At 34.9% G+C, this 72,089-nt stretch overlaps 1 long non-coding RNA gene across 2 annotated transcripts; it reads left to right on the top strand.

Annotated features, from left to right (window-relative positions):
- The first annotated feature begins 13,812 nt into the window (after positions 1-13,812).
- Positions 13,813-50,035, top strand: LOC121069488. 2 transcript variants are annotated; one of them, XR_005819455.1, is made up of 4 exons: positions 13,813-13,958; positions 21,911-22,132; positions 26,697-26,793; positions 49,215-50,035. It is a non-coding gene; the product is annotated as an uncharacterized LOC121069488 (long non-coding RNA). The 2 variants fall into 2 exon arrangements; XR_005819456.1 differs by lacking the exon at positions 21,911-22,132.
- Positions 50,036-72,089: the final 22,054 nt, after the last annotated feature.

Here is a 72,089-nt window from a genome sequence, read left to right as displayed (position 1 = left end):
TCTGTTTTTGTTTGTTTATTTGTTTGTTTTTTGGTTTGGTTTGGCTTTTTTGTGTGCCTTTTCACCATGGGAGCTTGTGAAGTCCACGTTCACGGGTATGCTGAGGTCTGCTTACCAGCGTATTATGAAGACATCTCTTAGAATAACTCTGAAAGAGTAGCCAAAACTGGGCACATAACCCTTCAGTATTCCTCATCCCATCAGTGGTGCTGTCACAAGCTTATCTACCAAATCCTTGAGCTGCTTGAATGCAGTAGTGAGAGACTCAAAAAATGAGAAGAACATTCACTGGGGGGGGGATGGAGACGTCCCCTTTTCACTCCTTTCCCCCACCATGATAAGAAAAGGAATTGCACTGATTAGAGGCATGGCAGTCCCCAGGGGTCAGGCTACAAGGGTAAGGTGATTAGTAATAATAATATATTGTTTACATTTTATGTAGAAGTGATTAACCTCGGCTCCAAGTGGCTACCAGTAAAATGTCTATTCTGGGGTGAAGTATCTCACAGTGCTTCTTTGAGACATATCTTGTGCTGCACAAATAGTAGCAGCCAAATGCAATGGGAAAGTCAGACATTTCATATGAGGTAGGGAAGCAGCAGAACTGCAAATCCTCTGCTAAAGGGACTTGGTAGAGAGTGTTACAAGGAAATGAGAGGGAGGATGAGCAGAAACAGCAGCTGCCTACATGGAGGCACAAATCACTCACAGAAAATAAAACTGAGCCAGTGTGGCCACACATATGTCTGGAGAGATATTTACAGTTGCAGCCCAAACACTGAGGTTGGGGAAGCTGTGGAGGTCTCTTAATTGCTCTGAAAGATACTGCAGAATATCAGCTTTTCAAGGACCACTAGGCTTCAGGAGCCATTCTTGGCAATGATCCTGGGCACCTTATAATTCACAAGAACAGATAAACTTAGATGACCAGGTGACACCCTCGGAGACCAGTTTTAAAACCAGTTAATGCTAAGTTATGCTTTTGTTTGTTTGTTTGTTTATCAAAGACCCACTGAGTTACCAACTCAGGCCTCCAGCTGATATTCAGATGTTAATCCAGCTCAGGATGAGACGTGCTGGGGGGTATTGTAATGTGCATAGCTGCCTGCAGTGCAATGCATGGCACAAGATGTATGTGCCCCAGGACATTGATCTAATTTTGTACAAAATCCACACGCACACATAAAAGGTGAGAGAAGTCAGTTATTTGTAACAGTAAAATAAATCTTTCAGTTTGAAGTTCCACCTTTTAATTTTTATCGGTCTTGTACGTCATGTGGCAGGCAGACACAATGAACTGTAAAAACTAAACTAAAAATGCCTGCTAGATTCTGCCAGCTAACATCTCAAAAGAATGACACCTATACAGTGAGGAAGCTAATGGTATATATATTTGCCCAGTGCAATGTAAAAACACTGAAGTAATTTTTGCATGTCTATTTTTGCTGTTTCCCATGGACAAACTTTTTGACATATTAGAAATAGAAAAATTTAATTAAAATTGATAATACTGAGCCAGCTGATGCCACTGGCCTTCTTACTAAAAGACAACACAGTTTTCAGGAGCAGTGCTACGGAAATCCAAGCTAGGAGACTGTAAACTGGTAGTAAATTAGAATGGCAAATACTGTGATGGCAAATTCAGAATGCCAATATTAATTAGGAAAATTTATTTAAAATGTTTTCCTATCAGTCAATTCCTTGCTATTAATTTGCATTTTCAGATTTATCTACTTAGAAAAAATGCTGAGCAGGTTATTTAAAAGTTGAGTTACAAAGAAATACATATGTTGAGAATAGGTATAATCAAGCATACCAAAAATTATACTAAGCTATTTTATGCCAGTAATACAAATTAAGCTAGGCTTATGCCAGGTTAATGCATATTAATCTGAATCTAGTCATATAGATACCTGAGATGGAGTATGTCTAGTTCTGACTTTTTGTCTGACTTTTTCTTTGTCAAACTAGTCAGTTTTGAGACTTTTTGTCTCAAACGTATTTGGAGAGTTAGGCAGTCTGATTTTAATCCAAATATTAGATGATACATTGATTTTTTTTCTACCAAATGCATCAAAATTTCATGACATACTGAATTAACACATTGTCAGTTACAGAAACGTAACTATGTTTATTAAATATCTTCTTTTCATAAGTAGAAAACAGTGATTCGATGATACTCATTTAAATTTGTTCACATATGAATCCATTATATTGCCACCTTTAATTCTTCAATTTTTCTTGCCTTTTTTAAATTTTGAGACTAATAAGACTGTAATTACATGCTTATCTTTTTGTATGTGCATTTGTTTTTCTATCAGTTGCCTCATTCTCACTCAGCATTACAAGTCTTAATGGAAAAGAACATTAGTGGCTGAAAGTGGTTCTTGGAAAACTCTCACATGCAAGTTCTCTAGACTTACTGAATGTTTAACTGATCTTTTCTGTAGAATGAAAAGTACTTCATTATTACTTAAAACTCATTTCTTCCTGCAAATACAGAACAAATGTTATCTATAATGACTGGTTACCTGTTAGTTGCAAGTCATCTGCATGTATCTGCTTGTTTGTTAACACTTTCTAATTTTCAGTAGTGTTTGCTGCTGCCCCATTAAATGACAAATATTTTTTGACTCATTGGAACTATCATTTGCAATTCAGATGAAAAAGAGTGTTTCCAATTTCAGACAGGAAAATTTGGATCAACTGTTATCAGGGCTGTTCTTCCATCAATACCATCTCAGAATGAAGTGCCCAAGTTCCTCTAGAAGAAAATAAAAACAAACCACAAAGTTTTCCATTTCCCTGGCTCCTTTATCTACAGGGAAAACCATCTAGCAACTAATTTATATTATAGGATTTGATTGCTAAAAAGGAGCAATTAAATACTCTAAGTCTTGAAATCTCAGGAATGATTAGAAACCTGTGAGACATTTTCTCATTTCAATGCATATTTTCACAGTAGAGGTGACTGCCTTTCATTCTGTCCAGCAAATTCAAAGCAAAGTATTCTGCCAATGCAACTGTCATGCATTGACTTTCAGTCATTGAGTAGGCACAGTTACCAAGTGTTTTTTTTATGGCATATCATATCTTATGTTCATAATGTCATTCAGGAACCACAAAGTTTGCTGTTTGTGGTGAGAAGCATGATCTGTAAGCCAAAAGACTGTTTTCACCTGGTAACAAAAAGGGCCAAAGCAGATGTCAGGCATTGGAAGTAGCAGTGGTATACAGAGACCTGGCTTGACACAATGGCAAGGAGACATCAGTGAACATCATGTACTGTTTGCAGAACTTAAATAAATTACCGGTATGTGGTGAATACAAAAGAATGAGATAAAATCTCCGAACATTTTAAAGTTTGAGAAATCAGTATCTGAAGGTTTTTTGGAACTTCATGATTTTGTCACCTTCTGTGGTGAATTAAGTCTGTACCCTGGTTCAAGAGACATTTGGATTGGAGACGGAGCTAATTTTTTATCTTTTGTTTTATTAAGGTAATTTACATATATATATATGTGTGTATATATATATATAGTTTGATTTGTAGTTATCAAGAGAGAAAGAAAAAGATTTCTGCATTTATAAAAATATTCTTTGTGTGCTAACAAGTGTGAACATAGCAGCTGCAGTTCAATGGAAACCACCAAAACTTCTGATTAAGTTTAGCATCAGGCTTGTTTTGTTAAGTACAAAGTTTGTAACAGGTTTTGAAATCTGTTTTCTCCTTGTAGATAATCATGTAGGTCATTTCCAATAAGAAGTTAGATCAGTTTCAGTCATTGTGGTGTATCAGTAGGATTATTATATTTATTTATTTTTTTTTTTTTGTGATTTATACTTCTGTCTTCAAGCAATGGAACAAAATGATTGGCTTAATTTAATTTAAATGAAATTTCCATTCCTTTGGGTGAGATTTCTAAATTTATTTAAGCATTTTAAAATGCCTAATGTCATTCCTACCTTTAGGCTCTGCAGATACCTGTAGAATGCTGTTCTAAAAGCCTAAGTCATTTCAGAAAATAATACTTCCATTCTAAAAAGACTTAAATGTTTGAAAAATTGTTATTGCTTACTGACAACCATGTCTGCTAGCAATTAACAGTGAGATCTTGTGGACTTGTGGTAACCTAAACACAGGCAAGAATATGGGATTTCTTTTAACACTTTCTCAGCCATACAGCCCCCATTGAAATATCAGTAAACCTTCCAAATGTAGTCAAAGCAAGAAAAGTTCTGGATGACAAAACAGAATGGAAGATATATAATCTTGTGCAAATAAGGCACCATTTTGTTATAGTAACCAAAATTAGCTCCTCAGTAATCAGCCTCCAGGTGACCAACAACTTGAGTGACAAGAGCAAGAACATTATCTTCCACAACTTGCACTATCAATTAACTGTCAGTACTGCACGGATCCTAAATAATCACTAAATAAGACTACTAGTTTGCAAAGATTGCCACTGAATACAATATAATGTCAGTTAGTTACAATAAAAAAACAACTAGCTTTTTGCAACATTAATCTTGCCCAGTGGTAGCATTTTGTTTTTTTTTTGTTTGTTTGTTTGTTTGTTTTTAAGGGAAGTAAGTATAAATACTTGTTCCTGATGAATAGAGATGTTCACCACAATAATTTGTTAAGAATTTGTTTTAGGGAGAGTGAGTTTGCCTACCAGCTACTCTGTAATAGTGATTTTACAGAAAAACTCCTTAAGTTATTAAGTAAGTTTCCCACTTATTTCAAATAGCTTCCTTCAGTAAAATAAGGAATAATTCATGACAGTGAGAACAAACCATGTGTATTGTACATGAAATTCATGTACTATTTAATTCAATCAATAAAGTAATTCATAACTGAATAGCATCCTGTTTGTTGTGGGCACTGCAGAAAAGAATATAGCCAAAGCACCAAATAACATCAGCTTAACTACTCCCTGTCATATTACTTTAATGAAGAATAATGTTAAACAGGTTTTTAGTACTGAGTTCTGGAAGTGTAAATCATAGAATGATGACAAAAGCTTGCACGTTGCTACAGGACAAAAGCATCACATTTATATTATTTCAAGGAAAAAAAATAAATACAGTTCTTCCTTTTTTTTTTTTGTTTGTTTCTTCTTCATTCGTTTTGACTTTTGGACAATGTTCTCCAGTACTGTGCTGATTTCTGAGTAAAAAAATTGCCACTTACATACTGTGCCAGAACCCTTTCTGATGAGAGAATGTATAAAAATGTGAGTCAGGTTTCCTTAGTGGATGAAATCAATTTTGCTACTTTTTTATTCTTTTAGTCTAGGGAATCTACAACAATTTTACTAAGTCCTATTCTTTCTCATATGCTTGTACTGGGGTCGGAAGACAAGGGTGGGCAGGTGGAAAATTTTATGCCGCTTTCAGGATAAACCACAGTTACTCAAGGCCAAGACAAGTTAACTGCCTGGAACTTGTAACAGCAAATTTGAAACAGAATATTTAAGTAAATTCCAACTTCATGAAGAAACTCTGATAACCAGTAATACTTTTAAAGACTATCAAAGATAGTGATGTAGGTGAACTTCAAAAATAGCACAGATTGCACAGGTATTTCTAAGAGGATAATTTGACCATATAATCTGCTGGATGTTTTTCCTCTGGCAAGAGGAGATGAATAGTACATTAGATTACTTATATGTGTGGTAACTCAGAAAAACTCATACTCTGTGAATATTGAAATTCTACTTTGTTGTATTTCAAAGCATTTGCCTAATTGTTTATAAAAGCTAGCATTCACTTTTTCTTTTTTTTTCTCCCCTGTTCCTTGTGTAAATAGTTAACAGACTAGAAAGAATTTTTGATACTATCTATGAAAAAGCTCTGTTTGCTACCATTCATAAAATGCTACAGTGCTTTCCATGCACACGTATTTTGGTTCACATAAACCAATTTGGCACTTTGCTAGCTTGAACATTCAGTTTTGCTGCACAGAACCTCAGGTTTTGTCTAGCATGAGTACTGCTTTAGAGAATGCATTTGGAAATAAATCTCTCTTTCTCTAAGAAGCAAGAGACTGTGGTAGAGATCCATTCTTTCTCTCCATCTCTCTCTCTCTCTCACATAATATATGTATGCATATCCAAATGGAAGTGTATACATATTTATGTATGTCCTTGTCTGCAAAAACCACAACTGCCAATGTTTTTTTTTTGTTTTGTTTTTTGTTTGTTTGCTTTTTTTGGTATATTTCTAGTTTCCCCTTTCTAAAACTAGATCTGTTTTGTTTCCTTAAATAGCCTCATAAACGGTCTGTGGCAATTTGTCTTCCACCTGATACAGGCACAATGCAAGCTTCCCCTTAATTTACTTGACCTGCAGCTAAACCTTCCCCGATCTGAGATAGCTAATCATTTCTTATTTCGCCTTGTACATAGTGGTTTCATTTCCTTGTATCCTAATCCTTTCCTCAATTCCTATGAATATTTATTCAATATTTCATTATCTTGTATATAATCAAAGTGACAGTACATTTGAATACTGAATACTGAGGCACGTAAAGCTGCAGTACCTTGGTAAAATAGTGGATACCCTAATTTTATCTGAAATGTTTATTCCAAATGTTTTTTGAAACAGGAGAACAGGATAAAAGAATTAAATTCCATAATGATGCAACACCTAACTGAGACTGGTTACAAGAGGTCTAAATGTCAGAAGCTGCTACTTTTCTGCAGTCTCACAGATGAGGTTTCAAGTCCATCAGGGCTGTCTGTTTCTGTTACTATGCAAAGAAACCCTGCTACTGTTTTAACAGGGAGACTTTTGGGTTTGTCTTTTCCTTTCCAAAGATCCATTTGCAGTGGACTTATCCCCAGTAAGAATATAAATTGACACCATATATTTAGAGGAAAATGGTCATTGTTATGGATTGTTTAATATAATTGCTAAGTAGGAAAAATAATAGTAACAGAGAATCTGATCTGTGTCTCACGTGACATAGAAGCATTAGTCAAAGTAATTGTATGAATTCATTACAAAATGTGTTAATCGTCCCTCGCTATTACACATTAGCGAGATGCCTACACATGGATAAAAAGGCAACATTTGCTTGTGGTGTTCCAAACTGCAAGATGTTAATAATTTATCTTTCTTTATGAGGAAAAAATGGAATAATTGAATAGCCAAGTGGACTTGCGTAAATTCTGACTGAAGAGAAATATATGAGCTTCAAATTAGGTCCCAAGGTACATAGCTATCCAAACCATAAAATATGAAAATCATTTTTTTGATCAAAAACAAGCCTTCTTTTCCCCCTCTCCCCTCCATAAAATATGACATTGCACCATATAATTGCACAGGAAATTAAAACTCTTTTCACAGGTTTAATAATAGATGAGATATAGACTTTGAAATAATTGTTTTTATTGAGCTCTGCCATTTTCTAGCACAGCATGCAAGCTGTGGCTCACGACTTGCACCTCTGTCACCTCAGAGATGGATTAGCAAAATAAATACGGGGTTCCATTTGGAGACCACAGGAAACAAACAGGTGCCAAAAGCGCAAAGCAGACTCCTCACTTTTTTTTCTTTTTTCTTTTTATTTTTTTTTTCATTCAAAACGCTTGTTTTCAATCACCTACATTCATCTGGAAAAACTTCTTTGTAGAGTTGTGCTTCACAGGCAGCAAGCTCCTTAGCTAGCTTCCTCTTCAATTCAGCGTCTTCTGGAAGCTCCTTCCTGTTTCTGTACCTGCAGATCTGTTCTTCTCTTCCTGTAAAAGACACCATTTCTATGTTCCAACTGTTCTGGTAAGTGGCCTCAGGGAAGTACAGGCCCAAAATGTAACTTCAAACAGAAGAACTTGTCACACTGAACCTGTACAGTCTGAATACTAACTTCATATCATCTGACATATGTTGCATAATTGAACACAGATATTCCGGAAATACAAAACTATGACTGAACCTAGGGCTTTTCTCATCTCTACAGTAATGAAAGGTTTTATTAACACAACGATGTGGTCAGTTTCAGTCTTAGTTTCAGCTTGTCAGGCACTATGGTGTACAAGTTTCTTTTTCTGTTGACTGAGCCTTAGATATTACTGATGATTTACTTAGACCACACTCTGGAGGTTCTCTGAGAGAAGGTAGATTTTGTTGGGTGATTGTTGGGTAGGAGCAACAAGGCCTGGCTCTACATTCAAAGGTAATTGTGAGTATTCATTCCTAAAGTTGTATAGAAAGGGAATAGACTGTGACTTTTAGGATGAAGTTAACATCCTTTTTGGAAAGAATTCCCCAAACTCCTGATTTTTTATTTATTTATTTATTTTTTTTTTTTTGTGTGTGTGTGTTTTTATAACTGGTGTCTTTGTTTTGCTATGGTTTTATTCTCTGGTTTACAAGTAGAAGCTGCTGGAAAGAGGGTGTTACTTCAGAAGGAGACCAAAGAAAACTGGGAACACCTTGGGAACAAGAAGCAGAGGTTGGGCTGGCAGAGATTGATGTTGTTTAGTAACCTTCAACAGGGAAGCATTTAAACAGAGTTTGCGTACTTTAGGGCAAAGGAATGGGTTTGATTCTGCATTGTTTTTTCATTGATGTTAATATTCTTGACTTAACGTTTTTGCTTGGTGCTCACATGAGGTTTTGGTCAGCAGAAGTCTGTTTATTTAGCCATTTTAGTAAGGGTGCAAGATAGAAAAAAAAAACAAAACTGTTTTCTCTAAAAGTCATTAAAATTGTTTGTTGTATGGTATCACTGTGAATCCGTACAATTTTCTGTGCCCATCTCTCTCTCTTTTCTTTTTTCTTTTTTTTGGAATCCACTGTTGTCATGCATAATGCAAGGAACATGTTTACATTTTCTTGCACTGTAAAATGCCTGACCACCTTAGATCTTCTCTCATATGACAAGATTTGAGGTTGGCCCGTTCCAGAGAGAGCTCAGCATCCAGGTCCAAGATTATTGCAATGGCCAATAGCACGTGCTAAAATTGACCAGACAAACAGCATACAGGAACATATTGCACACAGTCACATTTCAATTATACTTTATATTAAGAATACATGATTACAAATGTTAATCAATACTTGATAAATATTATAGTAATTTTTGTAGCACCCAAAAGGCCTTATCAGGAGCTCACATCTTTCATATACATGTAACATTCTTTTAACCTTTCTTATACATGCATCAAAACTTTAAAAAACAAAACAAACAAACAAAAAAACACACTTCTATACATACTTGATATTTGTTTAACATCAGTAAATATGTCAGAATGAAAATAGAACTCATACTTTCTGTGAATAGTATGAGAGGTTATAACACAGTAAAATAGTTATCCGTGATAATTTTATGAGAACTGCATAATTTCTCAACAAAGAGAATGTACTGAGATATAAGATTGTCATACATCTCTGTTAATTAAAGTGTTCAAGGAGAATGAATACAGAATTACTTTCAGATAAGCAATATATGAGCAAACAGTTAGGGGACTAATTCCCAAACTTTGGATCACTACTCTTCTAGGAGCTACAAGTCCAGAATTATGATTGCGAGTCCAAAAGTAGAAACAATTGGAGACTGACAATTTAGAATGTGCTTATGGTGCAGTGACACCAATTACACATTACACTTCATCATAGGCATGCATCAAGCAGGAAAGAACTCAGTAGTTTACCCTCTTCCTGGGGTCAGTCTTACTGTCCGTGCTGAACTTCACTGCCACAATTGTCTTTGTGTCGGTACTGTTAGGCTGGTAATCACAAGACAGTAGCATATGTTCAGGCTCAGTCTGAAGTGATCCAACTGTTTTCTGCCTGAGAACCAGAGATCAGGAGGACATTTTGCATATAGGAAAAAAGAACTCTGAACTTAACTTATGCTTAATGTTAGTACTGTAGTCCTGCAATTCAGAGCTATATGGGTGAAAGGGAATTGTGCATATCTGTTCTAAGCTTATCAATGCATAAGTATCTGGAAAAATATGTGAAGATCTACAGGGATCCATACATATTACCAAATTTGGAGTGAAGGTGGCAGACCCTGATTTAAATAATCTAAATTGATGCAGAATACTGATTTGTAGTGCTTGATACTGCCATGTTTTAGCCAGCCAACAGTTATTTCCCATCCAAATATAACATGTCTCAATATATATATATGTATTTTTTAATCTAACTAAAGTGGGACATGGTATAATTTTATTTCAGTACGGTCTTATCTACATTCAGACAGCTCTGAGAATTTCTTCATGCTGCATTAGTATGTTTCAGTACATTTTAACAACATCTTAATAAATGTACACCCCACAATGACTTTTCAAGAACCATAACATTAATAATTCGTAAGCTTAAATCATAAAAAAAAAATAGTCAAGTAGGATGTGTTTGATTTCACAATACACAATCTGAAAGTGTATACTATATATGTATGTATGTATGGTGTCTTATGTCACTAGGACATTAAGGCAGAAAAGCATGGGGATTTCCTTCCGCAGAAAAGTCACAAAGCAAGTGATAAGGTTTTCTAAGCTGTGCGCTCTGAGAATTTTGAAGGTATGTATATTCAGTAAGGTTTGACAAAGCTGAATGAGTATGTTGCATCAGTTCAGTGGTGTGTTGATTCTCAGTAGGTGCAAATATCAACATAGCAAAGTATTTTATGAGGAGGTTGAGGTCAACTGAGGTCAATTACCTACACTCAGGACAGATGATGCTAGGGATAGTTGCTTCCTAGTCAGATTTCTGCTGTGAGAATTTGAGGCCAAATCAAATTCTTTTACACTTCTGACTGGGCATCTTTTGCAGAGTATTTTATATTCCAGGCTGTGTGGACAATCCATGACTTAAAGAAGTAAGATTGAGACTTAGTACATGAGTGAATTGTCTTGTGTCTATGATCTTCTTTTCTATTCTGAAATCAGTTCAGGGATCACAATGTTAAATCAGTGCAATTTGTTGTTGTTGTTCAAATAGTGCAACAGTAAACACAGATTTTTAATTCCTATTTGATTTAAATAATGAACATGCAAATGGATGAAAATGTACTTTCACCCATTTAAGAAACTATAAAGAGATGATGAATGGTGAAAAGATCAATCTTTTTGTGTCCCAGGTAATGCAGACATACATCTTGAGTTAGCTGAATATAGCTGAATCTGAGATGCTGTTGCACTAGTGTACAGGGCAAGTAACAGCACAGGCTCAATCCACCAAACTCTCATAACATATCCAGGCTCAGGTGACAAATATGATGGGCCATGTAAGAAGAAGGAGTTACTCAGTAGTTTGCTACTCAGAAATTGTACTGAGGCTTTTCCTTACCTTTGTGATTCTACAGCCAGGTGCCGACCAAAGTATGAGGAGCAACCACAGTTTAACACTATCGATGCCATGAACACATCAGGTTGGAGACTGGGAGACAGGGCATAAACTGCACACTGATGGAAGACAGCCATAAACATAATATATAAGAAGCCCCATGATTTCATATAAATTATGTTTATAGCTGCTTTCTTTATTATCATCTGCTTTTTGAAGAAGCTCAGCCTCAGACTGGATCAGTGCCCTGTTGCTTGCCACTAGGAGATGGCTCTGCAGCTAAGGAATGGGAATTTGTCTTATGGTAACGAATCACAGAGATTGTCACCTAAATGACATCAAGACCTATAAATGACATCATTCATTTTTCTAGACAGTTCTGTAACATCCATCTTCCCTTGAGTGTTTATGTGGTTTCTCTCTTTTTTTCTATTCTACAACTTTTGGTAATTATATTTGCTCTTCAGTTCATAGATAATAAGTAGATTATTTTAAAAAGTAGGAAAAGATAAGAGGTGAACTATTAAAAGCAGGTTCTTTGAAAACTCCAGCCATGAAAGTCCCTTCACAGTATACACTGTACTGATACAGAACTAAAGGAAGTCCCTAAGGGGGTCGTAACCTCAAAATAAATACTTTAGAGCATTTATCATCTAACATAGACAGTCTGACCTAAACTTCCCCTGTTTAGGGGAAGCACTGGTGTGCTATGTATAATGAAGCAATTAATTGTGATGCAAGTACAGGAGGGGTATTGAGGTCTCATTGAGACAGCCCACCTAAATCTAAATAAAAGATAAAAATTAAATAAGACAATTAAAGGTAATGTATGTGCTGAACTAAGAGATGTAAAAGTACACAAATTGCCTCATGCCAGTAAACCTGCTTCAGTTACATTAATCCTGCAAGTTTTGTCAGGAATTAGGAAACATGCATTTTACACTACATATCTCTAAATTGCCAGGTCTCAGGTAACACACAAAAGCAGAGTAAAACACCTTAAAAGCTACACAGGTCATATAATATGTCTTGGTTTCTCTACTTTTTCTTAAGCAGAAAATATGAACAGATGCTGCTGCTGTGCTCATCCAGAGGGACTAAAGCATGACTAGGGAAAATCCAGCAGAGAATGCCCAAATGAAGGCAGAAAATAAAGTTTAAGTGTGCGGTATGAGATTGGATGGTGTTGTTATTGACTAGTTAAAAACAGACAGAGGTGTCAGCACTGCTTATCTTCAGTCTGACAAGCTCTCGCAGGTGTACAAAAAATGCCTAAATTTGGCCTGGTAATTTGACTTGCAGTGGTAACTCATACACAGTTTGGGCCAAGCAGATATAATGATGTAGACCCATATCTTGCATCCGTAATTCTGGAATAACACCCTTGGTTGCAGTGACATTACCCTAGAATTGCCCTTTGTAACTGTAAACATGATTTTCCTTGCAGATACGGATGATGATGATGATTCTCTTTCTCTCTTTCTCTTTTCAAAATAAATAAATAAAATAGCCTTAAAAACAAGTACTCATATGAAATTTGTATAGATGCAATTGGCTTTAAAACATGTATTAAAGAATTAAATTGGAGAAAGAAGCATGTAAGAGAGAGTTGTTCAAATTTTAGTAGCTGGAAGCTACAAATTCCACTGTGGACAAATTCAGCCTGCAAATAAATTTGATATTTTCTTACAGAGACAGGAATTAAATGTTGAAACAAACTATGTAGAATGTGTGGCAGACTCCTTGTTGGCTAAACTTAGTCTGGAGATTGTTGTTAGTAGAGGTACTGTAAGTCATTCAAAAGCTGTGGTTTTAAGGTAAGAATCAGCCGGCAAAATTATTATTTTTATGTTATTTATTGTGTTATTTTATTTTATTTTACATAGAAAGACAAGTCTGCGTGTCTGTTTGGGTGGATGGGTTTACAACTGTTTCAAATGCTGATGGGGTCAGTTTTGTAGATATTTTGCCTATAGAGAAATAGATGGCTTCACAACGTTTCCTGAAGGCATTTAGTTTTAGATCTGACACATTGCCATAGACGTTTTTGATCTGTACCCACATGACGCTTGTTGGGACTTCTGTGTCCAAAATTCAACATGCAGGATTAAACTGCAGATCAGCTGTGGGAATAAGTATTGTATAGAATTGTACAATAAGCTATTTTTTTTTTCCGGTTTGTGTGTTAGAGTTTAGTTAATGGATATATTCATCTGTTACCACTGTATTTACACAATAACAGAATAAGTTGTGTATTAGTATTTCAAAAGTGAAAACCAGAGGAGAGAAAGTCCACACTGTTGATCAATGTCTTTGAGTTCGATAAATTAATTGTTGTCACTAGAAACATACTTTAGAGTTGGCTTTATTTCCAGATGAAGCTCCATGTTTTTCTATACTCTGAGTTGTTAGCAGAGAAGTGTAGAACTTGAGCACTCTGTGAACAAGGTAGATACTTGACCCTATGATATATATATACCTCTTTATCTTTTTTTTTCTTTAGGGAGATGATGTTCTGATAGCCAGCAAATTATTATTCTAAGATGATAAGGTATTATGTGCCATCGTTGGCATCTGCCTAATGGTGTTTTCAATGATGTTCTCAAAAGTGAAGGTGAACAGAGGTGAAGGATAAACTGCCTGTTTCATAGTAGGTAGGTGCTGCTGATTAAGATAAGGTCTAAAATGTTGACATTTTTCCAGTTATTTTAATCTAGTTCAAAAAGGGATGAAGCTGGTCTTGTGTCTGTTTTATAACTCTCTCTGGATACAATCTGTGTGAGCTGGCTAAATTCTGAAGAACGCATGTTAATAAATAAATAAAATAGTAATTAAAGTGGCTGACTGGTTTTAGCCTGACTGCCTCATGTGCAGTTCCACTGAAGTGATGATTTACAGTTCTTATGGGCCATGAATGTTTGTTCTTGGGGCTCCTCAGGTGAGGCGATCTATAGTAAATAATTTCTAATGCTGTGGCCATGATTATTTTTTGAGAACATGTAGAATGTAGATATTATGTCAAACTGGTATTACATGGACAATAAATTTTAAAATCAGATATTGTTTCAGGATGAAAGTTGCAAAGGTTTTTATAATTTATATTTGCATGGCAGCTGATGCTACTTTACTAGCATTAGGTTTATAACTGTGTTGCAGTAAAATAAATGATATATAACACAGTTCCCTTCAAGTTTTTATCATCTGGTTATTTATACTGACAAATTACAACAGATGATATGACTGTTTCTACTTCCGTGTGTATCTTTGTAAGTCAAGCATCTGCCAAGGAAGACAAAGCTACCATAACATGGATCTGGTACATATGGAAGGATGGAAGGCAGGCAAACAGTGACTGAACATCTGTCTGTAGTGCTGCAGTTAGCCCAGTATCACCCAGAAGAAAAGAAAATTAGATATAGTTACATCTTTTGTGACTACAATGTGATTGCAAGTGGTAATCAGTTTAGCTAATACAATGAGGTTTTATACAGTATTTAAATCAAAACATTGCTAAGTACTCCCTCCCTTTTTAAAAGTGAAAAGTAAACAATTAAGAAAAGGGCTATGGTGTTAGATTTGAGGGATTAGAATGGGTTTCCACTAATTCAACACTTAGACTTGCCAAAGCTTTCTGTGGAAACTGTGGAAATCGTTTACTTGGTAATCTTTGTTTCCTTTGCATGGAATCATGGAATCATAGAATGGTTTGTGTTGGGTTAAGGCATATTAAAGATCATTTAGTTCCACCCCCCTACCATGTGCAGGGAGACCATCTACTAGACCAGGTTGCTGAAAGCCTCATCCAAACTGGGCATACTTCCATCTTCTGCATTCATAAATTTTGGAATTAAGTAAAGAAACAGAACAATGTCTCAATCTGCAGCTTAGGCAGTCTGCCACCCTTGTTTCCTGGTCTTCGCAAGCTAACAGCCTTGGCCTTCGTTGCGAGTGTTTTGATGACACCATGGCTCCATTTTGATGACACTTTGTGCATGGTAAAAACATACTTCTGGAAGATAGAAAATAGAATGAGAGAGATTTATGTGAGGTTCTGTTATCATAGAACTAACTATACATGCATTAACTGTTAAAAAAGCTCAGCTCCGTGTAAAGGATTTATGGTGAGTGGTAGTTTTGGTGATTAAGACATTCCCAATGCCTAACTTCAGTTACAATAGCCTGATCTCCCTTAGATGTTTTTATAGGAGAGATGGAAGAAGGTGGGGAGGGGGAGAGAGAGAGAGAGAGACTACAGATCTGAATTCAACCTTAAACATTTGAAATCACTATTAGGAAAAAAGATCCTAATTCTTTTCATTGATTATAAAGGTTAAAAAGGGGGTGTCATCTTCATTCAGCTAATGACAGCTGTTTTTAGTAACCCTCCCATGTGCCACTGTTCACATACACTGCACTGTATCTATATCACAAATTAAAACACACTTAGAATTATTCTGTTTTGACTATGATGAAATGAATGAACAACAAATAATACCCATCGTATAAATTCTAACTATCTTGTTATGAAAGCGAAGAAGACTGTTACTGGTTTCTTTGACAGTTTAATTTGTACTGAAGATGCTGCCTTAGGACATGATTACAGATTTCCATTCCACTCTCCAGTTTTATGAATTAAACAAAACAGCAGAAACAAAACAAAAAACCTCGATAGACTGATAAAGCAAGTGTGTAGAACTGTAAATCACTGAGGACAGTAACTCTTTAAACTTACTGGGCACGATCTATTATATTTACATTTAAAGTGATTTTTTTTAACTCCCCAATTCTTTTCTATAATGCACATTTACCACAATGTAGTAGAAAAAAACAGTCAAGTTTTATTTCATAGTATTTGTTGGAAAACTCTTAATTTACATTGAAAGTACAGATTCCATTCCATCTAGAATGGCTGCCTATTCCTTAAATCTAAATCACTAGGCAGACACCTCAAACAACTTTATTCTCCCATTAGAAGTAAATCTTTTTTTTTTTTTTTTTTTTTTTTTTTTTTTTTTTTTTTTTTTCAGCAGGTAGCAGGCAGAAAGATTTCTGGGATGGAGCACTTGCTCAGTTTGGAAGGCAAGTCTACTGCAGATAGTATTAGCATTGCAGCTAGAAAGCTGTCTTAAATGGACCTTTTACAATATCTGTAACATAGAAATTGAATAATGAATAATAAAGTATAATATGTTATATATTTCTTGGTATTTCCTAATAGAGCATGTACGTTAACCATTTAAGTATTCTCCTCCTCTGAAGAGATGTTCTGCAACTTTTAAAATGAAAGAGGTATAGCTTTAAAGATTCAAATAAAGGGGAGCCTAGATATAATGCAGTCATTGTTTTAAAAGTATCTTCCCTGTAACCACCAAACCAGGAGAGTTTTCCATTTTATACTGCACAAGAAAGGAATTGAACATCATTTAGAGGTGTGATTTTTTTTTGTTTGGTTTATTTATTTTCCTAGTGTCAGTAATAAAATGTGGAAATACATATTTGCATAATTACGTAATTACTTTTATTCCTCTTTAGAAAGTGCTAATCAGTTGTGGTTTTTTTTTTATGTTTAAAAAGAACTGTGAAAGATCATGAATTTAGACTACCAAGGATATTGCCAACCTTTCGGGTTTGTTGTGAGCTTTGTCACAAAGCCATCTGTATTGTCAAATGGTTTCTCAGTACAGACCTTGTTTTCAAAGGTGGTAGTTGAAATCTTTGTGACTGTCATATCATTTAACTATGCAATCAACAAGAAATGTGAAATCACATGTGCAGTGTGAAAAATCATAAATGCAGTGCAGAAATCATATGAAGCAGAGGTATAGTTGCTAGCGAAGTCTTTGGAACTTGGTTTTCAGGTTCTGATAATGTAGTTCAGTTTCATTGTTTTTGTGATTTTAAACAGAACTTGAAATCTGAAAATGTTGAAAATATTTTTCTTTTTAAATCTTTTTTTCTTGTGGTTTATCTTGTATCACTGGTGATACACTACATTTCTGTCAATAGTGACAGTTGCAGTTACCTATTGGAGGGCTGTTCTGAAAATAATATCAGGATGATTTTTTTTAAGTACAAACCCCAAAACTTTTCTTACGTGTATATTATCTTTACTGATTATTCAAAAATGTTAGTCTTAATTTTCATTGTCTGAAAGACTTATTATGGAGGCATCTATCTAGATGTAGATGAAAGATGGTATTTTCAAGTGTTAGGTTTACTTTCAGATCCAGTGAGTATAAAATCTTAGCATTTAGAGAAGCTTTATGTTTGAAGTAGTGTAAAACAAGATGCTGATCTGAACCAGATTGTTTTTCATCTGCCTTTGTGACAAGCTGTGGAAAACCTTGATCTCTTATTCTTTAAACTAAAAGTAGTAAATCAGTCACACAAAATTTATAGATGGGTTCAGGCTTACTCATAAAAGTTCACAATATAACTTTAACTAGATACTAAAAATCATGGACCTGATAGAGTTATGCACTTTATGATGTGATAATTTCCCCTTTCCCTCCCAAACTATCTTGTCGTGCACAACCAGTGATAAATATTCTCATCTTTTACTGTAAAAGCAAACCATATTACCACCTTTTCCTTTGAAATTTTCTCTCTGTCCCACTAGTCCTAACTACCTTTTCTCTTAGGTATTTCCCAATTTATTGGGGAAATTATATATAGTATATATATATAAACGTATATATTTAATTGAGAGCACGAGAAAATGTTTTGTGACACATTGTCTCTGTTACAACAGGGACTATACAATGAAACTTCTGATCGTATCTTATTTCAGATTAATTTGAAACTTAGAAACATGGTTAAGTCAAGTCCTGCTTTATTGTTAAGAATACAAAAATAGTACATCTCTATGAGTTCTTAGAAACCTGTGAGAGTACTGTGCTGCGTGGGTAAGCAACCATGATATGATTAATAAAATCTATATTTACTTTCCAAATATTTTTGACAATGTTTGCCATCAAATGTTCTTTAAAAAATCCCTTAAACTTTCAAAGAATTAAGAATAAAGATGATTACATTGATTATTCCAAGAAACTGCTTGTAATAAGAAAAAAAAAATGGGATGAGATTAAAAAAGAAAAAAAAAAAGTGATGAGTTACCACGGGGTTTACTTCTAGGCACGCGGTAACATGATCTGAGACTTGAGCTGTGTATGGAAAAGGCAAATACCTGAAAAGCTGCAGATGAGGCTTTGCAGCCTGTGCTTAAGATTCTAAACATAAAATGTTGTTTTAGTGTGAATAGTGATGGGGCAGTTAAATGAAAATGATGAAATTCAAAATTGATAAATGCAAAGCGATGTTCTTGTGGAAAAGTAGCTTTAAGTTTGTAAACAGTGGTAAGCTCTAAATTATCTATTCATATCAAAGATGAAATGGCAGTCTGACAGTTCTGTGAAACCTTCAGTTCAGAAGCAAACAGAATTTTAAGAATATTAGATGAGGAATAGATAGTGAAAGAGAAATCATCCAATATTTCCCATATATGTGCCCATGTGATAGCAGCACTTGAGTGTTGGTCATTGTTCCTACATTGCTCCTACATTTTGAAAATGGAAGGTTAAAGGTGTATAGAAAGAATTATAACGATTGTCAAATTGTGGGGTTGCTTTCATACACGGAGAGTTTACTTAGACTATAACTTTTCATCCTGGGAAAAAAGAAAGTCAATCAAGGGTAGGGCGTGATATATGTTTCTAAAGCATGTGTGTTTAAAAAAATAAAATTAAGTGATCACAATCCAAGTAGTACATACCAAATAAAACAAACAAATAACAGTTCTGAAACAAACAACATGCTTTTAAAACAGACAATCTGCTTAAAACAAATATTTCTTCCTACAGCAGTGGAATTAAATTGCACAATGTATTTTGAATGCCAAAACTTTAGATGTGTTGAAAAAAAAAAAAAAAACTGAACAAATTCACAGAGGAAAACATTATAACCATGTATGATATGCAAGAGAAATGCTGCCGCACAGGGTTTTGAAAGGAGGGAAGGTTTTCTGAAAGTAGTATGATTGGTATTTTTTTCTCTCTTTATAGCCTCTTTAGGCATCTATGCTGGCAAGTCAGAGACCGGATGCAAGTCCGTATGTGCCTTTTTTCTGTTTTACTGTTTGCATATGATAAAATGTAAATTTTTATTTTTTTTTTGCCATTATACTTTGAAAGACTCTCACAAGAATAATAAATAATGAACCTTGACATCAAATATGATTAATCGCTAAGAAAATAAGTGAAAATATTTGGCCATTTCATGGTAAATATATCATACGAATCCTAATATTTCTCATTTTCTACACTTTCTCAACATTCTTTCTTTTGAGAAATTTCTTAAAGTTCTTTGAGAAAGTGTAGAGTGCTACACTCTACACCGACAACTTTCCAGACTCTCTTTCTTTAGTATGTAACATATTAAATAGCATGTGTTTCTGAATATAAATACATGTTGCTATTACAACTATATGAAGTAAGCTAGGTATTACAAGGCTTTAGCACTAACTTCCCAAATGAATATTTGGGTAATTAGAACTGAGAATACTGTCATTCCTAATACCTTTGACTTTTCTCGTGCACTTTATTCCACGTTCCTACCACAATTGTCTGTAATGTGAATTCAGAAGAGACACAAAACTGAGAGCTCTCTTCAGCTAATAGAGATGAGCAATGCTGCTTTCAGGAAACCAGATAACTGGAGAACAGATCTGAAATAGTTTCATTGAACATCTCTTACCCAATTTTGGCAGATGATTGATTTTTTTTTCCTTCTATTTCACTTTAACTTTCACTGACTTTTATTTATTTATTTTTTCTAAAGATTACTGACTTCTGTCTTAATACTTCATTACACTGTAGTCTCAAAAATCAAAGAAGTCAATGACTGCTGGAAGTGTCAATGTCCAGAGCTGCTTAAAAGCTACTTTAAAAAATGGCAAAATTAAATCTACAGAGAGAAATATAAGTCATTTTTGTTGTAAAACATTTTCCTAAGCTTTCCTTTCTTTACTATGTAATTAATTTGATTAGTTTATGGGTTGAAATTTTTGGACTATGAATTTTTGAATCTTGCATGACAAAATAGGTTTATTTTCAATAGTCAGATCTCATTAAGATGTTTCTTTGGACTGAGCATCTGAATCAAAATTTAATCATTTTTTTCATTAGGTGAAAATGTCACTTCTTGTTTCTTAGATAGGAAGCACATTTGATAGTAAGTGTTAATAGGCAGGAAATAGGTCTTAGATTTTGTAGTTATACTGCATTTCTTTGTATGAAAAGGTTATGGAGTTCAGAGATGTTGCCTGCCAAAACTTCTGGAGTTGGTATTCTTCAGTTGTCCTTTACTTTGATTGACATATGTTGGAAAGCCTATAAATAAATAATTGAGGTTCTTTGCAAGGTTCATTTACTGTTAAGACCAATATGTGCCTTGCCAGAATGTTTGAGTGGTAGGTTGCTTTCACTCCCAGTTATTCCAAGCTACTTAAATATATCGATAGGAACTTTCTCTTCACTGCTGTCCTCAAGTGTAGCTGTTCTATTCTGCTTCTTAAAGAACAATAAACAATGGGAAGGGTGTCTTTTATGTAAAATACTTCAGCTATTCTTGATGCATTATTTATTTAGGCTAATCTTTCTAAATCAAAATATTGAAGCATTTAGAGTTGCATTCTAAAATTTGTATCAGCTGCTACCTTTGCTTAATATTTTTAGTGTAAGATGATTATCAACACAGATTGCTTATGAGGCAAAATTTGAGGCTCTTATTCTTTAAGGTGCTTGAATTGCTTACAAACCATGTTTTTGAATGCTACTAAGGGTCACACTTAGAAAGTTGTAAACGTGATTTACACAGAAATGAGCAATCATGTTAATTCATTGATTTAAAACTTGTTCAGCAAAAGATACAGTTCTCAGTAGGAAGATGAAACAGGAAAAATATATGCAATATGGCTAATTGCCACCAGCTTCTTAACCCTTTCAGTGCAATAACTAACAGAAGTGCACTCTCAGTTTTAATGAATTTCATTATCCAGGCGTCCTGGTCAAAGGAATTCAAGGAGATCAGTCTTCTTGGTTAACAGGAGCTGGTACTTTTGCTTTCATACCCTATTAATAGTGGGTTTTGTGTCACCTTTTTCCATTCATTGTCAGTCAGATCTTTTTGTAACTTGAATGCCTACATATCACTTAATAGATCTACAGAGCTGAGACAAATGTATGAATTTATATAATGTGTTGTTTTTACTTTTTATTTCATTATTTTACCCTTAACGTTCCCAGGACACAGTGAGCAATGTGACACAGACACAAGCCACTTATATACAATAACTCTTATTGTCTCATTAAATTTTTCACACCGGCCACACATTTTTCATTTATTCTTAAACCAGTTTGCATCAGTATATGTTATATATCAGTATATATTACCTATTACTGAAGCAGAAGCTGAAATGAGTTTTGGATTAGGCCTTGTTCTTTTAGGACTATAAAAGGATACATATTGGGTTAGGAGGAAATGACATCAAAGAGGATTTTTCTGGCTGTTGACTTCACTGGGCTTACATATATTTACCTATTAAAGCCAGTGCAGGTACTTGGTGCAGGGTTTCCTCCGTCTTCCATCACCACTCCTTAAGCAAGAAGTAGCAAGTTATCCTGGCTGATGCAGTGAAATAGCTGAAGGGCAGGAACATGACTCCATCCAATCCTCGGTCATCGGCTCTTTGCTTGGAGGTGACAGGGAGTAGAAGAGATTCTGAAAACCCGTCAATTATAAGCATGCATTTTGGGACAACTGTGAGAACAAGGTACAGTTCTCTTCTTGTAATCCTGACTGCTTTAATTTGCTAAAAGTAGCAGTTCAGCTGCCGTAGATAGAATAGATTTGACAGAATAGAGTTATAGCTCTTTACATATGTGCATACATACACGTATTTGCATACATACAGGTATTCTCAGGGGCGACCTTATCGCTCTCTACAGTTACCTTAAAGGAGGCTGTAGTGAGGTGGGGATTGGTCTGTTCTCCCACGTGCCTGGTGACAGGACGAGGGGGAATGGGCGAAAGTTGCGACAGGGGAGTTTTAGGTTGGATGTTAGGAAGTACTTCTTTACCGAAAGGGTTATTAAGCATTGGAACGGGCTGCCCAGGGAGGTGGTGGAGTCACCATCCCTGGAGGTCTTTAAAAGACGTTTAGATGTAGAGCTTAGCGATATGGTTTAGTGGAGTGCTTAGTGTTAGGTCGGAGGTTGGACTCGATGATCTTGAGGTCTCTTCCAACCTAGAAATCTGTGTCTGTGTCTGTATTTAAATAAAACTGTAATATTCTGTCTTGTAGGACTTCTTCCCATTTACAGGTCTTCTTATGTTTTTATATTGTAAAATCTGCTTTAATAAAATTGCTAAGAGAAATTCTACAATGTCTCATGGACAAAGGAAGAATTATTCATAGGCATAAATTCATTTCTTAGCTACTAAAACTGGATAGCTCCTACCTGTGTGTTCCTTCATTGCTACATGTTCTTTCTTTGTTTAAATATTGTTCCCTTCAGATGAACTCTTTGATTGTAAGTTGTTTAGAATGTGCCAAAGTTGTTAAAATACATATCCTCTGGCATATGAATTTTCCAAGAATAATGACTTTTGAAGAAAGAAAATACCAGGGAAAAAAAAAAAAAAAAGTGAAAAATTACATTAGATATATCTATCCCATGTGTTCTTCATTTATGCCCTCAATTAGCTTTATTTTATGGTAGTAAATGATTTGCTGTCATACAATCTTGTCAATGTAACCTTAGCTGAGCAAGCATCTGAATGGAGCAGAAAGACAGGTAATCCATTGCAGCCCTGGTCAGCCCCTCACATATGGAATTTGTGCTCCCAGAGCACGCTTAAGACCAGATAAGTACGATGGTTGGACTGTGTTCTCCTGCAACTTGTCTGTCTTTTGGGGGCACAATGTAGTTCTTTTGATTGGTAACTTTTATTATTATTATTTGATCAAGTTTTAATACTTACATCTGATTCAGAAATGACCTGTTTATTTTTTGGCATTTTTGACAGCATTTTAAGAGTGTGAGCTACTCCTGTAGGTTACAAAAAATACCATTCTCTTCTCTAACATCTGCTGTTTTATAAAGTGCATGATGTCATCCTGTAATGTAGCATGCTGAGGAAGTTTATCAGTAAACTCTGAACCATCATTGTTAATATTCTCCATGAGCAAAAGAGCAGCTTTGATAAGTGCCTGTGCTCATTTGACTTTGCACACCAGCGTTCTTCAAATTGAAAACTCATTTGACTAGTCTGTGTGTTCCTGATTAATACAGCAAATTCTAACATGGTAATATGTCATCGGCAAATATTCTGTAGCTGAAAACAAACAAATGAACAAACAAAAACAATCCCACCAACTCCACTCCTTTACCCCAAAGTTTCTCTATGACAGGAGCAGAAAAGATGAGTCAGTAATTCTTCTGGCCCTCTTCTCAAGATACAAAACAATAAATTCAGACATTTAGTGATGAGCACATCTGTGAGATGCATCTCTTCAAAAAATGTAAACAAAGAAAAAAACTGTAGTCACTTATATTTTCCTGTGACTAATAATTATTTATATTACGATAAATACAAGTCTTAGTATTAAAAAATAGAATTTGGTTATGACTCGTGCTACTGTGGAGTTGTCTGCTCCTACTGACACATTTAAACATGACAAAGAAAGGAATGCCATACATTCACTTGGAAGAGATACTGCAACCTAGAAATCCTCTTCAATCCTTCATGTGCTCAGCCTGCTGACCAAGCAATCTTTACTGAATATTATGAATGTCACTACCTTTTCCCCAGTGCCAATATATTATCTTATGGTTCTTCCCAGTATTTTTACTTAAGCACTGTAATTCTATGTTCTTTCTTGGGCTTTGACTCTTTCTACAGGCTGTGGTAAGCAGCCCTAAGATTTTTTATCAGTTATATGACTAAAAGGTCATACAGAAGAACTATTGATGTTTTTGTGGAGTTGCTTAGAAGGAAAGTGCTACATTAAATCTATGCATCAAGAATCAAGCATCAAGAATCTTTTAAATTTTGGCATAAATTACTTCTTTATTAGTAACATAATCATGGTGCCATAATTTTTAGTATGTATTTTATCACTGTATTATCTGCTTCAAGCATAGAGTTACATTTGTTACTCTATAATTAGGGTTCCGTGTAATACTGTACAAGAAAAAGACGCATAATCAGGTGTTAGCTGAAGCTTATGCTCTAGTAAATATATCAGATAAACTGTCTGTTGACAATTTGGAAAATTTAAAGCAATTGGTCTCCTTCTATAAAATATAAATAACAAAATATATTTTTTAAAAATAGCTCTGTATTGCATAAAATCTTCAATTTATAGAAAAGAAAGATTCTTAACACTTTTCTTTTCTTTTTTTTTTTTTTTTTTTTTTTTACTATGTATGTGGCTGAATAGGAAAACTAAGTGATAAAAATTCAGTTATTGAACACTTATTAGAAGTTCTGAACAGGTGTATTATTCCCTACAGGTATTTTAATCATTTTTTTAAGGTGAACTATGATGAAATGAAAATGAGTGAGAATTCAGTTTGGTCTGCCTCTATAGATCCAAGAAATTCTATTACCAGTCCCTATTCATTTTAAAAAGTAAGTGGGGGGGTGGGGAATAAACCTGATTTAGGACTCTCAGATTTGAGCTACAGGAAAAAAAAAATTAAAAAGAATATACAGTAGATTAGGTTTGTTATACCAGATACATTATTGCAGAAGGGTGTAAGTAAATGAATAAATAATATTTTGTCAGTCATTGACTACCACTGAAAAGATGTCAGAGATGCACATTAGAATTATTCCTTATAAATCACTATAGAGGAACACAACTAAATGTTTACATACATATGCTTCTGATGAAACTCAGAGTAGACATTGGTGCAGACATTTTCTCACATGATAAGAAAGTTTTCTTCATTTCATAATCCTGAGGGTGTAGAAAAAATGTCCCCTAAAAAAAGACCAGAACAGTGGTGGTATATCAAAGGTGTTCATTTCTCAGCTCAGTTTTTCAGATAATTTAATGCCTTTGGAAATCACGTGGAAGTTTTGACTGAGATGTGGCATTAAACTGCATTTTAAGTGCCAGCAGTAGATGCAGCAACATCATTACCTTGAAGTAAAGAACAAGGAGAGCATTCTACTGGGAGCAGCATTATAGTACCTATAGGAAGGCAATAATTCATGAGTGCTCTTCATGAAATTAGCTTTATACCTCAGTTCTAGAATAAATGATAAAATTTTGTACAGAATCTGTCCTAAATCAGTAGAAAGCTGCCCCTTCTAAATTTCAATAACTGTCTAGGGTAATCTTCAACAGCTTAGTGCTGTCAGAGTTTGTACTAATAGTTATAATGTGGAATCCTCTAACCCAGAGCTTATTACTACTTATCTAACATGGACTTGAAATGAGGTGACATAGTAATGAGTTGATACAAATTACTTTTATAACTTTCACACCGCTTCTAGGCTGAGGCAAGCAATCAAAGGAAAGCTATTGTCTGCTTTTTGGAGATAATTGTAACGTGTTCCATTTGATTGACTATGGCTGTTTGTTAAAATATTACAAGAAAATATGTAAGTGGTTTTCATTCTTCTCCACCTCTCCTTACTCTGTCTGGTTAGACAAAATTACTTACCTGACTTTACCAAATAATGGTTATTATTTTGCTGATGGTGGGGGGGAGAGGGGGGAAGACCTCTCTCTGTTTCATGAGTGCTTGCTATTACAATGCAGCCTAAATATTAGAATAATTTGCAGCTGTGTGTGTGCTAATGCCAATTGGTGTGGCTTTAGTTATGGCACATCATGTCATAATATAAGAGTATACCTGCAGACACTTTGTACTTACTGACACAACATAGCACTGCCATAAACAGTTTTGACTATGCACTTGGTTCCTCCCTCGTTTAAATCACTGGGAAAAAGAGATTGGAATGGTACATTCAGCATGATCTGAAAGCAGATACTATACATGACAAACCCTTTATACTGTCATTTTTGCAGAAAGAATTTGACAGACAAGCAAGTTTTACATATGCAAGGAATTTCTGAAAGAAGCACAAGATACTCTTTCAAATTTGTGGACGTGTAAAATTTACTGTTTGTGCCAGACTTGTGAATAATCTTCACACAATGATTTATTCCGTGGACTTACCTGCTTTTTCTTCGTATGGAACAGACTGCAGTTCCCCCCTAAATTATTATTATATAGTGTTTCTTTTTCTTTGAATTTTGTTTTAGCTGGTATGAGTCAATCCCAAGAATGTTTCTTCTGCTTCTTGATACTTTTCAGCCTGTGCTAAGTGTTTGATCAGAAAAAACGTGGGAGACTGTGTTGAAGTTAAGACTGCACATGCAAGCATTTCCAGTGTGGATCTACTGACCATCAGGTAACAATTTCAAATCAGTAAAGAATAGTTCTTGCAAATAATCTTGATCATACAGCTGTTGTAGTTTTTTTTTTCCTGTTACTGTGCAACACAATAAAATGCCCTGTGAATGAGCAATAACATCACTCTGTCTAAAAACATATCACTGAAAGGTAGCTAGAACCTTAAATGATTCAAAACTGATATAAATACAGAATGTTTGTTTTATTTTGTTTTTCATAATATGAACATCACTAAATATTTTAGATATTTATATTTAGTTACCTTGCTTTGAATTATGGACCAAGCCAGGATCAAATTCATTGCCAAGATGGAAGAGGCAACACACAAAATAAAACAGGCTGCTGTTTTTGATGTATTTAAATCATTGTCCTGGTTTCAGTTAGGACAGAGTTAATTTTCGTCCTAGTAGCTGGTAGGGTGCTATGTTTTGGATTAGGATGAGAAGAGCGCTGATAACATGCTGATGTTTTAATTGTTGTAGAGCAGTGCTTACACCAAGCCAAGGACTTTTCAGCTTCTCGCTCTGTCCTGCCAGCGAGCAGGCTAGGGGTGCAGCAGGAGCTGGGAGGGGACAGACCCAGGACAGCTGACCCAAACTGGCCAAAGGGGTATTCCATACCATCTGACGTCATGCTGAACAATATATAGGGGTGGCTGGCCGGGGTGGAGGGGCCAGCTGCTCGGGGATAGGCTGGGCATCGGTCAACGGGTGGTGAGCAATTGCATTGTGCATCACTTGTTTCATACACATTATTATTAGTTATTATTGTTATTATTAATTATTATTATTAATATTATTATTATTATTACTATTATTATTATTTTCCTGTCTTAATAAACTGCCTTTATCTCAACTCACAGGCTTCACTTTCCTGTTTCTCTCCCCCATCCCAGAGAGGGAGGGGGGAGGGTGAGCGAACGGCTGCGTGGTGTTTAGCTGCCAGCCAGGTTAAACCACAACAATCATTATCTCAGATAAGTTTTGACCACACTCTATGGGCTTTCACAGGGCTGTGAAGGATACTGGGTCACTTCAATGATTGTTCACTTCAGGTTAATTTCCCTATTTCGTGCCCTCATGTCTGGCAACCAGCTAGACAGCTTGAAGATAAACATTTATAGCATAGCAATGAATTAGACCCCTCTCCTCAGAGCACATGGAGCAATGCAACATCTTATACAGCTGCAGACCTCCTTTCGTCACTCTTTCTGAATGCATTATAAAAGAGAACTTGCACTTCCTAAGTGTGCCTAAAGTTTGGAAGTGTAACAAGGCCTTTTGTGGCTCTGAAGTACGGAGATTTTTGGAAGAACAGAGCTTTATGGAAGGGATGGATAGCAGATTTGGCAGTAGGCCTTGGGCTTTGCCAGGATGTGGTAAAATTAACAATGAAATTGTGTCCTCCTGTGCACCATGTATACTTTTCTTAGTAAATTCAGGGTTGCAGGTGAATACATGCAAATTCCAGATCTTTTTCTATTTCTCACGAGGTGATATATTCAAACCTTGCATTCATTGCTCAGCAATAATGGATATTCATTCAACACTGATGTCTTAGCTTTATCTGTGTTATTTATTTAGTCCGTTTATTTACGTATTTAATCATTTGCATAACCTTTTCCATCCTCAGTAAAGACGTAAGATAGTAAGATAGTGTTTCAGAGGAGGCAGGAATCTGTCAGCTTACAGTTAGATTTTCCTTTTGTGTCTATGGACTGGTATTCCTATTAATATAATAAACATCTCAGTAATCTATTGTGATAACCTAGATATGCATCTATGATATTAAATTATAGATTTCCCTGTTTGAAAATTAACATTTTGAATGTTAATTACATGGGTAACTTCCTAACCCTCTAGAAGGTAGCATCTTCCTGTCTGTTGCTGAAACTACACCAACTCAGTACTTTTTGATAAAATTTCCCACTTTTGGGGGGTTGTGGAAGGGCTTTTCATATTGGAATTCCAAACTACAATGTTCTCACATATTTTGAAACTACTTCTCCAGTGGAGACTGTGAAATGTAGTCACATTTAAGGCCTTCTTTTAAAAGTGGAATTCCTAGAATTCCTTGTACAAAGCCTCTATTCAGCCACACAGAAGAAGAGTATTTTGCTGTCTGATGTCTGTTGTTTGTTGTTAGAAAATTTTGTTTCCAATGTGTCCTTTCTAAAGCTTGACTTGAAATGCGGTCTTGTTACTTAGGACTATACAACTCTGGACCTAATGACCTGAGTAAAAATAAGTTGCAATGAGCAGTAGCCCCTGGGAAGAGTAGAGGAGGTGGAGATGCTATGTGCAGGGGCTGAATTGCCATCTGGGACCTGATTTGTTGACTGGTTTTGGTAAGTGTCCTGTTCCCTGTGTGGATGATGTTGATAGACTTGATTTCTGTGGTTATCAAGTGTCAGTGTCAGACAGCAGTAACACAGAAATCTTGGAATAGACATTGCTATCCATTATACCCACCCAGCTTAGAAAATTGCTTTTAGATTTTGTGTCACTAAGTGGTGAGAAGAGCAGGTCCAGTATGTATCAGCCCTGCTTTAAGGAAGCAGGGGAACCTATACTGATTTATGCCAGCTTTACATTTACAGCCAGTCTGAAGAACTAATAAGTGATACTGGGTTTGTACTGACTCATTCCTTTGATGGTACAGAAGATTGCAACTTAATAATAATAGCTTGAAATACCATAGTTAATTTTAGTTCAAAGACTTTTTTTTTTTTTCTAGTCTGGTAGTTGATAGCATTTCCCCTCTTCAAAGGAGGAGAAAATAGGCGACTCCTTCTTCAAGAATAAAATAATGAAACAAAATGGATCACAGGAAGAGTTTTAAAGACACTTTTATCTGAACTGATACTAACTCTCATAAAACTCTTAGCAAAACTGTCCTTCAGAAAACAAAGAGAAAAAAAATCCCCAAAACAAAATTAAAAAGAAATCTTAAAACATTTCTCACTCTTTCTGCCTTCAGTAGTTCACAGGGAGATACAGAAGTATTCTACCCAGTCTTTTTCTGCTCTACGTGGCATATGTGCCTTTTAGTTCTTTAATTTTCTTCCACAACATATTTTTCCCTCTCTGCAATTTAATGATTCCCAATTTCCTCTGTCATACCATCTGGTTCCCTCCATGTCTGTGAGACATTATTCTTTTCAGACACATCATAAGTAACAACAACATGCCTAATTTTTTTTAACTGTATACAGCATTTTACAGAACCACTTGTTGCACATTTTTATTGATGGAAAAAAGGGTGACTCTCTTACTTACCTACCTGGGGATGTACATAACAGTTCTGTAAACAGGGCCCACGTTGATTGGCAGGTTCAGTGGCACTGAACAGAGAAGGTACCTGATGAGTTCACTGTTCAAACGTAGCATATATCCTGTGAACATTATTTCCTCTTACTGACACTGGTTACTGAAAGCAAACAACTATAATTTCAGAAAAGAAATGAAGAAATAATTAAGGGGACTTTGCATCTGGATGTAGTTAAATATATGTGGTACTGAACTGGAATATTAATAATCATATTAATCTTTCTAAATGATAGATAATTAAATTTCTGTATGACATGATTTTACCAAAAACAAACAAACAAAAAACCACATTTGATAATAATTTAGCATATACATGTGTATATATGATATCCCTAAAGTTTCGATTTTCATATAACACATAATGTTGCTTACACAGAAAAATCATGTTTAGTGGGAAACATTGGCCACTACCTCATTTTAAAGCATAGCTTAAGATTCCAATTTGAAAATGGGATTGGTGTCTCTGTTTCATAGATTGCTGAGTAATTGTAGCATTCATACTTAGCATAATCATCTCTGCCATTTATAGAAGATTGCCATTGCTTTTGAAGGTAACAGTAGCAAAAGGTTGGTTTTGAAATTTTGTCATTTCTCTGTTTCTTTTACTACTGCCCACACATACTATAACCCTCACACCTAACTGTGCACATATCCATTCTGGCAAGTAGTCCTAGGTGGTTATTAAAATTTAAAACAATGTAAGAAAGCAGGCAGTTATTTCAAAACTGCCTCCTTGGTTCACCAGACTTGCTTTGGGCAAACTTGCATCAAGGGAGTAAACATGGGTACCAGTGGTGGTGCAAGCTGCAGAGAATATCACAGTCAGCCATATGGCTTAGTGACCTTTTGTGGTGAGCATGTGGTGGCTATGAGTGGAAGGTGAGTGGGAGAAAACAAACGAGGGAGGAACAGAACTTTTTGTTGTAGCTGTTGATCTATAACTAAGTAATTTGTCAAAGTAAAAACGGCCTGTCTGTGTTTTCTATTGCCACCTTTTCCAGTGCTGGTCTCCTTGTGGTCCTAATGGGGCCACCTGTCAGTCAAAAGGGACCCTCAAAAAACATTTGAATGTTGAAATGAGAGAAATTAATAGAATAAATTGTGTTTTTTTTTTTTTTATTATTATTATTATTTAATTGATTTGAAAGAAAAGATGCAAAATTCAAAACCTTTGTTATCAAAAGTTAGTGAGTGGAAATTCTCATTTCTCTGTTCCTGGAATGTGTATTTAAGAGGATCTTGGGAGACCAATATCAAAATACTACTACCTTCTTATTTTGGGTATAATTGTTTTTATTATTCTATTGATGATTTTCCTATGTCAGCTTCCTGGTCTTTGAATTTTTTATTTTTTAATTAAGCTTTATCTTTACAATTGTGTCAAACCCTTTTCTAAGGGAGAGACTCTTTTCTACTCTTTTCTTCAAACTCTTTTCTAATGAGAGACTTATTTTTACTTTCTTTTTAAAGAGCAAGAAGATGATGCTTCCTCAAAGAACTTTGTTTTTATCATTAAATATTTAGAAGACAAAGAGATGAAGTAAATCTCAAAACAAACGAATGTCACAGCTTTACTTTCAGTTAGACTTCTACAATCAATAGTATTAAAGGGTATTTGCAAATCCTTAGAGTTGTAGGTCTAATTAGCCAAGTTAAATTAAAATATGAATCTCTGTAGGATAATAGATTATTAGATTATCTTCTCAATATTGACAACTAGGCTTACTTCTAGAAGGACTTTTCCCTAAGCAACATGCTTAACTCTTGTTATCCTGTGTCCTCAGGGTTTCAGAACTAAAGATGATTACAGCTGATGAATCCCAATAATGAAAGAATACCAGAGGTTATGAGTTTCTGATTAAGTAAAAGATTTTTCTTTGCCCAACTGCTTTCTGTTGTCCACATTATAAGCATGTAAAAGAGAAGAATAAAAAATGTACATATGTTTTAACTTGGTTGGAAATTTTTGGTCATTGCAAATGCTTTTGTTTCAAAAGACTACAAACAAGGAAATCTAGATGGATAAGCATCAGGAAAAAAAAAGACAGGTAAAACAAGAAGAAAAGCTGATTTCCTCGATCAAATAAAGCTCCTTGCTCAATGGCAAGAAGAAGCAATTTATGGGCTTTTGTATGATTGTGTTTTTTGGATTTCTTCCATCTCTGCCTAACTGAAAGAAACAAACAAAAGACGAAACAGAAAAAACCACCACCAACAACAACAAAAACATTTTGTTAGGGCTAGTGTTTATCATAAGGAGCATTAGAGATTCAGGATTTAAATTTCTTTTATAGAGGTAGCAGTAATTCATCCCTCCGTTGTGAAAATTGCATTCAAGATAAATGAAATTTAGAATTTAGAGACTTCAACTTTAGTTTTGTATATATTTATATATTTATATATATATGTATACATATATGTATACATGACCTGATAGTATGACCCTACAGATACCTAAAAACGTGTATACCTTTTTTTGTTTTTCTCATTGTTGTATCTTATAATCAATTTATGGATTCCTTGGGTTGCCTAGGAAAGTGTGTTTTTGAGATAATTTCTGCATCATTCTATTGTCTTCAGTGTCTGAGAAAAACTAATATCTGAATTAAAGCTTGTTTATATTTGGATTTTGTAAGAGGATTAGAGATACTTTAGAAACAATTAGGGCTCTGAGAAAAAAAAATTACTGCATTATTTTTGTATGATTAATATTTGGTTTTATATTAATAAAATCAACAGGATGGGAAAAAAATAGTTTCCATGAGAAATAACAATGTGTCAGTCATCTATAAGTATACAGAAGCAACTCTGAAGTCATTGGAGTTTGATAGCTGCATATACTTCAGTGTACTTTCCAGAGTGTGCCTAATTTCTTTTGACCTGTTCATTTTTCTTAGCCAAGACACTTACAATGAAATTCCAGAAGGATTACTTGAACTGGATTTATTCTTTTCAGAGGAATATCATTATTTCTTAATTTTTTATTGGGTACTGCAGAAAAAAAAAAAAAAAAAAAAAAAGGAATTATCTGAAAAAAAAAAAAAAAAGTCCCTTAATATTTCATGAAAATATTTTAAAATTTGTTTCTTTTATTTAAACAACTCAAAGTGGGAAAAAATAAATACTGTAGTCTCTCTGTTATTCTTTGCCAGTCCTCAAAATCATATTTCAATTTTGCAGAGATTCATGATTAGGAAACTAAAAGTGACCCAAGGCAGAGAATAATTATATTTATTATGTTCCAAAATGAGAAAAATCCTGTCTGGACTTATAAAAGATGTAGCCTTAAAATATGAATTGATATCTATGACTCTACACATGAGGTAAAGGAGTAATAGCTTTTTTTTAAAGCTTGCCTAATACTGAATTTAATGGGATGATTTCATTCCTCAGTTTGCTATAATGGGTGAAACAACTGTTTTTTTTTTAATATACATAAATACCTTATTTATGAACCTATTCTAGGAGAAATCTGATGGTACTGCAATTACCTGGAAAAGTTATAATTTCTTTTTAGAGACATAAAACCATGCAGTGACTGGCGTCTATGTAGTACTGAATTGCAAGTATAACTTTTATGGTGGAGTAATGGCAAATGCCATTTTTCAGTTCACAACAATACTCTATATTTTGAGGCAGCTGCACAACTGACACTATTCTCCTGTTCTTTACCTTGAAGCCATTATCATGTCATATTTGCTGTATTATATTCAGCATATATCATGGTAGATAGAAAGCAGAAAGTTTTTGAATTTGATATGCTTTCTTCTGTGAGTTTAAAATGCTGTGAAGTTGAAAAAAATAAATAAGCAAGATTTCAAACCACTAAAAGTGAGATTTTTTTAAATGTTTCACTCTCTGCAAATTCTTTCATTGCCTGAGGGAGATAGTTAAAAGAGTGCTTTAAAACTAGAATCGGACTTTCTGTTTTTGCTCTGAGTTAACAGAGGTAGTATTGCTTTTTTTCTATGGGACATTTATATTTGAAAATGTCATTATTTCAAGCGATAGTATTGCTAGTACAGTCTATTGTTCAGGGGTTTCATTCTACAATGACTACTAATGCTTAAGTTGGTGTTCTAGGAACATTCCTGTTGAAATCAGCAGATGTAATCAGAGAATTTAAAATTATGCGCATGTGCTAAAACTTTGAAGAGTCACATACCTGGTTAACTTGTGAACACTATCATTTTCTCTCTTGCCTTCTTTCTCTCTCTCTCTTCCTCTCTCTTCCTCTGTCTCTCTCTCTCTTCCTCTCTCTCTCCCCCTCTCTCCCCCCCTCTCCCCCTCTCCCCCTCTCTGTCTCTCTCTCTCTTTCTCTCTCTGTTTCTTTCTCTCTCTGTCTCTTTCTCTCTCTCTCTCTCTTTCTTTCTCTTTTTGGTTGAGATCTAACACTTGTTTTCAGATTTCATTATATGAGAAATTTCTGTGGGGCCTCATTTTTCTCAGCAGAAGCACCTTTATCAATGGAAAATTGACTGAACCTCAATATTTTGTGAATAAACAAAGAACAAGTTCTACTGACCACAGAAACAGTATTTATTTCACAGGTGTTCCAAACTAGGTTCAAATTTATGTGGGCAGTGTGCCTCTGCTGACAGGATAGAGAACAACGTGTATTTAAGAAAATCTTTTATCTTCATCATATATTTTAACATTAGGTTAACAATGTTCTGATGGGCTATGAGAACATTTGAAGCTGTAGGAAGACCCACTGATTTTGAACAAGATCTGCTTATGTCTGTTTCCTGTTCATGAACCCATCTTTCATTGCACATACATTTAACTTTAGTACCCTGGAATTCTTTCATTGCCATCCTGTGCTCAAGACAATTAATCTGAGAGTCTGTGTTTCTTATGTTGATCAATGTAGCCAGTGGGAAAATATAATGCTCCCTAGGGCTTTGTGCTTGTAAAGTGGAAACAGTGGGAAAAATACAAAATAAATGAAGTAATGAACTCAGTGAGATGTAAGGACAAGGGTGACAAGGAATGATTCATAACTAATGAATTCATTTCAATGATGACTTTTGGGATTGAGAAATTAACTGAGAGGAACTGGATATTGCTGTGCTTAGATGGTCTCAGTACTAGCTTCCCCCTCTAGGATATTATCCTGGCACTTGGCTAGACTGCTAGCTGGATGTATAAAGTAAGCAGAGTCTTTGGCATAGTCAAAGTAATGTCTATGAGTTGTTGTAACGTAGGATTCACTGCTTCTTACTTCACTACTACAAGCCCCATTCACACCATTTTCTGTACCAAAACCATTCCTTTGCTGGTTTGATGGTATGACGTCCTTTCCATACTGTCCATGTGTGTGCATCTGCCTTTCCTTGTAACAGAAATTCTTCATTTTCCTTCAGCATTCGGTCCACAAAGAGTAAAACCTTCCTCTGGAGTTGTTGTTTACTTTTTTTTTTTTTTTTTTTTTTTTTTTTTTTGTGCTGGAGACATCCTGGTAAGGACTGCCTTCTCTCAGAAGGCTGTCTTTGACCCCTGGTTATAGTTAACATGTATTCTAAGGAGTTAATAATCTGTGGAAAGTGATAAAAACAAAACAAACAAAACCACACACACACAAAATGGTATATTCCTGTTGTGTTGTTTGTTGTGAGAGTATGAACAGTTTGCGCTTCAGTTTTTGGAATGCCTTTTTTTTTTTTTTTTTACTTGTTTCCATGACATGGGGTTTGGTATTGTCATTTTTAGTGTGTCTTCCCTGAAGACAGAAAATCCTTTTTTTCACTTTTCATCCTCTGCCCACAGAGCTGATAGATTTGGTCTTTATGCTGTTTTGCTGCTGCACTGCATTACATTTATCATTAAGGAGGCTGCAAGAGGCCAGATATCTAATTAATGACATTAGAAGGGCACAGGTTGAGGGAGAAATGGAATACAGTTTCTGATGAGGTCAGGTTGATGATTACATCTAATGTTCTTCAGGCGGCCTTGCACTAATCCATGGGAACAAATCCCATATACCTAAAGAAAAGAGGCAAGCAAAATCTTGTAAGGGTATACATCCAGGATGTTCACTGAAATAATACTGTGTTTTTTGTTGTCTTTCTTCCCTGCTACTTGGGAAACAGCAAAATACCAGTCCTTTCATGTGATATTATGGCCAGTACACTTTCCATCTTGAAATTCCACTTCATGTTGCCAGCAATGCGTTCAGACACTGTTGTGTCATGTTGTGCTGTGCAGAACATTTAAGGCTTTTAAGGGGAAAAGGGTGATGGTTTCCTGGTAATTTGCATTTGTAGCTTGCTGCCTGTTTATGCTTTGGAAATTACTATTGCATGGCTCAGTCTAAATGAAAAATTATGCTGTTAAAAAGACTTACTGTAGAAAGGAAAAAAAATAAAAAATAGTCTTTAAAAGCTATGCTTACATTAAAAAGGCTTTTTAAGTATATACGTTGGTCCTAACTTTCTAGATTTTTTGTACAAAAGGATTTCACAGATTTTTACCTTTACAAAATGGAAAACATTTCAACAATTTCATTGCACACACCATAAATTTTCACTGTTTTTTTTCATTATTTAACTGCCTATCTTGTCATCATTTTGCGTTTTTTTTTTTAATCATATTACCAAGTGCTCAAAACCCACATTCTCTCTAATATTTTCTTTTCTGTTTTGATTGTGTTGATTGTATGGGGTAAGGCATGTGGCAAGGCAGATAATGAAAGCAATGGTGAGGGTAGCAAGTGACCTGACTTTCACCTATTAACAGTTACTGTGGCAAGATTGCTGCATTGGTCCCACAAAGTGCCTGTGTTTTAACCAGGCAAATGGAAGAAGGAGCTTTTATTCAAAACAGTGGTTACAATTTTGAGCAACTGGTAAAAAACTAGCAAGTAGCATAGGGAAATTGAAATCAGAATAGATTCTAGTTCATATCCACCCCTTATAAAAATAGGCAGAGTGGGTGTATGTTTTGGCTTGCACCCTGAAAACAAGACAGCAAATATTTAGCATTCTCTTCCCGTGTGATGCTCTGAAACTTGCTGCTCTCTCAGTGGAACAGTACTCAGTGGAGATGGAAGAGTACTGAAGGACTCTGAATCATTTATGTACTGCTTGAACAGATTTCCAGCAAACAAAAGAGTTTCTGATGCCAGGTCCTTTGATTCTTCAAAAAGAATCATTAGTCCCAGTATTGATATTTTTACAACTGTTGCCCATGTTGACATAAAATTAACTTGTATTCTGGCATCCTGTCCAGCTCTTTGTGGCTTGGGATCTGGAGTCTGGTCAGACATGTTTTCTATCTTAAAGTATTGGCCTCCTTCTTTTACTCCTGCTTCCAATTTCTTTATGCTGATTGCGGCTCTACAGCATTTGCATTTTGGACCTTCTCAGGCAGTGCTGTTGTCACTGTTCTTTTCCTGTGCCTTGTCTTACAAATTTATACAAGGTGCATTTAAGAAAACCTTTTTAGTCTTCATATATTTGAACATGAGGTTAACAAAGATCTGATGCACTATGAGAACAATTGAAGATGTAGGAAGACTCACTGATCTTAAACAAGATCTGCTTATGTCTGTTTTCTGTTAGCGCACACATCTTTCAGTGTGCATACATTTAGCTTTAGGACCCTGGTATTCTTTCATTGTTGTGTTGGTTTTGTTTGTTTGTTTTCCTTTCCTTTCCTTTCCTTTTTTTTTTTTTTTTTTTCCCACCAGCAGGTAGGTGGGAAGGAAGAGTTCTCTTCCCCCTAGTAAAACACCCAAGGTACTGTCAAAGTGTTGTAGCTTGTTGCAGAGAAAAGCAAGCTGTACAGACAAACAAAGCCTAGCTCCCAGCAGGCAGTGGAGACTATGGAAACAGCTTACTGAAAGAGGATGAGGTGCTGTAAAAATTGTCAGATGGACCACCAAAGTGCTTTCAGCATGGAAAGGTAAGTCACAAGAACACAGTTGCAGTTTAATTTTCTCAAGCAGAATATGATTTGAAGGTAAGGCAGGAGTAAAACATCCCGATTTCTTTCAGTTAGCCAGGCTGCTTTGTGTTCACACAGGTATTTTTATATTTGTGCAACTGGCTTTCTCCAGGATGAATAGACTGTCTTTGGTGATTTACACAGTACTGTCAGTCTTGGCCAAAATATGATTTGGAAGATGGTGTGAGTACCTGTGACAACTTGAAGTACCTGAACTGACAGCTTATGCCTTGTTTACTGTTGGCAACTCTTGTCTTTTTACATGACAGAAACCAAAGCCTGTTCTGAATGGGAAGACTGTATCCATACTTGTCTTCCCTCTGCTTTAAGTTGAAGCCTGCAAGAACTGGTGGTTTTCTGCTTTCTGGTGTATGCATCATACTGTAGTACAGGCACAGAAACTCTATAAAAAACTTAAATTTTTATTGGAAAAAAAAAAAAGGTTACAAAAGCTATACTGTGGCAGTGGAAAAGATGAAGGGAATCACTGCTGTCCTAGATTGATACACTAGCAAGAAGGAATTTGTCAGACAAAATGTCAGGAGATGCTGTGAAGTGAGCAACTCTTCAAGCTATGAGAGAAAGAAAAAAATATTTTTAAATTCCTGCAGCTCAGCCTGGGAGAAATTTTTTTTGTAGCCCCAACCTGGTTAACCCTGAATGCGTGAATAATCTTGGAGATACTCAACTCTGCTTCCAGTCTTTACAAGACTGGTATTCTCCACAACTGTATTAAAGTAGGAAAAAATGAGCCAACAAACAAACAAAACCTTCGTGTTTCTCAGTAAACCAAGGAGAGGCTCCTATAATTAGCTCATTCTATTGTGCAGCTGTATGACAGATGAGTTAGCTATGTCTGTGTCCTGTTACCTTGCATTAAGTTAATAGATATTCTATGTACAAAATTAATGTTATGTTGCAATATTTGTGTAGGGGGAAGAATGTGACGGGCACTCAAGTAAAATAGGTCTTTTAGTTTTTTATGTCAATTTATTACTACTTTTCCAAGTTACCCGATACACTCTGAAACAAAAATGATTTCTAAGCATGTTGAGTTTTTCACTGTATATTTTCGTATGTTTAGATTATCTAAAGTCAAGAGGAGACTCATTTAGTAGGAAAAGCAAGAGGCACTAGTAGGATGATTAGCTAAACAAAATAACAAGGTCTGAACAGTGGGCAAGGAAAGTTACCTCTTTATTCTGGGTTTAATTGAGAAAATAAGAGATTGAGTGGATGAGGGATTGAGGATGCCTACAAATTATTAATAAAAGATACTTTCTTCTACCAGCAGAAGGGTAGAAAGAGGAGGTAGTGGGGAAGGTCTAGATACTTCTTTTGCATTAGGAGGACAGGAGTTTTTAATGAGTTCTGTTTCACAAACTTTACTGATTCAAGCTAGGACAATTTAAGAGGTTATCACCTCTAGCTGTCCATCACATCCATTGAGTGGCATTTACAAGTCCCGAAACTAGCTGAAGAGCAATGGGTCTGGTCCTAAGGTGCTGCAGTTCAAAATCTAGCATATTAATGCAAACCATCATTGATTTTAGTCTGTGTTAATATATTGATCTATGAACTACCGTGGCTGAGAGCTCTGATTCATGTTCCCCATTGGATTTAGCAGCATTTAGGGGCACAAGCCAATTCAGTCATCCTAGTTAATTGTGAGGAGAGGCTGTGAGACTCGAGAAGGCCACCAAGAGGTAAAATGCTTATCTGACCAGCCAGAGGCATGGCAGTGGTAGTCCCTGGGAATATACAGAAGAGCTTTGGTTATACTTTTGGGAGGTTTTGCAATGACCATTCATGTAAGAAATGTGAGATGGGTAGAGGGAATGTTGACTTATCTCTGAGCAGCACATTGGTTAAATGCCGTCGTAGTACCAGCTTTCAGTAGGTTGCCCACAATGTTAGCCCTGTGTCTGTGAATTCTTTGAATGCCTCTTTTTCTGTTTCTTTTCCATACGATTATGTTTAAGTATCTTCTGGATACACTGGTGATAACCTGGTGAGTGTAGCAGCAGCAGGTTGAATGTCAACAAAGGCAAAAACTATGTTTGGTTAATTAAATGGTGTTTCTTGCATTGACCTTCGGTGAGCTGCTGGTTTCAAGTTCAGGCTGATATGGCATTCTTGGTGATAAGCCATACCACTGAAGAGGCAGAGCAAGGTATTAAAATCATAATTTATCCACTCTATTCCAGACTTGGGTGTCCTGAACATGTTTCATAGAGTATATATTGCTAGAGCTTCTGTGCTTGTAGGCTTCTTGATTTGTGTGTGTTTGGGTGTGTTAATCAAGCCCAGTGTTATAAAAGGTAACATATTACAGTTCAGTATTGACAAATAAATCCCAAAATTTACATTCCAACAGTAATGATGACTTACTGCCTCCTCCATATGGTAAATTTAAATCTATGGCATATGCCTTTTTGTAAGGAATAAGTAAAAATAGACACCAGATTCAAATTGTCAAAATCTTATCAAAACAATTCACATTTTACTTCTTGGTTTGTTTTCTGAAGTATGATCTTAAGTAGATACATATGAATTGAAAATAGTAAATGTTTACCTTACTGCAATGTTGACATTGGAAGAATTTTTTGCACTTAAACACGTAGCTGTTTTGATACAAAACTGCATTACAGGTGACCTGAAACCGGGGGAAGGAATACTGCTTTTTTGATTCTATTACGTTTAAAGATGGACTAGAAATATTGTTGATGTTCCACTGCCTGTTTACATTGTAAATCTAAACATACTTGTCTCAAACACATGAAGTATTCCAGATATCTTCAGAAATACTTGTTGATATCTTCAGAAATACTTAGGAAATACGTGTGAGAACAGATGAACATTCAGGTTGAAGTAAATGAAATATTTGTTAAGAATGTTCTTATTTTCCTCAGTAGGCAATGAGGGTCCTTTGTGAGGCTTGAACTCCCATCACACATCATCATCACAAAGCTATCGTCAAAGGAATGCCATGAGAAAACTGGTTATGATCTAACAATTAATTTGGGCAAGTAGAAGGGTGTGGAAGTACCCAGAATTATAATTGCCACTGCCATGAATTTGCACTGGTAACAGTCTATTTTTTATCCAGTACACCTGAGGTCAAAGGGAGTTCTTGTCATTCCTGTTGGTCTTGTTCTTTGTTCTTCTTGGTTACCAAACTGCAGTGACAAAGGATGAGCTCTTAATACTGATTTTTACAAATACACTTTCCAGTTGTTATATATCACAACAGATATGCCTTTGCAATAATAATAATAAAAATTATAATAATCAATTAAAGAATTCTACTTCTTAGAACATTAGACATTTCATAAGGTTAAAAAAAAAAAGAAAAAAGAAACAATGGAGTAATAGGTCCATATTCATCGAAAAAAGGCATTTTCAGGTTATTCTCAGAGTTTTTCTTGAGGAGAGTTTTCCTCGCACACACTGAAACATTTACAGTTTTTGGCTGGCATGGGATGAGTCTTAACTGGAAATATCACTATGGACCCTATTAAATTAGAATGATATGAGCATCTACTTATTTTAGACTTCATGTAGTGAAATGCTGTTGTCTTTTTGATTATGAAAGTTAATCATGAAAGGCCCAGCAAAACTCAGAATTCAGAGGCAAATACTAAAAAGAAACTCATAAATACTATCTTTTATTTTTTTGGTACTGTGATTTAGGGAAGAGTGGGCTTTTTATTTTATTTTTTTCTAATGAGAAGTTTTTCCTTTACATTTTGAAATGAATAATCAGCACTTTTTTCATTTTCTAATATCAGAGCATGCTGATTATATCACATTGTTATTTCTTGCAAAAAAACTTTTTACAAGTCAGGCATAAAGCCAAGAAAATCCAGACTCTGATAATGTGGTGTAAATATGCATCTTTGTGAATAAAAGGTAAAATAACTTCAGTTACCTCAGAGAAAGAGCATATGTATGTAGGCTTTTAACAGAATAGCCAAACTACTGTAAATCTACTTTTCAAAAATTCATTTGTCTAACTACACTGTTAGGCTTCTTTAATTATGTCAGAGCCTCATTCATGGAATTCTTATTAGTTTAGAATTAAGATGCACATGATTTTTTATTGCCCTGGAAAAAAAAAATCTGATTTAGAGTCTGAAGAATAGTGTCAAGAAATTCCTTGCAGAATTTTAAAAAGAGGGAAATCACGAACTCTGAGAAACATGATGTATACTGCATATTTGCTTGCATAAGAATTCTTGAGTTTCTGCAGTTAAAGATGATTCCAGTATTAATATAATATGTATCAAGAAATATACATTTTCCATCTTCTGATGTAAAAATTACTTTTTAATTCAACTTAAATATTTGTATACCAAATTAAAATTTGTATATAATTTTTGAGTATGAAAATATATTTTTATTCTGCCATATCGAATTTTACCAGAGATTTTGAGAGAAAGTACAGATTCACCAGATCTGCTGGGGAACCTGCAGAAACATATTTGCAGTATTTTCTGTTGTCAGAAGCCAGTATAAAATAATTCAGTATATAAATAGTGTGCTCAGCACGTCAAATGTTCCTTTTCAGCTTTGTCAAGCAGGCTCTTATTCATTTTTTTACTTTCTATTTTTTTTTTGTTATGATCTAAAAAGGATTTAAAAAAATTAGTGAAGAAATGATGTGGTTCAGTAAGTCAGGTATTTTGTTCCAGAATCTGAAGGTAAACCCTTCTGGTTCAGGTTTTGAATGTTTACCCCTAACAAAACCTGGTCATTTTTGGTTTACATACAGCTAATAGAAACATGATAGAGTACATTACTCTGGCTTCAATGGACGCAACCTGGTAATGAATGAAACGTGAGCCAGTTTACCCTGCAGCAAAATGTGGCTGGATATCTCCAGACAGCCACGGCTGGCCTGTGAAGGAGTTGAACATTTATACATATATTCATTTTCCGTTTTCAGAATTACACTTTTCTACCCCAACTATAAAGGAAAAAAGCTATTTTGCTATTCTGTTTCCCTTCAAATTCATGCAGCAGAACAGTTTACTTTATTAATTATTCATTACGGGGAAATCAACCATGATTTTGAAGATTAAAAAGGAAAGAGTAGGAAAAATGTAATGTTAACTAACTTGTGAGCAGAAGGTTCAGGGCCTATCAAATCAAAGTTTGTACAGTAAATTAATTCTCAAAACATAAAACTTCTTCAGATGGAAAGGGCAATGATGAATTGTTTTAAGCAAGAATTTAGAGTCTCCTAATAAAATGTCCTGACCCACTGAATGTTCATCATTCCGCTGATCTCAATTGAGCAGAAAGATTGCCAAATTTAAAATGCACTGGCCAGATGATTGGCTCTTATTTCCAGCATATACACATGGTGGAAATAACTCTTATCAGCATGCATATACATCAAAAATACTGTGTTTTACAGGGCTCTTCTTCAAAAATCTGGAGCAAAACTGTTACCATAAATTACTGTTAAGAAACACGTTAACACAACTGCACTGGGTGCAGCAGCTGTTGAGGTTCAATAAGGAGAAACAGAGACTTTTAATTACAGTACAGCAAATACATATTGTTTGTATACAAACAATTGTTTGGTTGCAAAGATGATTTGTACTTGACTTGTTTTGCTAATACATAATAACACTGTTGTAAATAATTGAAATAGATTACAGCATTTTCAAAAGATGGAAACATTAAAAAGTAATGTACAATTCAGCTAGTGTTTTATAATATAAAGATATTTTTTACATGTGAAAGTTAGATTTATTTTTGTTGGCTTTGACTGAAGTCTAATGAAATGAAATGAGTAGACTTGGTATTTTTTTCATAGCCTGTAGGTATTCTTAGCATTTTTGTTGACATTTGGAATCAGCTTACACTTGTGCAAGCCGTGTAACAATAACCTGTAAAGATGCTGTACTAGCATATTTTCAATTAACCATGAAGTTATGCAGGTAAATGTTTATGAAGATGTGCTTTCCTCCAAAATTAAAGTATGCTAAATCTCTAGTATTCTTACTTTCTTTAATGTATAATAGCCGTGTTCCTTCATCTATGTGGGCAAAACAGAATATTGCAGGTGACAGTATGATCAAGGCCAACCAGCATGCAGAAATAGTATCATACATGTCTTGTTCTGCCACCTCAAAAATAACATTAAAGCTTACTTTCTTTCTGCTTTCTTTCTTAGTTGGAACCAATATAGTGTTGCGAGGAAAATAACTGTTATTAAACTAGAACAGTACATACTGTCCATGCAGAAAGATAGCTGGAGTGATATCTAGATTATTGCATAAAATATAGCATGCCAAGAGAAATTTTGGAATAACATGAAGAGTCAAGTATTCTCGACTTCATAGAAAAAAATCCACCAAAGTATTCCTCATCTGATGTGGAAAACAAAAGCAATGGGAAAGAAATATGAGTGCTGTTTAAACATCTATAAAGTATCAGTAGCACACCAGCATGTAATATAATCGTTTTGCCTGGTAATATAGAAATTTTCTTTTTTTTTTTTTTTGAAAATGAAGGTACATGCATTATCTAAATTAAAACAAACAAACAAAAACAATACAATATCTTAAATAGAATTAGAGTAGAAATAAATATACTTATTAGAAATTCTGAAAACTGAAAAAAGTACTAGACCATAAAATTAGTTGCTTTCCATTAACTTTCTGGCTTTTATTATGGTATGTCCTAAAATACATGGGGTGGGGTGGAAAAAATGTCACATTCTTTCTTTTAATGGAAGTGATGCTTCTTAGTCCACAACAAGTGGCATGTTCTCATGGTCTGAAGAAGAGTGGTACTACATCCATCATTCAGTTACTTCTTGCTGGGGAAAATTGCAAAATAACTAGTGCATAACCACTTGGCATAAAGTCGTTGCCCTTTTTGGCTAGTTATAGTTATTTTTGTCTTACTTCATTTTTATTCTTTTTCCTCTTCCCTCACCGTTGCTTCATACTGATCTTTTGGCTAAAAGATGTCAACTGAAAGGTACCAGCTTTTAAACTTTTATTTTTCCTTTAATGAACTTGCACATTTTCAACCGGATAAGAAAACCTAGTGATGCTGAACTAAAACTGTGTCTTCTGCAATGTTCGTAGGTGCCTAATGAATGAGAACTTCTGCCTTGAACATAAGCTCTGTTGAATTCCTTGATGTAACAGGAAAATTAAGTTCTGGTAGAAGGAATTTGTTTAATGCAATACCTGGTAAACCAACAGTCACACAGGGAGGTGGTTATAAGCATAGGAGTTATCAATGTGTATAGCAGCAACTTCTCGGAGCCACAGTGATCCTCGGTTGTTTCAAATTCCTTGAAGAGCTATCTCCCTTTCTGAACACTACATTATTTAAATCCCAAGAGTGTTTAGATCTGTGCCACTGAATTTAGATACATGAGCCATAATATTGCCTGGTTAGATTCTGGGACCCAAAAAATGCAGCTGTACTTTCAGCTAGACTGGTTAACCTACCACTTTGTTTTCTAAGGTGCGAATCTGATGACCCGCATGACCAACAGGACATGCTGCAAAATTAACTGGATGGTTTTTTAGGTTTTTCAGCTTTGAAGGATTAGTAGGATTAAGTCCTAGAGTTTGTTCTAAATTTGAGAAGGCTTTTACAAAACCTATTGTTAATCAGAGATGAGCAAATGAATTGTCAGTCAAATATTTGTACCACTCAGCAAATGTAATGTTTTGATTTTATCTAACTTAAGCAGCCACTGTATTTGAGCATTCTGCAGAAGCTAATGCATTATGTTTGTATTGGAAACTGAATTAGGAGGTAGCAATGTCTCTATAAAAGCCCAAATAAGCCAATGGCAAATCCTGAAAGCACTTTTTACACAGAGCATAAAATTCACATGCTCAAAACTGATTGATTAATCAAACCCAAGAAGTATTGTATGAGTGCAAGTGTGGAAAACTGGTGTGCTGTATTTTTTCCATATGCAAAATGAATTGAAAATTGTTTATAAATCCATAGTTTACCAGTTTTAATATTTGTCTTGAAATATGTGGATGGGAGAAGGTTTACAGGATTAGTATATCTTAGTTAAGAGGGAAATGACTGAACAAAATGAAGGTTTCTATCCCACCGTCTGTTTTGCCCCCCATGTCCGTCCCCTCCCCCCCCCACAAAAAAAAAAAAAAAAAAAAAAAAGGAAAAAAAAAAAGGTAATCTGAACTGTTCTTCTGGAGAAAAATCAACAGGCACCTTGGAAAAAGTTGAAGGACACAGCTATAACTTTTTCATTTTCAATTATGCAACTTTTATTTTGGTAGAGCAAGTGTGTTTCACTGATAAGAATGACTTCTAAAATATAATTGAATATTTAACTTTTAGTATATGCATAAGATGGTTTATTATTCCTTCCCATCCATAATATAGAGCATTTTACATCAGGATTACATTTTTTCAGACCAGGTCTTTTATAATCAAACTTGTTTCACAGTTTAATCTTATCATTATATTGCAGTCCAATACTCTTAACAGTTTTATTGTTAATCAGAAGTTGGCAAAATTCCATATCATGTAGCTCTTCCTCGCTTCAAAAATACAATATCCTGAACCAAAAAATGAAAAATGAAAAAAAAAAAAAAAAAAAAAAAAATCTCTAATATTAACAGTTATTCTAATAGTAAATAAATAAATAAATAAAACAGTGAGATGTGGTGAAAAATAATAATCTTACTGAAGGTTATGAAATTCAGTGACTTGTGGAAATGTTATTTGTAGTTCATTTTATTGGATAACTAAACTTGCATATTAGATTGGTGTGAGATGATAATCCCTTCACATATGAAGCTTTTTGCTGCATTTGATTTTATGGCTAACTATTAAAATCAATAATACTGAAAACTAAACTAACAAACACTGAGGCAAGATTTATTCTACTATATCAATTTTGATATTCTGCTTGTTTGTCTGCTCTGTTACTCTTTCTACAGTGGAATATTACTGTTTTTAATGTTTGCAGATGAATTTGCAGGAAAGAGTTTATAATAGGTGGATGGATTTGTAATACAAAGGGTATTACATCTGCATAGCAATTAGAAAAGTTTTCTCTCTGATGTTCAGACCAGGAGGGAGGGAGGGAGGGAAGGAGAGAGGCGGGATCTTCCACCTCTAGCCTGCGGGAAGTTCCACGTGGTCCTTTACACCCAGCTGAATGAAACAAGCTCTGATAATGAAAAGGTCCCTCAAAGAGTACATTTGGTCTTGAACACTGGCTGCATATGGAGCTTCACAACAAAAGAAAGCAAGAGAGTCACATGTTCATGAAAATAATTTAATGCTTTTGAACAACATAGTAGAGAAACTAATCTGTTCTTGGGTATTAAAAAACATCTTCAGTTAAGTTCTTTCACACACATTACTTACTTCCGGTGGCTAACAACTTCTTTAATATATTCAAGTCTCCTTAGTACAGTTAAGCAATTTTGTTAATACTTGGTAAGTACTCATGGGGAAAACTTCACATTTTTTTTTCCTTAGTCTGCTCCAAATGGCATTTAAAAGGCCAAAATATAATCAGTGTAGATGACAGTATCTTTTTAGCCCTAACTGGTTATGACATTTGAGGTTACAGATGGATGATGCATTGCTGATATCAGATATAAGCACAGATGTTCCTGACATGTTTCTGAACTTGTTGGGTACCAGGTTAAAACTTTCAGATCACAATTAAAGCTTTTGTGATGAAATTGATATCCTGTAATTGGACTGGTGGCACTGCTTATGACACACAAAGAATCAGTACAATTGCACTAAATTAAAGCTAGAGCACTGTTGTAACCATTCTTGGACTTCTAACACTATAAATCCACCATGGGTAGCACCTCCTCAAATGCTTATCTGTGTTATTTAAATTTGGGAGCAAAACCATGTAAATCTAAAGTTTTGTATACCTAAAGGCTATAAAAAAGAAGTCTCTGACCTAGCATTGGTAATTTGAGACTTGGTTACATTTCTTCTTTTAATTCTACACTATCAGATATAGCAAAGTTTTGTAGGTCATGAAGATACTGTCTTAATTAACTTATAGATAAGTTAGTCCATGCTTTACATGTAAATGCAAATTCAGATGTTTATGGATAGTGTACTTGATATATATAATGAATAGTGGCCTTTCTGCTGCATTAAATCATGAATGTTTTAGTATAGCCAAACATGTCATTTCTCACTTATGTATGACATTATAAAGGGAAATGAAGTCTAAACCTTTCACTATAAGTGAATATTTTCTTACTTTGAAAAGCTGTGTGCTGCCTTCTCTGTTACTTCCTGATAAGTGTCTGTACTGTAAATTTCAGTATCAAGTTTTAAAAGTTTCAAAGTGATTAAAAAGAAAAAAAAAAAAAAAAGAAAAAAAAACAGTTATTTTGTGGTTGACTAAAAGGATGTTTTTGGCAAGAAAAATAAATTTAGACAACTGCAAGTTGGCCCAAAATAAAACTTGTAAAAAAAATTATGGACAATTAAAGAAACATTTGCTGTTGGAAACTTGCATCTGGAATGTAATTGGTAGTCATAATCTGACTACCCATTGCATCTTTTGATATGAGAATACACATTTGTATTTTTTCAAGTGTAAAATTGAAAGTTTTAAGTTAAAAGAGAATTTAATGTGTTGTGCTACAACTGTGCCATCTAATTGTTTTATTGTTTATTTGCACACAAACACAGAGTTTGTGTGACACTGTGACATGCCACCTATCTAAATTTTATACAGAAAACAAGAAAGCAAAGTTGTTCATAAACATGTACAAAAGCACATATTGATATGAGACAAAAGCATCAAATATAAGCAGGTCAGATATTTTTTCCCATTTTTAATGATAGCTTAAAGAGGCTCTCCTTTGACATTAGTTATTCCTGTAGGACTCTTCAAACCAGAAATCTGCACCAGCCCTATTGTCTTAAAGCTAGAATTGTTCATGTCTATCCACCCTTCTGAAATTGCTGTAGCTCTGATGATTCTTTTGCTTCTTATAATAAATATACTGGGCACATTTCTTAGTTACCAGAAATGAATTACCAAAAATAGCACACAGAGATTATATTAGCCTAGAAGAAGCTGACTTCAGGCTTTGCAACCTGAATGTACCTGAAGCTTTGACTTCCTGTTCAGGATCTGGAGCAGGGAACACCATGGACAGCTGTGCTTAGGCTGACCAGGATGAAGCAGAGCAGGCCTCTTTCACCTTTCTGTAGCAGGATGAGCTGGTGCAGTGGCACTGGAACGAGGACAGAGTCTTGTGCCAGGGCAGCTGGGTGGCCATCACCCTGTCCTTCCATGGAGAGCAGACCTGGGAACAGCATGGCAGGTCTTCAGTGTGGTTGCATTTCCAGGAGCAGGGAAAAACTGGTTGCTCCTTGGGTCAGATCTTTCGGAGTCAGAGGTCCTTCAGAAGTGCTGTCCTGTACCTTTTAGCTTTGTGTATGACTTCTGTAAAATAATGTAAATGTATCTGTGGCACCTCTCTCATGTACATCTAAAGCACTGAGTTTGCTGATTTATGTATTTAATTGTAGCTTGACAATGTCTGTAGGGCTGAGCCTGTGATTGACAAAGCTATGAATTTTAGTTTCCTTACACTGCCTGAATCACATCTGTACTATCATGACCTGACAATTATTTAATCAGCATATGGTATCACTGTCTATCTGTTTATATGGCTGTAATTATCATATATGACATGCATATAAGCTTGTAAAATACAGTATGAATTTTAGATTATGTGAAAAAATGTTAACAAGAAAAGTATTTTAATCAAAAGCTATATTTAGGTATGGGAAGTAGTTGTATATATTATTAACCTACTGTTTTAAGTGAATTAGTGAAATAAGATGTATCTATACTACTGTAAAAATAATGTCTGATGTATTGAATATTTATTACAGGTGAATGATACTTCTGAATGATCTCATCACTTATAAATATCAATAAAATCTTTCATTTAACAACTCAATTCAAATGTCTTCTATTGTGCTGAATAAACATAGAGCTCACTGATGTTTTATGAGTGATGAGAATGTTCTAGTGGACGTCATTATTCACAAAATACCAATAAACTGAACGTTTATTCAGTTCAACAAACCAGAAAGAAAACCGAACTGTAAATTTAAACAGTATAAAAATAAAAGGATATAAAATAATGTCTTAGTAACCACACATGGTCAAGAAGAATAATCTCAGCTTTATTCCTTTAAACATGAGATTGCTTAATGTTTTATTGAGTTCCCATTGATTTAAATATTGGTCAAGTATATAATGTTAAACAAGCTCCACGTTCAGCAGGGGTTCTTAACTCCTATTTACATTCCTAACCTCCTGCTGAAATCATGTGATTAGTCATTTACAGTATCAGACTGCTTCACGTGGTTTTCAATACACATCATTTATTTACCCTTCTGATTTCAGACATAAAATTGGCTAATTTTCAACTCCAGGTTTTCAGAAACAATGACATGTTTAGAAGCACAAGTCTTATGCTAAAAGTTACAAACTATCAGTGCTTCACATTTTTATTTCTTTGTGTTGCTTTTTATTACAATTGCATATACTTCTATTAGCAAGAGGGCCCTTAAGAAAACCGATTTGTCTCAAAGGAGCTGAAGTAACTCTATATCCCTTGTCTGACCAACCACTATACAGTTCTCAATGTATTATGTGTACTAACCTGCATATCGAAATGCCTGAACATATTAACTCAAGAAAAAATCTGATGGAAAAATCATTATTTACCCTCAAATAACTAATTTCCAACTTATTTTTGCAATTCTGTCTGGTAAAAAGCTTGGTATATCCACATACACGTTAAATAGAGCACTGATGCTTATCAATTTCTTCTTTCTCCCTCTTGATTTGTATTGTCAATACTTAAAAAGGGAAAGAGAATCCCAAGGCTTAAGGGGGGGGGGGGAGGATGAGTTGCATGGAACTTTTGATCTTCCCACCTCTAAATGTGTCTGAACTGTTTGCATTTCAATAGCAGGTAATAATACTTTTATTTCCTACTACACCATCTCTGTCTAACTTCTTTAGTAATAACAATGATAAAGCTCTACGTCTTCGTTCCTATTGTTGCTGTTGCATGGCTAAAAGCATAATCTTCAATTGCATTCCAGTCGGATGACAAGTGTCTTGCTTGCTGATTTCAAAAAATAAAAGGTCCTTTAACTAGCAATGAGGGAAATGAAAAACTGCTTGGATAAATGTTTATTTTGCAAAGCACAGATTAAAACTGCTTCAATTTAATTTTGTTTTTCTTTTCTTTTGCCAATATTGCAGAGCACAGTTTCAGATATTTCTAAAATATTGCTGTTTCTACCCTAGTATAACAAGCTTTTATGTTTGTTTGTTTTTGTGTGTCTGTGTTTGTTTTTTAGTTTTGCAATTTTAGTTTGTTCTAATCTAACCATAGCTTAGGACAAGAAGACAACTTCAAATTCTATTCACACATAATTCAGTTTTTAGGCTCTGGTCACATATTTCTGTAAAGCTATCTTTTAACTTACTAAGGATGTGAATAATCTCATTTAAGAAAAAAAAAAAAAAAAAACAAGAAATCATTTAATAATGAAACAACAGTAACGTCAAAAAACAACATAAATTGACTTTGTAATGCTTCAGTGGACCCATCTCTCCACTAAATAACAAGCTAATGAGAAATTTGGTGAATTATTCTTTTTCAAATACATGATAAAACAAACAAAATCCCTGGAACCTGATTATAAGTTAAAAAACAAACAGAGAAATATAAACCTTACATCGCTAGCACAGAAATGAAAGTTACATACTGCCGTTAGATCAAGTGCAACAGAGAGAACTGGTATATCTTTCTTTCTTTTTTTTTTTTTTTTAAATATATCAAACATTCCTCATAGGATTTTTTCTACATGCTTACCAGATAAATTCTTTTATTTGCAGTTGAACTACAGATCTAGAAAATATGGCCTATATGGAAAAAATAAATATATTTTGGTTATAACTTATATCATAGAGACAAGTGGGCGCACAGAAAATATAAATATTATAAGTTTAAATAAGAAAGACAAAGGCAAATGTGAAATAAAATTCACAAGAGACACCAAGGTTAACAGCAAGCATTGTATATTGTCATTAGAAGAAAGCAAAAGAAAGAAAAAGAAAAAGAAAAGAAGAAAAAAATGTTGGTCCAGCTAATTATTTAATTGTTAGTTTCCACTAAAACCAGATCTGGCTAGTGCAGTTACTATGGATTTTAAGATGAAAGGGCTTGAGCCTGCAATTAGAAAGAAATCTCAGAGAAAATTCAAGTTAGGAGCTGTGAGACTCTCTAGGCTTTACCGGGGTGCTTGGAGGGTTTCAAGACCTGACTGGACACAGCCCAGTCTTAGCCAGTCCTAGGTAAGTGCTTTGAGCAGTGTGTTGGACTGGAGACCTCCCAAGGTCCCTTCCAGCCCAGTCTGTGCTAGACCCTGTCCAGTGCCTCTGCTTTTGCTGTGACACTTTGGAGAACTGGAATGGTGCAGGTTAACCAAAAAGAGCCAGTGGAATAGCTGAAAAGAAAGAAACAGCAAATACAAAAGGGTCTGCAAGGTAAGATTGAATAAATTAATGATGATTAGGCTAGTAAAAAAGGCAGTCACAGGAACATTCTCTCACTTAAGACTTTTTGCTTCTAACACCACAGCCACACCAAAATCTACAGTCAATTGACACATTATGCAGAAAAACAGTAGAGAAAAAAAAAACACCTCTCCTTTTGTGTCCTGAAAGGCATTTCATGAGACAAAGGTGAAAAAAAATAAAAAATAAAGAAATAAAAGTACATTTAATATATAACTGCAATAGCCGCAATAACCTCAATAGCCAAGAATGGTGAACTGCTTTTTTTTTTTTTTTTTTCACTCATCGACAGATTCTGTAACTTCTTCACAATTTGACAAATGTACCTCCCAATTTCTTGATAATCTGTGTATTAATTTCTTGTCTAAATGTTTATTCCATCTGTGTTCTAAACTATTATTATCCTGCTTTGAATAAAGTGCACACTATCTTGATAATTCACATCTCCTTTTCATTTATCTCAGTGAGAAATTGTGTATTATTTTAAAGGTCTCTTTGGGTTATGAGGAGCAAGGGATGAAGTTCTTCAAGAGGAAAGTCAAGTGATTCAAGTGGAAACGTTTCATAGCCATAGATACTCCTGAGCAGACAGCTCTGCAAGCAGCCAGTGAAGAAACAAGGAAATGATAGATTTGGAGAGCAGGCAGGGAAAGTAGCAACAGATGGGCAGGAGCATTTGTGGATTCACTAGAGACTACTTTTCTTTTTTTTTTTTTTCATTATTGGATGATTGTGCAACCTTAAGGAAATTTAGATGAAGATGTTGCTACATTCTTCTCAGCTAAAGGTGTGCAGTCATTTCTAGCTGTCATGTGGCCAGTAAAAGACACTTTCTGGCTCTTCTTATTTCAATGACCAGTAAGAAGTGGGCTAATGGAATAGCTTGAGTTTTAGTCACACAAATTAGATTTAAAATATTGTGAGCCATCACTCATAAAGCAATTTGCCTTCATAAAATATTCCTCTTGAAGACAAGATAACTGAGTTCCTGCAGTCACCATTGAAGCCGGGTGAAGATACTAATTCTCTGAGAAATGCTGTGTATTGTCAGTATTGCATAGAATTAGGCCTTATGCTCAGCCTGTAAAATTACACTGCTGAAAAGTAACTGTGTCTCTTATTGAAAGATAAAGTTAAAAAGTGACAGGAACATAGATGCAAATGTACTAGTATGACAAATATAAAGTAAGGGTTGCCATATTGAGCTTAGCAATACCTAACAGAATGTCTAGAGGAAAAAAAAAAAGAAAAAAAAAAAAAAAAACAGTGACAGAATAGTAGATATACCTTCTATGAAAGAACAAAATGTGAAGGGTTACTTCTTTTTTTATTCTTCTTTTTTATTTTTTTTCCATAGGTGTCTAGCATGTTTCATAACAGATAGAAAATAGTGCAAAGGGATTTTATATTCCCCCATATGATGATGGTCTAGACCCTGGAAATCTCTCAGTGGAAGGCAAAGATTAAGTTAAGTTTTTGCAAGACTCTTAGGATTTGACCGAGACCCCTTAATATGCTCAGTTTGCTGATAGAATTAATTGCTGGCAACCTTGAATCTCTATGTACTGATCAGTCTTTTCTACTATGCTGTCAGCTATACTACACCATCAAAGCAAAAGCTTTATGGTCTATTATCCTTTTTCCTTAATACAGTCTTTTATTAAATAATAGTGACTTCTGTTTGTGCAAATCACATAACATTAAAAATAATGCATCTTTTCAAATGAAATACACTACTGTGTGAATTGTTTTGCTGGTGAAAGAAGACAACTAGACTACAGGTGAATTACATCTTCAGAGTGTTGTTCAGCATCTGTCTCTTAGGAAGTAAGAGAAACGAAAAGCTACTTACTTGGGGCATCGTGAAACATACTCCACTGACTTACAGAATTACATATATAAGAGTTCAAGAATAAATGATGCATTTATGTGCACAACTTGTGGTCCACCTTAATCTTCAGTTAGTGTCCTTACCTTGTTCTGAGTCTCCACAGAGAGAGTCATTTAAATTCCAAAGACTGGAGAGTCCCCCCCTCAGGCAGCTTAAAACAGCAACCCTGCAGAAACATACACACCTGGGCTGTTTTTGTATACGCATATTTAGGCACATTGCATGGATTACTTATTTATATACATATGATGTATACACACACATACTTAATTCCCCCGGTACATAAACAGTAAGCAATCACAAGCTAAGGTAAATTTAGATATTTCTACAAAATGTCTGCTGAAGCTTTTCTGCTTCTGCCTCCATACAAGCAGAATGCTGAGACGCTTATACATACAAATAGCTTTCAACATATTGTGTTATTTTTGCTTATATTCTTATTCAACTCATTTCAATGCTCCTTGAGAATTGTGGGTACTGAATGCAACACTACATATGCAACTATAACGTTATAGGACTATGCATTACAATGCTTAATACTCAATTCACTTTAGGAAGTAAATGTGTGCATCAGTCATCTGTTACCAGGTTCACCATATATTTTGAAGAAACACTGAATAGGCCATTTTATGTGACAGACTAACTAAATGCAGAATGAGAAGTTTAAAAAATAAATTGCTACACAAAGATGAAAGAAGATTTATATAAAAATATAAAAATTATTGGAGGAGAAGATTAATATGAATTGTTAGAGAAATAGATATCTGTCATTGTCATTGTCATTTCTTTGGTACGCACTAAGATTAAAACTAATGCTGTGCTCATAAAGACAGAGCGGAAACTTTAGGAACTTTGTTTTTTTATAATTTCCTATTATCATGTTTAACATGGACATGGGGATTTGTTTGTCTGTTTATTTTCTGTTTGCATTGGGATGGATAACCTCTAAGGATGAATGAAGACTACATACAGGCTACATAAATAAATGAACTAAGAAAATGAGAAAAAAAATATTTCTCTTTTTCCAAGATATTATCACCCCAAACAAAGGTATGAAATTAATCAATGAAAAAAATGACTGGAATGTCAGGAAGTCTGCAACAAACACTGAAGAGCTGATTTAGACACATGATGACAAGGGTCAAACCAACATGCAAGATCTTCACAATTTTTTGCCAAACAACAACAAAAAAACAAAAAGAATAAAGAAAAGACTGAAGTGGAAAATTTATGTGTGTTTTGAATTTATGAGGAAAGTTACCAAAGGCCTCAATTCAAAGATTTCAGAGCTGTGAAAAAGAAATGAAATGTTACAAGATTTATGAGAGGTTGGAGTTCAGTGACTGTGTGTCTAAAGAAATGACTTGCATTTTAATGAAATGCATTACACTTGGGAGGCAATGGCTTTGTCATCCTTTCTGAGCAGTGACTTTGACTATGCACCACTGTCAGAGACAGCTCATTATACAAAACAAGTTATAATTCATCTCTATAAATTGAAGTGATGGCCTCCAATTCATGGTATAGTTCTAAAGGCAATGGGACCACCAGTGAGGGACATTCCAAAATGGTAATTGCTTGTGGGAAAGATCTCCATATTTTCGATTTCCAATACAAAGAACTTTTTTCAAGAAAAAGAACTTTTAACTCTGTCTGTAACTTAAACCTCAAGGCTACCTTGCAGCTTTGCACAGGAGCTAAAGAATTTTGAACCTGTCATATCATACAGGCAGAAAGAAAGCATTTAATATATATATATATATATATATATATATATATATATATATTGCCTCTGAAGCAATAGTTAGTTTGTAATTTGAATTAACACCGTAAATATTGTGGGGTTGATTCTTTACATGTTTTTCCAAGTTTGGATAAATTCTGACTACTTTCTTTACTTGTTTATTTTAGTGTTAAATGTTGATTGGCTAAACTTTAGTCTTAAAATCTAGTTAACTCTTTGATTATTTTTATAAGGGACTTTCTATTAATATATATATATATATTCCCTTTGCTGATGTTGTCAGCGAAGGGACTTGGTTTACTTGATTTATTTTCTGTTTGTGCTCTGGTCACCAACTATTTCTGCTTTCTTAGTAGACACCTATAGCTGTGTTATCTACGAAAAAAAAAAAAAAAAAAAAAAAGGAACATGAGTAAGAAGGTATTGTTTTCCCATTCATATTTCTGTTTCATGTACATGTATGTTTTCAAACAAGAGCTGTCCCCCAGCCCTTTAAGACAGCAAACAAATATATCATGACAATATTCCTTGTAAAATAATACTACAGCAAAATAGTATATACAGGATTAAGTGAAACAATACTTGAAAGCCTGATAAATATTCATAGTTATGAGGTTTTGTTTATTCATTCAGATATATTCTTTTTATATCAACAGCCTGCTAGGATTCTTTTTACTTTCTACATCAAGGAGTTAAATAAAAACCCTACAACCACACACACACAAAGCAAACAGGTTTAGTTTGCTAATGAGCCAGGATAATTGCAGCTTTCCCTAGGTAAGCTGGGTGTCAATTATTCCTGAACCATTGACAGCAGACATGACATTTCCAACTGACAGCTTTCAATCGCTTTGTTTACAAGTATGAAATGCTCAAATATGAAATGTTAGGTACTAGTTAACAATTGTGATTTTCCTTTCTTTTTTTTTTAAGGAAAAAATAAAAATGGGAAAATAAAAAGGGAGGTATAGTAGGATTTCCTTATAAAGTACAGAAAAAGAGCCTATTCCTGACAGTAACTTTTGCAGAGTCGGGATAGAGTTATTCCTCAGGTATTAAGATCCTTTGAGCTTCAAAGTCTGCAACTGAGACCACGCGGAAATATTAAGTCCTATCCTGACACATAGGCAGTAAGGGGGAGAAGGGGGAGAAACCATGTTTTTGATTCTCATACCCTCAGTGTTTTTTGCCAACTGACACGCTAATAAATACCACATATAATACATGTCTGGAGGTGTCACCACCAGGTTCCCTGCTTCAGTTTTGTTCTTTGTTCCATATCCCTTTATGCTTCTGGGAGAAAAAAAAAAAAAGAGAGAGAGAGAGAGAGAGAGAGAATTCTAGATTCTAGAATCAATTCCAGATCTATTCTCTCTACTTCTCCTTTTGTGAAATTGAACTTCTCGCACTTTAAAAAATGCATACAGGTTTGGGCAATATCATCCTGGTGATCATTATGTCTAGGCATGCTCCCAGCCCTGTACTTGACTACACTGTGAACTAAATGTAGAGAGAAGGACTTGGAAATATTTCTGCAGTAGCTCAAATGCAAAACTTGTATTTGAAGGGCATTGCTTCCTGCAGCCTGAAACAACTAAGCAGTGGGGCCTGATTCTAAATTCTCAGGGATACTGGTGAAATCAGGGTAGTGAAATAAGAAAATGTATATGCAATGTATCAGTGATCTCTCAAGCTGATTTGATACTCACTAAAAGTTAAATTCCTGTGTGTCTTCCTTGAAACAATCATATTTTATGAGTGCTGTTCTTACATCTGTGAAGACATTAGAATATTTTTCAGTAGCAGCCTACCAATTGAAATTAATTGACAAAAATACAATAGGGAACATGTTTTTAAAGGCATTTAAGTGCCTAAAGATGCAGATAGGTATTTAGTGATTTTTTTCTAAAGATTCTACACCCCTGACTCCTGTTATGAAAAAGTTTAAGGAGTCTCAGTCCATTAATAAGCTATTTTAGTTTTTCAGTCTTCATACTAATTTTAAGGCAATGACTATTTAAGAAAATGCTCACCCAGGCTGAGCATTTACATTGATTCTAACCAAGTCATTTTTCATTTGAATACACATATTTCACAGTATAGCATTACAGATATTTTAAATACTTTTTTTGAAATAAAGAGATTGCCAAGGCATAATGGAAGAACTGTGTTTTAATAATGGCTAGGGTTCTTTGAGTAATTAAAATGGTTGATTATAGGGTGCATAAAAACCCCTATTTCCAAATAGTCCATGAGACAGAGCTTAAAGATAAATAATACTGAAGAATTCTCTGCCATTGATCACACAGACGGGTAGATAAGATTCACAGCACATTTCAAATGTCCTAGTCTCACAATTTCTCTAATAAGAATTATAGCTACTGGGTACCCTTCTCCCTTCAACCATGATTTCCCTAGCTACCCTCTCTCAGGTTTCCACCTACCGATTCAGATAACTGTCAATCTCAACTGAAGCACAGAAACCAAGAGCAGTGCAGAGTCAGTCACAGCCTTGGAAAGCATTTTCTTAAATAGTCATTGCCTTAAAATTAGTATGAAGACTGAAAAACTAAAATAGTTGCCTTATGGGGTTTTTGAAAGTTTTAAATCATTTGTGCCTCAAGCTGTTGTTACAGTATAGTGCAACTTAAAATGCAATTACTATATAAACCAAAGTAGCAATTTTATGAAATCTCAATTAAAATGCCAAGGGAAATAATGTTTAATCTTAGAAAACTCAAAATACATTAATGTTGATAAAACGAACTGTTTTCCTTGACTTCTGGTATTGACTGAGTGACTTCTAAACCACTTGATAGTCTAAAAGTATTTCAAATAAAAGGCAAACATGACCTTTTGCCATGATTATGTTCCCCAGATAGTTCTTCCTGTTTGCATGCACAGAAAAGCAGATACTGTACTGACTTTTAATGACCTTCCATAGATGCTGCAGAAAAAAAAAAAAAAAAAAGGTAAAAATCTCGTATTCTAAAATAAATAACAACATTAAAAGCATTCCATAAGAAAAGTTAACTCCTAAATTTTAACTTGGAAAAGTATCACCTGTCACGCATAAAGCAAAATTAAATAGTATGAAAAATAGACCATAGAAAACTATTTTATTTCATATTCTGAGCAGATCATCTGTGATTAAGCATGTCATATAAATGTCTACCATGACCTCCCCAAAACTAGGACAGAAGTTTGCTTTCTTCATATTTTTTCCCCATTTCTAAGCAGTGGCCATCCTCATATCCAATAGGTAAACAATATAAACTGTTTAGGGAAGCACTTGTTTAAAAAAATAGTGTATGATTTCTTTTAAACTATTATAAATACCAGTTCATAATAAGTAAATTCCTCCCAGTCATGCAGATGTGTTATTTCTATGATGACTATCTATTGCTAACTTTCCACAGAATCTCAATTTGAGGATAAGGTACAACAGAAGAGTTCTGAAGCTGGCTTTCTGTTTCAGTCTTTGCTTTTTATTTTTTAGAGTCAGTCAGGAGGTTGAGGGCTTTGCACAGGAGCCTATGCTCACCTCCACAGATAAAACTCTTCAGTACACACATAGTACTTGTTCTGAGTTCAAACCAATTTTGTGAAATAGGTACATGGGTTTCTGAGATTTTTTTTCATTAGTACATTTTCTCATGCTCTCCAGAAAAAAGGCCAGGTTATTGCTTATGAATAAATTAATTATTTTGCAAGCATTGAAAGCTGCTTATTTGTTGTTACGGTGTCCAGAACAACAGATGATGTTTCTCTCCCAGAGTGCTGGGGAAAAAAAAAAAAAAAAAGTAAACCTAATGTTAAACTTGAAAATCAAAAATGTGCTTTGCAAATAAAATGATTAATCAGTAAAGTAAGGAACTCAAAATACAAGGTAAACAAAACCAAGAAATTTACCAAATATCTTAGGCTGAAGAGAAAACTATGAAAAGAACATTAGAAGAACACCAGCTCTGCACAAACATTTCCAGACACCTTTCAAAATAGCCATTTTGTATTATTTTTTATAACAGAAATACACCATTGGCTTCCTTTTAAAAAGGCTAGCATTATTTTATTTTTTTTTAACACAGCAAGTATTGGTATTGTTAGTTGCAAATCAGTTTGGAAAACATTGGCACTACTCAATAGGCTTTTTATCTATTTATTTATTTATTTATTTATTTATTTGTTAATAGAAGCTGAAAAAATAGCTCTTTTACTATGGATACCTAAAGTCAGGAATTTATACTGGTAAAGAGGAAATATTCATATCTAAATATAATGGTGTTCAGCACTTTGAAAAATCAGAACACTTTCATCAGGTAGTCTGTAAAAGGTTTTCTATCACTTTTCATTTGAAAATCAGTACCTTTTGGGATAGTCCTAGCCTAACCATGCACCAGTGCATAAAGCTGAAGAACTTTTGCAGGTAAGGTATGCTTCAATGGCGATGAGTACCAGATAAACTGCTTTTGTAGAGTGGTAATTGTGCAAGAACAAATTTTAAGGATCCCTCTCAGCAGAGCAATTAACATTAAAAATGTTCTTTAACCCCTAAGGAACACACTTGAGAATAAGAACAAGAGATAGAAGATACCCACACAGTCTGCACACTGAGCATCAGTAGCACCTGGATCTGTTTCTTGTCATTTACACCATCCTGAATACATATGTGCAGACAGACACAGAATCACTTTCCTTTCCATATCTTTTAAAGGAGCAACCCCTCCTCCCCCCCCCCCCAGTGAAACTGGGGTTTCACAATTAGTATTAGAACAATGAAACTGGTATCTGTTATGAATACTACTTTGAGCCTCTAGTTGTACTGATACTGATGTCAGATCTGATATTGAATAGGTAGATAAATAGATAGATAGACAGACTGATAAACATGCTAATGTTACTACACTAGTATTATCACTTAATGCTGTGACTGAGACCAAAATGGAGAATGGGCCCTGGTATTCTATAGCTCTGGATACAAAATGTCTAACTGCCAGCAAGTCCATGTCTGGAAGCTCTTTTTTTTTTTTTTTTTTTTTTTTTTTTTTAAGATGAGACTTTAGGGGCAGTCTCTATCCATCTTATATATTCATAGAATTACAGAATGGTTTGGGCTGGAAGGAGCCTTAAAGATCATCCACTTATCTCCATGTGGATATCGAGCCATTGACTGCCACTCTTTGAGTGGAACCATCCAGCCAGTTCCTTATCCACTGAGTGGTCCATCCATCAAATCCATGTTTCTCCAATTTAGAGACAAGGCTCTCATGGAGGACAGTGTCAAATGCTTTGCGCAAGCCCAGGTAGATATGTCAGTTGCTCTTCCCCTATCCACCACTGTTGTAAACCCATCACAGAAGGCCACCAGATTTGTCAGGCACAATCTGCCCTTACTGCAGCCATGTTTCCTGTTGCCAATCACCTCCTTATTTTCCATGTGCCTTGGCATGGTTTCCAGGAGGATCTGCTCCGTGATCTTGCCAGGTACAGAGGTGAGATTGTCTGGCTTGTAGTTTCCTAGGTCTTCCTTTTTTCCCTTTTTAAAAATGGGGGTTATGTTTCCCCTCTTCCAGTCAGTGGGAACTTCACCAGACTGCCATGACTTCTCAAATATGATGGACCGTGGCTTAGCAGCTACATCCCCCAGTTCCCTCAGGTCCCGTGGATACATCTCATCTGGTCCCATGGACTTGTACACCTTCAGGTTTCTTAGATGGTCTTGAACTTGCTCTTCTCCTACAGTCGGCAATTCATCGATCTCCCTGTCCCTGCCTTTGCCTTCTGGGGCTTGGGCTATGTGGCTTGAGCTCTTGCCAGTGAAGATGGAGTCAAAAAAATCACTGAGTACCTCAGCCTTCTTCATATGACCAGGGATTGTTCAACTAAAAACCACTCCAAAGCATTCAGTGCACTTAAAGTTCTGAATCAATCATATTTTTATCTGTCATTCATATTAAAACTCCTTTTTCAACAAAACATTTAATTGTACCTAAATAGTTGACTCCATTCCTGTTCAACAAATCATTTGTTTATGTTCATTTACTTCAGTAACAATTTACCTTCTGTAGGAAGTTTTGCTGCAGTGAAGCTATATTTACCAGCTTAGCCTAGGGGCTTGTCTCTGAAGTTACACTGAAGTAAGTTAAGAACTACAACATGTTAGTTATTCCACATCAATTCCCTATGTGAACTTTTAGATATGCAATATAACATTCTGAGAAAGCATTAGGCAGTTCTGCCATAGCACCAGTTAACTCTGTAGATCACTTCTTATGTTCTGTAGTAAAGAAAGAAATACTCTTTTACCTTGTGTCTTTAGAGCACTTCTCATCATTTTTAATCAATTATATAAAGAACATCTAACGTAATAATTACATACTTTAATGTATATTCACTATATTATTTTCTATATTCACTCTATTCACTATATTATTACTATATTCACTATATTATGCTATAATAAAAAATAGGTTATAATCACAAAAAATATAAAAGGAAAAAACAAGATAGCTTTTAAAAATCAAATTGAATTATATATTTATAATAAAGTTTTTCTAATATGTTGCTTTAAGCTTACCATATTAATATTCCACTATAAACAAACAAACAAGCAAACAAACAAATAAAACTTTCTAAAGCCCATAATTATTTGTTTATTCAGATTTCAGCAATAGATCAAGGAAATTTATCTGCTGCCTATAAAACTTTTGTACTATGTGCACTGTGAAATGTAAAGAAATTTATGAGTTCTTGGTTGCTATCTATTTTAGTTGCTTGCAGATATACTTGGTAAATATTTAAATAATATTTAAGTATTCTTGTAGAAATCCAAAGTAATTTTATATAAAAAAAAGGTCCGCAAAATTACAAAGGAATTTTGATTTTGAATTTCTTATAGCAACATTTATTATGGACTAAGGCTAAGCAATTAATTTTTTACCTCCCCCACAAAAGGTAAATTTAAAGATGTGGCTTTAAATTCAGGCTTTTAAAATTCCTTTTTCTTTCCATTTTCACTCCATTTAACCATATAGTTGCAACCCCCCCTTTTAAGCTTATCTCTTTCTTTTTCCATTCATCTGTTCACTTTCTTACCTTCCTTTATCCTCTTGACTTTCTTTCATATTTATATTGTTCATTCTTTTTGTTGTTGTTGTTGTTGTTGTTGTTTCTGTACTTCCTTTTTCAATGTTACTGTCTCTGTTTCAAGCACATTAAATATTTATATAATTATATATACCTGCAAAGTAGGCCTTCTTTGGTAAAACTCACTCCCAGTACAATGCTGTAATCTCTTTCCAGTTGCGTTCCAAGGTATGCTTGTTCTCGTATTGTAAGTGGGCTTCTTTGCAGCCCACCTTCATGGCTACCTAAGTTACACCAATGAAGTCAGTAAGCCTGATGTGCTGTATGATAGTTGGCCTGGATTTTTGCTCAAGAGTTCACAATAAATAACATTTTTTTTTTTTTTTTGAGGTGGTAATAACTGAATAGGGAAAAACAAAACAGTCATGAATTGCTTAGCTAATTATCCTTTCAAATTAAATTGTAAGCTTTTTGCACTGTAAATATTTTTTTTCTCTTTGCCAATGAAAAGCAGATCATTTTAGAGATGGTACAGATAGCACTGCAGTCCAGGACACTGGACATAAAGTGACTGTGATTATCAAATCACAGGCCAAAATACAACAGGGCATTCCCAACCGCTGTTTCTACTCCTGCCACTTGCTCCTTCATCCTTGGTTATACCCACAGTTACCCTAATGGGATTACATGGTGAAAAGGGCTGGTTGGGCTGATACACGGTGAAAAGGGTTCACAGGGCTGATGTATATTTTTGGGGAAAAAATAAAAAAGTCAGTCTGAGCGTGTTCTTGATCGACTCCAAGGTGAGGACACAACTTCTGATGCTGGCAAAACATAGGAATGGGCATGTAATGAGGAGAGGGCAAGACCCTTCCTTCTTTAAGCAGACACTCATCATTAGATCAGTTTAGGATGATTGTAAAGCCTCAGCATTAGTAACGATGACATCTTAGGAAACCATAGAAATGCATCACAGTGGTATAGTTTGTATCTATATATAAATTACCTTGCAGTGCTTAATGTAGACAGCAGTACTCAGTGAAAAAAATGAGCAACTGAAGCAGGATTCTCATCATGCAAGTATGTATGCATCCTCCTGCTGTGTGGATTTGAAGGAGCAAATCCCCCTCATGCCATCAGAGCAACTCAGCTAAAAGGCAACATTTCCTAAAATGTTGTATGTGTTTCCTGTTGTGTATGACTTAGTAAGTGTTCCTGCTTTATTTTGCTGTATGATTAAATGGATTAGTTGAGGCTAGTACTGAAGGCTAGGACAGTGGTTCCTTGCAGCCCTTTGAAGTTTGGTATAGAATATAAACAGTTTTTAATATCAAGCTGATTCAATAAATTGTTTGTAAGTTCCTAAAAAAAAATATATATATATATAAATTATTTCATCATATTAGTAATTTAAAAAATATTTGTAAAACTTTCTCTTATATTGAATAATGGCTTGTCTTCATATGGGATTCAATGAAGTGCTTCCTTCATGGTAAATCGTCTGGAATAGATGACCTTATTTGACTTTTGTGGTTATTAAGGGACTTCCCACTCCATCAGTAAAATAGATTATGTACTCCAGTTTCCTGGCTTTGGAAATGGAATAATTCTATCATCTTTTGACTAGAACCATTCTCATGATTTTAGACTATCATCATCCACAAAGGAAGTTTACTAGAATGCTTCTTTCTGCACCTCGCATGCATGTTCTGCTGCTATAATACAAACTCGGGTGGGGGGCAGGGGGGGGCACACATCAGCTGAACTCAGGTAGAAAAATTTTCCAAATGAATAGAAATCAGAAATGCTTAACTGCCAATGGTGCTGTAGTTAAAGTCATTGTTGATTCCTAAGGTTTTACATTACTGTACCATGGAGCATAATCTTAGTTTACTCATCTCATCTCTCATAATGCAACAAACTCAAGTAGATGGAGCATATCTGAAACAGTCCTTAGTAAATGTAAGAAACCTACAACCTCTATTTTATCATCACTCATACTTCTCTGCCATTATTTCACAGGTGTTTTGGTGAACAACGTCTGTGGTTTCTGTGTCTATGTGAACTGCAGTGTCCACAGAAAAAGGACCATCTAAACTGCTGACATTCCACTCCAGTTTTTAATATTTATTTTACAGAGGTGCAAATGGCAGCATAAGATAAAGCAATTTTCAGTGAGCTGTGGTATTTGAGAAGTATTAGATTCACGTCTTATGAAATGACTTTAAAATTCCTTTTGGCTCAGACACCAAATATGTTAACCAAATACCAAATTTTGAGATTTCTACAATAGAGAGTTGGGGGGAGGGGGGAAAAAGTTTGTTAAGATGCTAGCAATATAATGTTGTTATCATATTTATTGAGGTTATGTGTCTAATAAGTACAGTTCCAGAAGAGAGGATTGAAAGCTGATATGTGGTTTTGTTTGTTTTGTTTGTTTGTTTTTTGTTTGTTTGTTTTTTCCCCAACTAAAACCTCATATTTCCTTCCAATACATTTTAAATTAACCTGCTTGGAAAGTGTATTTTGTATCAGCTACTCTTCTACATATTTGAAAAGGAAGGGGTGTATGTCTATTTGAAACTTGTTTGTGAGAAGGGATAATTCTGATCTGTGAAATGAATACTCAGCCAGATCAATTCTGCCAGTTATGATGGCAAGCACGTTATCTAAACTTGAAAATATTTACTATATCTCTGAATATTTCTGGATGGATTATTCTTCTATAATAAGAAACTTATGCATAATAAAATGTTTTGTTTTCTTACTTTGCTTTGGTCTATCAGTAATGGATTAGGTTGTAAGCTGAAGCAAATTAGCACTAGAGTTTGTTACAGTGACTGACACAACAACACTTACAAGTTCAATATTTAATACCTTTCTTGTCACCTCGAGGCCTGTAAGCCTAGCCAAAGCTTTGTACACCACCGGACAAGAGCTTTAATTCTCCACTGCAGGTTTTACAAGGTGATCTAACAACAGAGAACATCATGGCTTTAAAGGAATTCTTTGGTGGTTAGAACTCTTTTACCCAAAATTCATCACAGTTTAAAGAAGCTTAAGATCTTGCAAAAGCAAGACAATGTCACGTCTTCAAAGGGTGTTTTTTCAAGCCTGCATACCAAACAGAAAACTTACCTCTGGAAAGGATAACCTTGGAGGAACAAAGCTGTACCTGATTTACCTGTCAGCTGGGTCAAGACAGCAGCTGGGAAGTTACGTTCCTCTCAAGGTGCCAGAGAATTTTTGTTTCAAAGTAAGCTCAAGTCAGGCACAAGTCAGAGTTTCATTCATATTAAAAGAAATTGCTGCATTATTCAGCTTGGAAAGATGAAGGTTCAATATGTGTTCATGTATATATATATATATTTAATATTTATGTATATTAACTCCCAATGAAAATGAGAAAGTTCTGACTCAAGAGGTATTGATGCAGACAGAGGCAAGACCATTAACTTCTAAAGTTTTTTTTTTTTCTTCCATGTTCAAGATAAATGTTTCTCTCTGAGGCTGTAGTTTTCTTCGTAAGCTTTCTGAATATTTCATTTAGCGTACGTATATATAAATATATATATAGCAATTGCATTATCAGAATAAACAGACCACTTATATATTGTGCTAAATGAACCAGAGTTTGACTGACCTTTTGTGAATAATTCAAGACTATTGACCTCTTCTTCTTGTTCTTTCGCTCAAGAATACCTTTACTTTCATTATATTCCTTTTTTATTTCTTTGATTCTATATTTGCTTTGTTTTTTCTGTCCAGTACTACAGATGAGTTCTAGCTAAGTATGAAGACAGAAGAGGACCTAACAGTGAATGAATGTTTTTGTAATGTAAACTGCCAATGTAAACTAAGGAGGGAGACCAAAATCATGAATACCAGTGAAGGCTTAGCTTTAGACAGAAGATTGTTTGGAATATTTTTTTTATTATTATTATTTGTAGTTGTGCAGAAAACAGTAAATGCAAGCATATTAATAGAAGTCATTCAAAGCAATGTTACTTTCTGAGCAAAATTCCAAGACAAAATTCTGTTCTTAGTTGTCTATTTATGTATTGACCAAATCTGTTTTTTAAATGATGATTTATTTTTTTTCACTATGATACTCAGCCTGTTCTGTATCTTGTAGCACACAAGCAAGACAGGTATTGTGGGAATATTTTGCACATCCCTCCTAGTAATTCTGCAATGGTCTCTACTTGATCAGATGCCAGACTTCTTGTAAATTAAGTCCCCTACCTAATTTCCCAACCACCACTCACATAGTTACAATTCAAAAATTTGTGTTCATATTATTCCAGAGGTCTAACAATCCATTTTAATTTATTTCATTCTCTGGACTGCAGCCCTGACTAGAAAAAAAAAAAAAAAAAAAAAAAAAAAAGGCGAAGTCAAACCACATGGGAAAAGAATAAACAAGCAGGAAGCAGATAGGGACTGCAATTGGGTTCTGTGTAACGGCATATGCTGGAGAAGGATTTTTACCGTCAGCTTGTGAGAAAGCCAGACAGAACAAACAGCTACAAAATGTTTGCAAGTAGCACCCCTCTTTTCCCTGGCACCTCCCTCTACCTTGCTCGTGACTGACAAGGACAGGTCCCAAAATCTCCCAAAAGAGGTTCCTCCATATCCATGCCAGAAGCCCTGCTCCCTCCCAGTGGCAGAAGGCCCCTGAACTGGTTTTCACGATGACTGACAATCCTTTCACCAGTACAACTGAATTCATGTTCTGCTTTCTTTTTTTTTTTTTTTCCCTAAGGGCGTTCTTTCTTTTTGTTAATACTTGGTACATATTTGATCTTCTCGCCTCCATAAGACAATCAAATATGGCTTGTCAGCAGTTTACTAATGGAAGAGAAACAGGAAGGGCAGAGAGGGGTTACATACACTAGTAAAGTGTAGGGTTTAGATAAAAATTTATAAGGTCTGATCTTGGCAGAGATAAGCTTGATACTTTAACATCATGGCTTTAGATAATCAAACCAAACTTAAAGCTGAATTGAAAAACATACAAACCATTATTTTTCTGGTCCCAGAACGAAATCATCATTTTGATGCTTTTGTGGCTGCTGCAAGAATTGAACCAAAACAGTTTTTTTTGTAGAAACCTAAAGACAACAAATAAAAATTGACAGCTCCTAGCAGGAACTTATTTAATATGAGCCCTATTTGCACTTGATAGTAGCTTCAAAGCAATGTCATGTCACAGACTATTCCCCTCACTTGGCTTGTCACACATGACTCGAGGGCATGTGCAGCACAAACCTTCCCTCCAGCTATATGACACTGAGATGCTTCACCCTGCATTACAACATATCCCATTAATCTGGGAACATTTTACATATGCCCATGATGGCCAGTGGGAAGGAACAGGCAATATCTTTGAGGACATATATTCTGCCCTGGTGGAGACCAGGGTCCTTACTGCCAGCAGTAAGTACCTATGATGTATTATTATTACCTGTGCCCCATTTATGTGATGTCTTTGCGTATCTATGTGAAAAAAATAGCTTTATTAGAAAACCAAAGGGTATACATTGTAAAAGCCCATAGTGAGATTCTGATCCTGTGGGAGAGAAAGGTTGTGCAGAGACGTTGTTGAGAATCCATCCTTGGAGAAATTCAAAAAACTTCTGGACGTGGTGACCCTCCTGGAGTAGGGAGGGTTGGACTAGGTGGTCTTCAGAGGTCCCTTACAACCTATACCATTCTGTGATTCTGTCCCAAATGGTTTAAGACTCATAGAGATCAGTTATAAGATTTGCCTGTACAGAAATATGGGTTTTGACCTGCATAGACGACTCTAACCCTACATGGGGAATAAGAGAAAATAAGCAAGAAATGCAGACTGCAGAATTCATAATAGCTTCCCACATATATTTCAATGTATGCAATAGAAAGGATTTGTCTGTCATTGCAACATGAGGCTTGATTTTAGAATGGGTTAAAAGTCTGATCTTGATATATAACTAATAAAATGAGCGAAGATATGCAGTTCTGACAGTAATAAATAGAGTAAATAGAGTGTCTCATTTTAAAATACTGATTCATATTAGTTTTACTTCATCAGTTTCACAGAGCTATTCTTGATTTATATCAGTGCAAGAAAGATCAGAAACAAACCCAACATTTGCAACCTTTATATTTACTGTTAAGAAAACTGTGATTCCTAAACTGACCCATTAGAGTTTGAAACCTCCCAGTCCCTCAGTATACCTTTTTTGTTAAATGGCAGTGAATATATTTTTATGACTTTTAATGGTATAATATTTAATATAAATCTGACCCTATTGCTTAGCTTTATAAGTTTTCTTCTCCCTGCAGAATGGACATGCCCTCAGTTGTAATTCGTGAGTCTAGACCTCAGTACTCCACAGTGAGTAGCCTTTAATGATCAATGGACTTTCTCAGCTTACTCATACAGAGGCAAGGAGTCCTTAACTAATTCTTATGACCTCAAACTACAGGCAAAGATAGCCATAAGATGAAAATAGACAGCGCATTAAATCTTTCACTGTGCTGTGTTTGTATAGAGATGAATCCCTATACACTGAGCAGAAATTTGGCTCTTGGCAACTGAGAAGGATCCCAAGGTTCAATGCTTAAAGGCAGAAGAATTTTTGTTAATTATTTTGAGTGGTATAAGTAACTTCTCTGCTTCCACAAATTATACAGGAGTAAATCTAGAAGCATTAATTTTCCTGAGTTCTGTCTGTTCTCAATATATAGCTATCGTCTTCCTTCATTACTGCAGTTAGTTCATTAAACCTTCTCAAGAGCACAGGTGGTCTGCTTTTTCAATTAGATTACAAGATATTGAAAAAAAAAAAAAAAAGGCAAGTGAAATTTTCTCTGTAACTATGACTAATTTTACCTGAATAGTTCATAGATACTGAAGCTTCTTGAAGACAAACGTTTTTATTTTCCTTTTACACAAAGGAGTAGAAAAAGTAACTTTCATGAAATACATAATCCTTAGGCACTTGAGTGGCCTTGGTATTTCTCTTCACAGCAAAATCAGATTGAGACTAGCAAAACAGTAGTTTAGAACTAAGTAAATCAGTTTAAAATAATGATTCATGTAGTACTGAAACCTGTGCAAATTCTTTTTTTTTTTTTTTTCAAGAAATTGAAATATTGAAACAATCTCAAAAGAAATTGTTTATTATGTTGACTTATCATACCTACTCTATCTTCTTGAAAAAATCTATTGTAAAGGGAAATTGTGATGAGGAGAGGAGAGGAGAGACCTACAGGATTTGTGGTATTATCATTTGAGTAAATATGATCTAATGTGCAGGCATGGGGCTGGATTTATGTGTATGTGTTGTAACCAATGCTATGGCTTACACATATTCTAAGTAGTTTGAGAGTCGCTGTGATTCTGGAAGGCAAAACATTCCCTCCTCCTTTGTGTAAAGAGAAATGTTACACTCCATATGTACAAACGCTTACAAATGGCTTGCTTACAAGCATCACACGTATATGAAACACAACAAAGTAATATATTGTATTAAGAAAATCACATTTGTTTTGCAGTATAAATGAATAACAGATCAAAAGGTTCAAGATTACTCAACATTAGAATCAACAAATAAGACATGCATAATTTGAATGAGACAATGTTCAAATGAAAATGATAATCTACTAAACAGATAATTCACTGAATTATTTTATTATTTGATTTGATTTTATATAATAAGAATGCAGACTAGAGACACAGATCCAAATTTCTGATAACTAGCTTGAGTTGTTTCAGCTCACGCATGGACTGTCAACGTGTCTCTGAACTCATTTCACACTTGACCTGCTGGAGGGCAGTGGAGCTATATAGAAATATACACTATTCTCTCTAGTCCCTGACTTTGTTAAAAAGGAAAAAAAATGCATCAGAAAAATCTATATTGAATTAATACCCTAAAAGAAAAACCTTATCTCTGAAAGTCTTAAAAAAAAAAAAAAGAGTAAGGAAATAAATTCATGAATTGAAAGCTCTGCCTACCTAAAGAGTTATAGTACCTCTTAACAGTAATGCTCTGATGCATTAATAGTGGAGGCAGGAGCTCAGTTTAACTATCGCTGCAGCTTAAGGTACACAATTACATTCTTCAGCATCGACATTTTCACCTTGATAAGCATAATAATGCCATGCAGATGCAGACTAAACCCCATAATTTCAGTACTCTGCTTCTACTCACGTTGATTATAATAAGGTATGGCACTGAAGCATGCACGATCCTGCATTTAATTGTCAGCATAGCCCTTCATTTAAACAAGAAGTTAGTTAACAGTGTGCTTTCTACAGTGAATGTGGGAGGCATCTCAAATAGCTGTGGCTAAACAGAGAAAGTTAAAAGCGCCAGTAAAAACACATGCAAAAAAATGGTGATGACAAATTTACCTCCAGTTTCTCAGTGGGTATTAATGTAAATTGAGAACAAAATATGATATGTTTATATTTGTAGGTAAGAGCCTTATTTTTTTCTCTCCTTATTTTGAATCAGAAAAAGTTTCCCTGCAGTTAGCATTACATTAAACAGTGCATTACATTAAAACAGTAACTCAGAGAACAGTGAAGGGCGGATAGGATACATATAGAAGGACGTGAAAAATATCTGAGCATAATAAATGTAATTTGAAAAATGAATATATAATATTAAAACTA

The sequence above is a fragment of the Cygnus olor genome, chromosome 4 (genome assembly GCF_009769625.2).
Source record: "Cygnus olor isolate bCygOlo1 chromosome 4, bCygOlo1.pri.v2, whole genome shotgun sequence".
Lineage (NCBI taxonomy): Eukaryota > Metazoa > Chordata > Aves > Anseriformes > Anatidae > Cygnus > Cygnus olor.
The sequence above is the reverse complement of the archived record's forward strand: the minus strand, read 5'-3'. Positions and strand labels throughout refer to the sequence as shown.